The sequence below is a fragment of the Coregonus clupeaformis genome, chromosome 9 (genome assembly GCF_020615455.1).
Source record: "Coregonus clupeaformis isolate EN_2021a chromosome 9, ASM2061545v1, whole genome shotgun sequence".
Lineage (NCBI taxonomy): Eukaryota > Metazoa > Chordata > Actinopteri > Salmoniformes > Salmonidae > Coregonus > Coregonus clupeaformis.
Window position 1 is genome coordinate 20,091,779 of NC_059200.1, and position 72,089 is coordinate 20,163,867.

A 72,089-nucleotide genomic window follows, 5' to 3' on the forward strand; every position below is an offset into this window, starting at 1 on the left:
GGTGCGCTCGTCAGCCCGGCTCGGCCCATTCCTGCTCCCCGCACCAAGTCAGTGGTGCGCCCGTCAGCCCGGTCCGGCCCGCTCCTGCTCCCGCACCAAGTCAGGGGTGCGTTTGCGTCAGCCCGGCTCGGCCCGTTCCTGCTCCCCACACCAAGCCAGTGGTGTGCGTCGTCAGTCCGGCACAGCCCGTGTCTGTTCCACTGGTGCCTGGTTCAGCACCGGTCAGCTGCTTCACGCCGGACCAGGGGTACTTTGGGGGGTTGGAGAGGGAATGGGGATCAGGCCCGGAGCCGGATCCGCCGCCAAGGTGGAGTGCCCACCCGGTCCCTCCCCTGTGGTGTTTGGTTGGCGCGGCCGGAGTCCGCGCCTTTAGGGGGGGTACTGTCACGCCCTGGCTCTGGGGACACTTGTATGTTGAGCCAGGGTGTGAGTTTCCTTTGGGTATTCTAGTTTTTTGTATATCTATGTTGGCCAGGGTGGCTCCCAATCAGAGACGGCTGTAGCTCGTTGTCTCTGATTGGGAGTCATACTTAGGTAGCCGTTAGGCATTCATTGGGTGTGGTTTCTTGTTCCGTGTTGGTTCGTGTATGTAACCAGGGACGTCACGTTTTCGTTTTGTGGTTTTGTTCGTGTGTTCATTCAAATTAAATAAAATGTTCGCATTCCACGCTGCGCCTTGGTCCTCCGCTCTCACCGACGATCGTGATACCAACAGTGCATTTATTTTTAACAAAAAAAGTAAAAATAAAACAACAACAAAAAAAGTGTTGAGAAAAAAAAGAGCAGAAGTAAAATAAAATAACAGTAGGGAGGCTATATATACAGGGGGGTACCGGTGCAGAGTCAATGTGCGGGGGCACCGGCTAGTTGAGGTAGTTGAAGTAATATGTACATGTGGGTAAAGTTAAAGTGACTATGCATAAATAATTAACAGAGTAGCAGCAGCGTAAAAAGGATGGGGTGGGGGGGGGCAGTGCAAATAGTCTGGGTAGCCATGATTAGCTGTTCAGGAGTCTTATGGCTTGGGGGTAGAAGCTGTTGAGAAGTCTTTTGGACCTAGACTCAGCACTCCGGTACCGCTTGCGTGCGGTAGCAGAGAGAACAGTCTATGACTAGGGTGGCTGGAGTCTTTGACAATTTTGAGGGCCTTCCTCTGACACCGCCTGGTATAGAGGTCCTGGATGGCAGGAAGCTTATAAACTATCCTTGTCCCAGATCTGTGTAATAGGTTGAACTGTCCTTGTCCTAGATCTGCGTAGTAGGATAAATTATCCTGGTCCCAGATCTGTGTAGTTTGATGAACTATCCTTGTCCCATATATGTGTAGTATTATAAAATCTCAATGTTCCTGATCTGTGTAGTAGGATAAACTATCCTGGTCCCATATATGTGTAGTAGCATAAACTATCATTGTTCCTGATCTGTGTAGTAGAATAAACTAACCTGGTCACAGATTATGTAGTAGGATAAACTATCCTAGTCCCATATATGTGTAGTAGCATAAACTATCATTGTTCCTGATCTGTGTAGTAGGATAAAGTATCCTGGTCCCAGATCTCTGTAATAGGATAAACTATCCTGATCCCAGATCTGCGTAGTAGGATAAATTATCCTGGTCCCAGATCTGTGTATATTGATAAACTATCCTCGTCCCAGGTCTGTGTAGTAGGATAAAGTATCCTGGTCCCAGATCTTTGCGGTGGGATATACTATCCTGGTCCCAGATTTTGTAGTAGGATAAATTATCCTTGTCCCAGATCTGTGTAGTTTGATAAACTAATCTAATCCCAGATCTGTGTGGTAGTATAAACTATCCTGGTCCCAGATCGTGTAGTAGTATAAAATATCCTGGTCCCATATTGTTTCTTTAGGATAAACTATCCTTGTCCCAGATCTGTGCGGTAGGATAAATTATCCTGGTCCCAGATCTGTGTAGTAAAATAAACTATCCTGGTACAAGATCTGTGTAGTAGGATAAACTATCCTAGTCCCATTTCTTTGTTGTAGGATAAACTATCCTTGTCCCAGATCTGTGTAGTAGGATAAACTATCCTGGTCCCAGATCTTTCTAATAGGATAAACTATTCTTGTCCCAGATGTGTGCGGTAGGATGAACTATCCTGGTCCCAGATCTGTGCAGTAGGATAAATTATCCTGGTCCCATATCTGTGCGGTAGGATAAAATATCCTGGTCCCAGATCTGTGCAGTAGGATAAATTATCCTGGTCCCAGATCTGTGTAGTAGGATGAACTGTCCTGGTTACAAATACGTGTAGTAGGATAAAATATCCTGGTCCCAGATCTGTGTAATAGGATAAACTATCCTTGTCCCAGATCTGTGTAGTAGGATAAACTATCCTGGTCCCATATTGTTTCTTTAGGATAAACTATCCCAGTCCCAGATCTGTGCTCTAGGATAAAGTATCCTGGTCCCAGATCTGTGTAGTAGGATAAAGTATCCTTGTCCCAGTTCTGTGTAGTAGGATAAAGTACCTGGTACCAGATCTGTGTAGGAGGATAAATTATCCTGGTTCCAGATCTGTGCGGTAGGATAAACTATCCTGGTCCCAGATCTGTGTAATAGGATAAACTATTCATGTCCCAGATATGTGTAGTAGGATACACTATCCTTGTCCAAGATCTGTGTAATAGGATAAACTATCCTTGTCCCAGAACTGTGTAGTAGGATAAAGTACCTGGTCCCAGATCTGTGTAGTAGGATGAATTGTCCTTGTCCCAGATCTGTGTAGTAGGATAAACTATCCTTGTCCCAGATCTGTGTAGTACGATAAAGTACCTGGTCCCAGATCTGTGTAGGAGGATAAACTATCCTGGTCCCAGATCTGTGTGGTAGGATAAACTATCCTTGTCCAGATCTGTGTAGTAAAATAAACTATCCTTGTCCCAGATCTGTGTAGTAAGATAAAGTACCTGGTCCCAGATCTGTGTAGGAGGATAAACTATCCTGGTTCCAGATCTGTGTAGAAGGATAAACTATCCTTGTCCCAGATCTGTGTAGTACGATAAAGTACCTGGTCCCAGATCTGTGTAGGAGGATAAACTATCCTGGTTCCAGATCTGATTAGAAGGATAAACCAGCCTTGTCCCAGATCTGTGTTTTAGGATAAATTATCCTGGTCACAGATCTGTGTAGTAGGATAAACTGTCCTTGTCCCAGATCTGTGTAGTAGGATGAAATATTCTGGTCCCAGATCTGCGTAGTAGGATAAATTATCCTGGTCACAGATCTGTGTAGTAGGATAAACTGTCCTTGTCCCAGATCTGTGTAGTAGGATAAACTATCCTGGTCCCAGATCTGTGTTTTAGGATAAATTATCCTGGTCACAGATCTGTGTAGTAGGATAAACTGTCCTTGTCCCAGATCTGTGTAGTAGGATAAACTATCCTGGTCCCAGATCTGTGTTTTAGGATAAACTATCCTTGTCCCAGATCTGTGTAGTAGGTTAGACTATCGTGGTCCCAGATCTATGCAGTAGGATAAACTATCCTTGTCCCAGATTTTTGTAGTAGGATAAACTATCCTGGTCCCAAATCTGTGTAGTACGATAAAGTATCCTGGTCCCAGATCTGTGCAGTAGGATAACTATCCTGGTCCCAGATATGTGTAATAGGATACACTATTCTGGTCCCAGATCTGTGTAGTAAGATAAACTATCCTTGTCCCAGATATGTGTAGTAGGATAAACTATCTTTGTCCCAGATCTGTGTAGTAGGATTAAATATCCTGGTCCCAGATCTGTATAGTAGGACAATCTATCCTGGTCCCAGATCTTTGTGGTAGGATAAACTATCCTTGTCCCAGATCAGTCTAGTAGGATAAACTATCCTGGTCCCAGATCTGTTCAGTAGGATAAACTAACCTTGTCCCAGATCTGTGTAGTAGGATAAACTATCCTGGTCCCAGATCTCTGTAATAGAATAAACTTTCCAGGTTCCAGATCTGTGCGGTAGGATAAACTATCCTGGTCCCAGATTTGTGTAGTAAGATAAACTATCCTGGTCCCAGATCTGTTCAGTAGGAGAAACTTACCTGGTCCCAGATCTGTGTAGTTGGATAAACTATCCTTGTCCCACATATTTTCGGTAGGATAAACTATCCTTGTCCCAGATATGTGGAGAAGGATAAACTGTCCTTGTCCCAGATCATTGTAGTTGGAAAAACTCTCAGTTTCCCAGATCTGTGTAATAGGATAAACTATCCTTGTCCCAGATCTTTGTAGTAGAATAAACTATCCTGGTTACACATCTGTGTAGTAGGATAAAATATCCTGGTCCCAGATCTGTGCAGTAGGATAAACTCTCCTTGTCCCAGATCTTTGTAGTAGGATAAACTATCCTTTTCCCAGATCTGTGCGGTAGGATAAACTATCCTGGTCCCAGATTTCTGTAGTAAGATAAACTATCCTGGTCCCAGATCTGTGCAGTAGGATAAACTATCTTGGTCCCAGATCTGTGCGGTAGCATAAACGATCCTGGTCCCAGATCTGTATAGTAGGATAAACTATCCTGGTTCCAGATCTGTGCGGAAGGATATTCAATCCTGGTCCCAAATCTGTGTAGTAAAATAAACTATCCTGGTCCCAGATATTTTCGGTAGGATAAACTATCCTTGTCTCAGATCTTTGTAGTAGGATAAACTATCCTTGTCCCAGATCTGTGCAGTAGGATAAACTATCCTTGTCCCAGATCATTGTAGTAGGATAAACTATCCTGGTCCCAAATCTGTGTAGTACAATAAAGTATCCTGGTCCCAGATCTGTGCAGTAGGATAACCTATCCTGGTTACAAATCTGTGTAGTAGGATAAAATATATTGGTCCCAGATCTGTGCAGTAGAATAAACTATCCTTGTCCCAGATCTTTGTAGTAGGATAAACTATCCTGGTCCCAAATCTGTGTAGTACAATAAAGTATCCTGGTCCCAGATCTGTGCAGTAGGATAAACTATCCTGGTCCCAGATCTGTGTAATAGGATGCAGTATTCTGGTCCCAGATCTGTGTAGTAGGATAAACTATCCTTGTCCCAGATCTGTGTAGTAGGATAAAATTTCCTGGTCCCAGATCTGTGTAGGAGGATAATCTATCCTGGTCCCAGATCCATGCGGTAGGATAAACTATCCTTGTCCCAGATCTGTCTAGTAGGATAAACTATCCTTGTCCCAGAACTTTGTAGTAGGATAAACTATCCAGGTTCCATATCTGTGTAGTAGGATAAACTATCATTGTCCCAGATCTGTGTAGTAGGATAAACTATCATTTTCCCAGATCTGTGCGGTAGGATAAACTATCCTGGTCCCAGATTTGTGTAGTAAGATAAACTATCCTGGTCCCAGATCTGTTCAGTAGGAGAAACTTACCTGGTCCCAGATCTGTGTAGTAGGATAAACTATCCTTGTCCCACATATTTTCGGTAGGATAAACTATCCTTGTCCCAGATATGTGGAGAAGGATAAACTGTCCTTGTCCCAGATCATTGTAGTTGGAAAAACTCTCAGTTTCCCAGATCTGTGTAATAGGATAAACTATCCTTGTCCCAGATCTTTGTAGTAGAATAAACTATCCTGGTTACACATCTGTGTAGTAGGATAAAATATCCTGGTCCCAGATCTGTGCAGTAGGATAAACTCTCCTTGTCCCAGATCTTTGTAGTAGGATAAACTATCCTTTTCCCAGATCTGTGCGGTAGGATAAACTATCCTGGTCCCAGATTTCTGTAGTAAGATAAACTATCCTGGTCCCAGATATGTGCAGTAGGATAAACTATCTTGGTCCCAGATCTGTGTAGTAGGATAAACTCTCTGTCACGGATTCTGCCGAGGCTGCTCCTCCTCCTTGCTCGGGCAGGCTTCGGCGTTCGTCGTCCCCGGAGTACTAGCTGCTGCCGATCGATGTTTTCGGTGTTTGTCTTGTTTTGTCTAGATTAGTACACCTGTTGCCTATTAGTTTTGATTGTTTAGCCTATAATTTCCCTTGTGTTATTGTTGTATGTCTAGTTGATGTTCGGCCTAGCTACTTCTCCTGATTACGCATATGGTGTTTTTCCCTCCAATGTTGGAGACGTTTGTTTTGTGCGTAACATTCAGTAAAGTAGTCAACCTGATTCTCTGTGTCCTGCGTCTGACTTCACTCGCCGCGTACACATCACCCCCTGACAGAATAACACACCACCATGGAGTCAGCAGGATCAGCGGTACCGACGGAGTCATTGGAGGAGCGCGTCAGTAGCCAAGACGCCATGATCCGAAGACTCGTTACTGCCATGCAGGATGTAATGGACACTTTGAGCCGATGGGAAAGAGAAGGTTTGCCCACACCTCCTCCTACAATACCACCACCATCGGCCAGACCCATCGTTCCATCTCCGGAGTCCAGTGGGATTCGGCTCTCGCTCCTGAGGGCTTATGATGGCACCGCAGCCGGGTGTCAGGGTTTCCTGCTTCAAGTCGAACTCTACCTGGCAACCATTCACCCGGCGCCCTCGGGATACGAGAGCGTTTCCTCCCTCATCTCCTGTCTGTCCGGCAAGGCATTGGAGTGGGCCAATGCCGAATGGAGGGGAATAGACGCCGCCACCGTCAGTTATGCGGAGTTCTCCCGCCGCTTCAGGGCGAGTTTCGATCATCCCCAGAGGGGAAAGCGAGCGGGGAGCGTCTGTTCCACCTCAGACAGGGGAAGAGGAGCGCGCAAGAGTTCGCGCACTGGATTTCCGGACTCTGGCGGCCAATGTGGGATGGAATGAGAGGGCCCTCATCGACCACTATAGGTGCAGCCTACGGGAGGACGTTCGCCGAGAGTTGGCCTGCAGGGACACCAACTTGAGCTTCGATCAGTTGGTGGACATGTCGATCCGTCTGGATACCCTGCTGGCTACCCGCGGACGTTCGGAGCTGGGGCCGTCCATTCCATCCCCCAGCACCTCCGAGCCGAGCCCTATGGAGCTCGGGGGTGCTGGTGCTAGAGAGAGGAGGAGAGAGACCCGGAGAGAGGCCGTCCCCTGCACCAACTGTGGCCGTAGAGGACACACTGCGGTTCGGTGCTGGGGAGGGTCTCCTAGGGATCGAGGCAGCAGGTCACGCACTGATGAGTCATTCCAGGTGAGTAAGCGCCCAACTCACCCAGAGCTCTCTGTTGTCCACTTGTGTATCCAAGTTGAGTTTCCCCAGGTTTCATCTCATTCCCAGCATAAGGCGCTAGTCGATTCAGGTGCAGCTGGGAATTTTATTGATCGTACTTTCTGTTATAAGTTAGGGATTCCCCTCATACCAGTAGATGTGCCTTTCCCTATCCATGCCCTAGACAGCCGTCCTTTGGGGTCAGGATTGATTAGGGAGGTCACGGCGCCACTTAAGATGAAGACGCAGGGGGGTCATGAGGAAATTATACAGTTGTATCTGATCGACTCTCCTGCGTTTCCCGTGGTGTTGGGGCTTCCTTGGTTAATATCTCATGACCCCAACATTTCGTGGCAACAGAGGGCTCTCAGGGAGTGGTCTGATCAGTGTATCGGGCGGTGTATAGGTTTTTATTTTATTTTATTTTATTTTTTATTTCACCTTTATTTAACCAGGTAAGCCAGTTGAGAACAAGTTCTCATTTACAACTGCGACCTGGCCAAGATAAAGCAAGATAAAGCAAAGCAGTGCGATAAAAAAACAACACAGAGTTACATATGGGGTAAAAAAAAAAAAAAAAAATATGAAATTAAAAAAAAAAACATAAAGACAAAAATACAACAGGAAATATATATGCAGTGTGTGCAAATGTAGCAAGTTATGGAGGTAAGGCAATAAATAGGCTATAGTGCAAAATAATTACAATAGTATTAACACTGGAATGCTAGATGTGCAGGAGATTTGTGCAAATAGAGATACTGGGGTGCAAAAGAGCAAAATAAATAACAATATAGGGATGAGGTAGTTGGGTGGGCTAATTTCAGATGGGCTGTGTACAGGTGCAGTGATCGGTAAGGTGCTCTGACAACTGATGCTTAAAGTTAGTGAGGGAGATAAGAGTCTCCAGCTTCAGAGATTTTTGCAATTCGTTCCAGTCATTGGCAGCAGAGAACTGGAAGGAATGGCGGCCAAAGGAGGTGTTGGCTTTGGGAATGACCAGTGAGATATACCTGCTGGAGCGCAGACTACGGGTGGGTGCTGCTATGGTGACCAATGAGCTAAGATAAGGCGGGGATCTGCCTAGCAGTGATTTATAGATGGCCTGGAGCCAGTGGGTTTGACGACGAACATGTAGTGAGGACCAGCCAACAAGAGCGTACAGGTCACAGTGGTGGGTAGCGTATGGGGCTTTGGAGACAAAACGGATGGCACTGTGATAGACTACATCCAATTTGCTGAGTAGAGTGTTGGAGGCTATTTTGTAAATGACATCGCCGAAGTCAAGGATCTGTAGGATAGTCAGTTTTACGAGGGCATGTTTGGCAGCATGAGTGAAGGAGGCTTTGTTGCGAAATAGGAAGCCGATTCTAGATGTAACTTTGGATTGGAGATTCTTTATGTGAGTCTGGAAGGAGAGTTTACAGTCTAACCAGACACCTAGGTATTTGTAGTTGTCCACATACTCTAGGTCAGACCCGTCAAGAGTGGTGATTCTAGTCGGGTGGGCGGGTGCCAGCAGCGTTCGATTGAAAAGCATGCATTTAGTTTTACTAGTGTTTAAGAGCAGCTGGAGGCTACTGAAGGAGTGTTGTATGGCATTGAAGCTGGTTTGGAGTTTTTTTAAAAAATTTTTAATCATTTGTTATTTATTTTATTTTATTTTTATTTTTTTTCTTTCTTTTTTTTCAGCATTTTGGGATGGATCAGCTTAATATTGCAGATAGATTGTATCTTCTATCAATGTAATTGTCTACATCACTTCCAATCGCCCATGTTTTTTTTATTTTTTATATATATATTCCCCTTTATTACTTTTCAACCCCACCATCCTTTCCCTACTTGGAGTAAATTAGTGAACAACAACGCCCAGGCCTCTACTTCCGGTCTATATTTACTATCTACACCTTATGGACAGAGTTAATTTTACAATAATTCTATATATATATATATATATATAGATACAGTGGGTAAAAAAAGTATTTAGTCAGCCACCAATTGTGCAAGTTCTCCCACTTAAAAAGATGAGAGAGGCCTGTAATTTTCATCATAGGTACACGTCAACTATGACAGACAAAATGAGAAAAATAAATCCAGAAAATCACATTGTAGGATTTTTAATGAATTTATTTGCAAATTATGGTGGAAAATAAGTATTTGGTCAATAACAAAAGTTTCTCAATACTTTCTTATATACCCTTTGTTGGCAATGACACAGGTCAAACGTTTTCTGTAAGTCTTCACAAGGTTTTCACACACTGTTGCTGGTATTTTGGCCAATTCCTCCATGCAGATCTCCTCTAGAGCAGTGATGTTTTGGGGCTGTCGCTGGGCAACACAGACTTTCAACTCCCTCCAAAGATTTTCTATGGGGTTGAGATCTGGAGACTGGCTAGGCCACTCCAGGACCTTGAAATGCTTCTTACGAAGCCACTCCTTCGTTGCCCGGGCAGTGTGTTTGGGATCATTGTCATGCTGAAAGACCCAGCCACGTTTCATCTTCAATGCCCTTGCTGATGGAAGGAGGTTTTCACTCAAAATCTCACGATACATGGCCCCATTCATTCTTTCCTTTACACGGATCAGTCGTCCTGGTCCCTTTGCAGAAAAACAGCCCCAAAGCATGATGTTTCCACCCCCATGCTTCACAGTAGGTATGGTGTTCTTTGGATGCAACTCAGCATTCTTTGTCCTCCAAACACGACGAGTTGAGTTTTTACCAAAAAGTTATATTTTGGTTTCATCTGACCATATGACATTCTCCCAATCCTCTTCTGGATCATCCAAATGCACTCTAGCAAACTTCAGACGGGCCTGGACATGTACTGGCTTAAGCAGGGGGACACGTCTTGCACTGCAGGATTTGAGTCCCTGGCGGCATAGTGTGTTACTGATGGTAGGCTTTGTTACTTTGGTCCCAGCTCTCTGCAGGTCATTCACTAGGTCCCCCCGTGTTGTTCTGGGATTTTTGCTCACCGTTCTTGTGATCATTTTGACCCAAAAGGGTGAGATCTTGCGTGGAGCCCCAGATCGAGGGAGATTATCAGTGGTCTTGTATGTCTTCCATTTCCTAATAATTGCTCCCACAGTTGATTTCTTCAAACCAAGCTGCTTACCTATTGCAGATTCAGTCTTCCCAGCCTGGTGCAGGTCTACAATTTAGTTTCTGGTGTCCTTTGACAGCTCTTTGGTCTTGGCCATAGTGGAGTTTGGAGTGTGACTGTTTGAGGTTGTGGACAGGTGTATTTTATACTGATAACAAAAGTTCAAACAGGTGCCATTAATACAGGTAACGAGTGGAGGACAGAGGAGCCTCTTAAAGAAGAAGTTACAGGTCTGTGAGAGCCAGAAATCTTGCTTGTTTGTAGGTGACCAAATACTTATTTTCCACCATAATTTGCAAATAAATTCATAAAAAATCCTACAATGCGATTTTCTGGATTTTTTTTCCTCAATTTGTCTGTCATAGTTGACTTGTACCTATGATGAAAATTACAGGCCTCTCTCATTTTTTTAAGTGGGAGAACTTGCACAATTGGTGGCTGACTAAATACTTTTTTCCCCCACTGTATATATATATATATATATATATATATATATATTTATTTATTTTTTTGCTCCTGAACTTCTTCTACTCTCAACCTCTCCGATCATTTTCATGATGTCCATCCGGTTTGCTTCTAAATGCCATATCTTTCTAACTGTGCTCTTTCCCAAAAGCTCCCAACATACAACCTATATACGTATTATGGACACAGTATGCTTACATTATTAGCTATCTTTGTTATTATTTGTTGTTATTTGTTATTAGTCCCATCCTTCAACTCTATTCAATACCTCCCATCTATCTCTTAACACCATCCATATAGGATTTCTATTTGCCATATATATTTCAACCGTACTGTGATGTTTTACAAAAGTTCTGAACCTTTCTATTCTCATTGCTTCTACAGATTGTGAATTAAAAATAAACATTTTTGCTAAAAGTATTATTATATTATTGATTGATTGACTATGACTTTTCAGATCACCCAGTAATGCTATCTGCAAGGTTAGTTCCAGGTAAATATTGCAATCCTTTAGCCATTCCTGGACCTGTGTCCAAAAACAAGCTACAAATGGACAGAACCAAAACAAATGATCTAATGATTCTATCTCTTCACAGCAAAATCTGCAGAGCTGGGAAGATTGTATCCCCCATATAAATAACATTCTATTGGTAGCAAGAATTTTATATAATAATTTAAATTGAAAGATTCTAATTTTTGAATCCGTGTCGCTTTTGCGTGTCAGTTCATAAACACTATGCCATGGGATCGGTACGTCAAAGATCTCTTCCCAACTATTTTGCAATCTATATGGGATGGCTGTCAATCCTTTGGTCCTTAAGTGAAACTGATATACTTTTTTATTTATCACAGTTTTCCTTAACCAATTATGTTCTTTAATGCAAGGCCGACAGACAAGTTCCTTACTTTCTCCCCCTTCAACTTTCCTCTTCCACTTTTGCGGTAAGGCTGCAATTATTTGGTTGTAATTTTGGGTAGAGCAGACATTTCCATATGTTTTTGTTAGCTGCATGTGCGACATAACTCCACCAGTCCTACCGATGATATCATTTACGAAGATTATACCTTTTTTTAAACATTCTGTCAAAAAATAAAGGTTTTTGTCAATTAGTATATTTGGATTTAACCACAATATTTGTTGCATTATTTGTTCTGTCGTTTATGGAGGATTAAATTGAAATTGCAACCAACTTTCTATGGCTTGTTTTAGAAATAGTGACATTTGGGAGATTATTTCCTTTTCAAATAACTGAAAGTGAGAGGTTGTAATCTGAATAAAGGGAAAAAGGCCTTTCTTGAACAGTGGGTGAGACAATCTTACTAATTTGCTTGAGAACCAGTTCGGATTTAAGTATAACTTTTGGATGACTGAAGATTTTAGTGATAGGTCTAATGCTTTAATATTTAATAATTTCTGTCCTCCGAATTCATATTCATTATATAAATATGCTCTTTTAATTTTGTCTGGCTTGCCGTTCCAAATAAAATTGAATATTTTTTTCTCATATAATTTAAAAAACTGTTTGCTAGGCGTAGGCAAGACCATAAGCAAATAGGTAAACTGGGATAATACTAAAGAGTTAATCAGGGTGATTTTTCCACAAATTGACAGGTATCTTCCTTTCCATGGTAGTAAGATCTTATCTATTTTTGCTAACTTTCTATTAAAATTTATTGAAGTGAGATCATTTATTTCCTTTGGGATATGTATTCCAGTATATCCACATCACCATCAGACCATTTTATTGGTAAACTACATGGTAATGTAAAAATTGTATTTTTAGTGATCCAATACGTAATATAGTACATTTGTCATAATTTGGTTTTAATCCAGAGAGGTTAGAAAATTTATCTAGATCCTCTATGAGGCTGTGGAGGGATTCTAGTTGTGGATCTAAAAGAAAACATGAATCATCTGCGTACAATGACGCCTTTGTTTTTAAGCCCTGTATTTCTAATCCTCTGATATTATTATTGGATCTGTTTTTAATAGCTAACATCTCGATGGCCACAATAAATAGATATGCCGATAGTGGACAACCTTGTTTCACTCCTCTTGACAGTTTAAAACTTTCTGAGAAATAGCCATTATTTACTATTTTACACCTAGGGTTACTATACATGATTTTGACCCATTTTATAAGAGATTCTCCAAAATTGAAATGCTCCAGGCATTTATATATAAATTCCAGTCGAACTTTATCAAATGCCTTTTCGAAGTCTGCTATGAATAGCAGGCCTGGTTTCCCATATTTTCCATAGTGTTCTATTGTTTCCAATACTTGCCTTATATTATCTCCAATGTATCTTCCATGTAAAAAACCTGTCTGATTAGAATGAATAATATCCGACAATACCTTTTTAATTCTATGCGCTATACATTTTGCTAGGATTTTTGCATCACAACACTGAAGTGTAAGGGGCCTCCAATTTTGTAAATGGACTGGATCTTTATATTTTCCACTTGTATCCTGTTTCAGTAATAATGAGATCAGACCTTCTTCTTGAGTGTCAGATAATCTACCATTTACATAGGAGTGGTTAAAACATGCTAATAACGGTCCTCTTAGTATATCAAAAAAGGTTTGGTATACCTCGATTGGTATGCCATCCAACCCTGGAGTTTTCCCGGACTTAAAGTCTTTAATTGCATCCAGAAGTTCCTCCTCTGTAATTTCACCTGTAATTTCACCGACTAGCTTGATTCAGTCTCCGCCATGTATATCTCACTAGATCAGCATATTTAAGCCTCCATATATCTACTAGTTCTAATGTATCCATGACATTCACAATTTCCTTAAGAGCATGTGGGTGATTGTTTGTGGTGTGATTTCCTTTTCGGTCCATTGAGCTATTTAAAACAGTATTATAATCCCCCACCATAATAATATTGTCTTGAGTTGCTTGCAGACTTGATAATTTATTATATATATTGTCAAAGAATTGTGGATCATCATTATTTGGTCCGTAAAGGTTAATGAGCCATATCTGTTTATGGTCCAATACCATATTTAAAATAATCCATCTACCTTGCGTATCTATTTGGACAATTTGCACATTCGGATCGAAATTACTATTAATTAATATCATCACCCCCTTTTGAATTTCTTTGCCCATGGGAGAAGTATATTTCCCCCATTCTTTTTTCCACGCTACTTCATCTCGAATTGTTGAATGAGTTTCCTGTATACAATAGATATTATATTCCTTCTCTTTGAGCCATGTAAATATTGTTCTTCTTTTGTTATTATCAGCTAAGCCATTACAATTATAACTGGCTATACTTATTTCACCATACACCATAATGAGATACAAGTTTCAAGTCTATTTATCATTATATATGTTTGTAAATTTACCAATAAAAAATAGCGTAATGATTGAGTGTCCATATAGCTGTACTGTGATATCTGCATTGCTACGGAGTAACCCTTCAATTGTTCTCCACTAATTCCCCCGCTAAAGCCCCTCCCCATCCCAAGTTGAGCCGTCATCCCAGTGATCAGCATCCCACCCACGTCCCTCCGTATCCCTAAGGCCCCGAGAGGCCAGGACCCATCCATCGAAAACAGCACACAGTGCCACCCACAAAACAGAAGCAGGTTAACCGCCAAAAGCATTTCCAATGCTTTCACCTCTATATATATATATCTATATAACTATTATTATTTTTTAAATTATGCATATCCTATTTTCCATCATTATCAATTAATATGCGTAATAATGTCGGCAGTTCACGCATGGGATTCTAACATATAACCAGGATTGCCATTGTATTACATTTAATTCATTGACAAGCAATTATTATCCTAGCAAATAATTCCTGCGGTCCATCCCATACCCCCCCCCCCCCAACATCCCCACCCCCCCCACAACAGATGCCAGACAAGCACACACGCACATACTCACATACTCCAACACACTCAACCCCCCTCCTCCACAATCCACCATAAAATCCGATACTCAACGGCTGTTATATCCCAGAGCCCAACTCGAGAAATAACTTGATCTACGAGTGCACATACAGTTAAAGCTGATTGAGAAAGCATGCAGATTGAGCAGAAATTGATAACAATGTGAGATTTGATTAATCTACTTAATCTATGTCAAGTCCTAGGTGATGGAGATCAGATCCACCCTCTTCACCTGAGACACAAACACTCTGATCCCCTGTTGTAACCATTTTCCCAAGCATCTCCATGCGGTCAGACCTTTGATTATTTTGTGCCACCTGGGCCACAATGATAAACCCCCCTCTCTGATTGTCCGAGTGTGACCCCCTCCCCATGGGTTACTGCAGCCAGTGTTGCCAGCACTGCCACTACCTGGGTGGGCGTACCCCACCGGAATCCCCACCGGCTAGGTAAAAGGTCGTCAAGGTTCTCATTAGCAGCTTTGAGAATTTCCTTGTATATTATGCTCTCCCATCAGGGGCTCTGGCTTTGTAGGACCAACCCTGCCAGGCAGGCTCAGAATCTTGAGGGGGCGGTGCTGCTCAAGTAGGTCTCTGACCGCATTTATTTCTCTGTTTAGGCTGCATATTCACAGCAGGTCCATAAAATAGATGGGAACTTCTCTTTGGTGTATGGGTCGCTCAGGTGGGTGTCCAGGTTATAGGGTTAGGGATCTTTCCATCATGATAGGACAATGAATAATTAGATTAGATGTATACTATATTTAAAAATGTATATCCCTCATCTACACAAAATTGAAAGCTCTATCTCTCACTACCCCTGTTCATAGACCCCCGGTCGGCTCTGGGATATGCAACCATTTCCCCTCTCACTCACTTAACGCCGCACCTTTTCAAACACAAAAATGCACACCACATGGTTTACTGCGGAAGAAATGGGCCGAGCGTGCAAACGCACCCGCATCCACATCTGCCGCAAGGGGGAAAGGACGCCAGAGAGAACACAGGACCAACCACAACAACCATCCGCCAAAACAACAACCTCCCGCCAGGGGCGGTGTGTTCAATAGGGCGATATGGGCGACGCACTGCCAAACGGGAAAAGGAAGGGATTTGTTTTCTAATCAATTATATCACGGCAACAGTAGTTATCAGTGTTGTAATCTAGACGTCTGGTCTGATCTGCCACTAAATGTCCAATCAGGCTAAAGTCGTGCTTCAAATGCCCCCCCCCCCCTTTTGGGGCGATTTCAGTCAGGTTGAAAATCGCCCAGAAGTCTGTCATAGACTCCCATGTAAAATCTATTTTTTTCAAATATCAGAGCTTTCAATACAATCTCTATGGGTTTCTGAGGGCTTGCACTTACGCGCTTTCGTCATACGTAACGTAACCATGAACGTAACTAAGAAAAGAGCGGGTAGCAGCGTCAATCAATTCACGTACTACTGGTAAGATTGCTATAGCGTTCAGTGCAACTCGATTGTCTCTTTGAAATAAGTTACTTTTTGTCGGCGAACAAATCAAGATAAATTGGCAACGAAACAAGTAGGACCTCCCAGACCAAATTTAATAATTCAACAGGTTTCTACTAAAGGCGGAAAGTCCTACACCCGAGGATTTTCCAAAAATTAGTACGAACGAAAAACCTGGCTAGCAGGCTGCGATGTAGCTAATGCAGTCTTCTGCTACCCCCTGCTTACTCTTTCACCCTGAAGGCGGCACGGCAGACAGCACCGCTTGGACAGCGACTGGTGTGTAACGGACATGCACCATCTTTCAGGAAAGATTAAGAAACATGAGCTGTCAAAGACCCACATGGATAGCTGTTTGAGATGGTCTGCTTTGGGGAGTGAACATTGCCACTCAACTGGATGAGGGATACAGGCTAGCTGTCCGCCGCCACAACGATGAGGTTAGTGTTGATAATCACAAGTTTACTGGAGAACTGAGACCAAGTAGAGACTTTGGACAGGGTGGATATGGTATAATAAAGGCAGTTTATTCAGAGGTAAAGATATCTGGAATCGCGTGCACGGACCCGTTCGTTATCTGAAGACAATGTTTCATTGTGTGCAGACATTTTATGCAATAAATGAAGTAGGTTGAATCTAGTAGTTCTGATCTTCTGATTGGTCCTGATGAGTTGGGCGAGGTCACCTCCAGGCTAGTGTCACTGTTGCATTGGCTCTGAGTCGGGTTCTCTGTCTTCAAATGTTCAGCCTAAGAGAGGGGATTTTTGTGTGTGTGTGTGTTTGTGTGTGTGTGTTTAACAGTGATGATGTGTGTGTGTGTGTGTGTGTGTGTGTGTGTGTGTTTAACAGTGATGATGTGTGTGTGTGTGTGTTTGTGTGTGTGTGTGTGTGTCCTCAGAGCAAGAACTCGTGAGTTGGAAGAACTGAGAGGCCTATGGCGTGGGTGTTGTCCTTGGCCACCTGCTGACAAGGCTGACAAGATAGGACCCTTTTGTCCATTGTTATTGGATAGGAACAGAACTTATAACCAGCTCCTGACCTAAATAGATCTTAGCACAACATTTTACTCAACATATCATATTCCATATTCACTATAACAAATATATTTACTACGAAATTAGCAAGAACCGCCACATCCTCAGCCGGCTAATCCAGTGTATGAAGTTTTGCGGAGTGTTTGAGTTAGCTGTGCGAGGCAAAGATGAAACTGAGGGCTCCACCAACCCTGGTAAGCCAACACTTTTGAGATCAGTCAATAAATGCTTCTGGTATTGACTTATATGCTGCCCCTGTCTTCATGTTGTTGCTGGACATATCTTTTTTAAAATGTGTGTAGGTCACCTAAATCATCAGAAAAATTGCCCCCCCTGAGAATTTTTTCAGGAGCCGCCACTGCCTCCCGCCAAAAAAGCCATGTTCTAATTATTTGTATTTAAAGATGTATTATTCTGCTTGTTATATCGTTTTATCCATTTATAAAATACTATACTTACTATAAATGTTATTTAATATTACAATCCTTATCATTGCTAGTATCAGGTGCTCCAATATTTGACTCCTCTATTACAACTTTTAGAATAGCCATGGAGTAGTCTTTGTGTCTCTGAACATTTGGTTGTCAATATATAATTTATCCACCACTAGTGCAACACGTTTCCCTTTTAATCTGTTTTCCTTGAAGATTGGATACAGAACTTTGCGCCTTTCTACAATCTCCTTCGGGAACTGATCATTCATGCCTATTTTCGTGCCAGCAAGTCTTTTCCCAGGCTTTTCACCATAGCTTTGTCCTTAAAAAAAGCAAATTTGGCAACGATTGGGCGCTCATATTTCTGTCCTCTTTTTCCGAAACGATGTACACGTTCGAGTTGGATTTTATCGACAGCCTCGAGTGGGATTTGTAGCGCTGTATGCAGGAAGTCCTTCATAATATTCTCTGTTATTTCTCCCTCCTTTTCCTGAATACCCGTAAGTACTAGATTTTCCCTCATCGATCTAGTTTGGATGTCTAGTAAGGCTTCTCTCAGAAGATTGTTCTCCTTTTTTAATTCCCTAACGTCCGTTTCCATTTTAGAGACTGTCACTTTTATTTCTTTGGTTTCTTTCTCCATTACCAAAGCTTTTTCGTCACTCATTTGAAGACTCGCTTTCAACTCTTTTACGTCTTTACTGACCAATTCTAATATGCCCAATTTGTCATTTATCGACTTCAACAGGTCGCTTTCCACACTTACCATACCCAGTGGTGAAAAGCATATATCATCTGTATCAGTCGATGAGTCGCGTTTCCTTTTGGGGATCGGCTCTCCACGCTTGTCTTCAGTCATGTTTGGGTGTTGCTTGTTGTAGTAATATTTGTCTATATATTTCTCTAGCCTTATGATCTTATTTCTGTTATTATCCAGATTGAATTATATTAACTGCGAATATATGAAATGCTAATATTTAGTCTAACTTACTGATTTTGAATATTATGTTTTTATCTTGAGGTGTTTTGTACCGATTTCTATTCAATACGCCATCGTTTGGAGGTTTGTTAACACAGTGTCCAATGAAGGGCCAGATGTATACAAAATGGTGTCGTCTGCGTAGAGGTGGATCTGAGAGTCACCAGCAGCAAGAGCGACATCATTGATATACACAGAGAAAAGTGTCGGCCCAAGAATTGAACCCTGTGGTACCCCCATAGAGACTGCCATAGGTCCAGACAACAGGCCCTCCGATTTGACACACTGAACTCTATCTGAGAAGTAGTTGGTGAACCAGGCGAGGCAGTCATTTGAGAAACCAAGGCTATTTAGTCTGCCAATAAGAATGCGGTGGTTGACAGAGTCGAAAGCCTTGGCCAGGTCGATGAAGACGGCTGCACAGTACTGTCTATTATCAATCGCGGTTATAATATCGTTTAGGACCTTGAGCATGGCTGAAGTGCACCCATGACCAGCTCGGAAACCGGATTGCATAGCGGAGAAGGTACGGTGGTATTCGAAATGGTCGGTGATCTGTTTGTTAACTTGGCTTTCAAATACTTTCAAAAGGCAGGGCAGGATGGATATAGGTCTGTAGCAGTTTGGATCTAGAGTGTCACCCCCTTTGAAGAGGGGGATGACCGCGGCAGCTTTCCAATCTCTGGGGATCTCAGACGTTATGAAAGAGAGGTTGAACAGACTAGTAATAGGGTTTGCGACAATTTCGGCGGCTAGTTTTAGAAAGAAAGGGTACAGATTGTCTAGCCCAGCTGATTTGTAGGGGTCCAGATTTTGCAGCTCTTTCAAAACGTCAGCTGTCTGAATTTGTGTGAAGGAGAAGCGGGGGGGGCATGGGCAAGTTTCAGCGGAGGGTGCAGAGTTGGTGGCCGGGGTAGTGGTAGCCAGATGGAAAGCATGGCCAGCTGTAGCAAAATGCTTGTTGAAATTCTCGATTATTGTAGATTTATCGGTGGTGATAGTGTTTCCTAGCCTCAGTGCAGTGGGCAACTGGGAGGAAGTGCTCTTATTCTCCATGGACTTTACAGTGTCCCAGAACTTTTTGGAGTTAGTGCTACAGGATGCAAATTTCTGTTTGAAAAAGTTTGCCTTTGCTTTCCTGACAGCTTGTGTATATTGGTTCCTAACTTCCCTGAAAAGTTGCATATCGCGGGGGCTATTTAATGCTAATGCAGTACGCCACAGGATGTTTTTGTGCTGGTCAAGGGCAGTCAAGTCTGAGGAGAACCAGGGGCTATATCGGTTCTTAGTTCTGTATTTTTTGAATGGGGCATGTTTATTTAAGATTGAGAGGAAATTACTTTTAAGGAACAGCCAGGCATCCTCTACTGACGGAATGAGATCTATATCCATCCAGGATACCTGGGCCAGGTCAATTAGGAAGGCCTGCTTGCTAAAGTGTTTTAGGGAGCGTTTGACAGTGATGAGGGGTGGTCGTTTGACCGCGGACCCGTTACGGACGCAGGCAATAAGGCAGTGATCGCTGAGATCCTGGTTGAAGACAGCTGAGGTGTATTTAGAGGGTATGTTAGTCAGGATGATATCTATGAGGGTAACCATGTTTACGGATTTAGGGTTGTACCTGGTAAGTTCGTTGATAATTTGCGTGAGGTTGAGGGCATCTAGTTTGGATTGTAGGATGGCCGGGGTATTAAGCATATCCCAATTTAGGTCACCAAGCAGTACGAACTCTGAGGATAAATGGGGGCAATCAATTCACATATGGTGTCCAGGGCATATCTGGGGGGCTGAGGGGGGTCTGTAGCAAGCGGCAACAGTGAGAGACTTATTTCTGGAAAGGTGGATTTTTAGAAGTAGAAGCTCAAACTGTTTGGGCACAGACCTGGATAGTATGATAGAGCTCTGCAGGCTATCTCTACAGTAGATTGCAACTCCACCCCCTTTGGCAGTTCTATCTAGACGGAAAATGTTATAGTTGGGGATGGAAATTTCAGAATTTTTGGTGGCCTTCCTGAGCCAGGATTCAGACACTGCTAGAACATCAGGGTTGGCGGAGTGTGCTAACGCAGTGAATAACTCAAACTTAGGAAGTAGACTTCTGATGTTTACGTGCAAGAAACCAAGACTTTTGCGATTACAGAAGTCAGCAAATGATAGCGCCTGGGGAGTAGGAGTGATACTGAGGGCTGCAGGGCCTGGGTTAGCCTCTACATCACCAGAGGAACAGAGGAGGGCTAGAATAAGGATACGGCTAAAGGCTTTAAGAACTGGTCTTCTAGTGCGTTGGGTACATAGAATAAAGGGGGCAGATTTCCAGGTGTTGTAGAAAAGATTCAGGGCATTATGTACAGACAAGGATATGGAAGGATATGAGTAAAGTGGGGGTAAACCTAAGCATTGGGTAACAATGAAAGAGATAGTATCTCTAGAGGCACCAATTGAGTCGGTCTCTGCGTGTATGGGTGGTGGGACAAAGGAGCTATCTAAGACAGGTTTAGCTGGGCTGGGGGATCTACAGTGAAATAGTACAATTAGAAATAACCGAAACAACAATAAGCTAACCATGTTTGGGCTGAGGCTAAACATAAACAGGATGTAGTACCGTAAAAAGGAACAGTCCAGCAGACATCAGCTGTATACAGCAATAGGATAGATTCGGAGGCTGCTAAAGCACTAGCAGGTAAGAGGCCACGGCTAGCGTGTGCTAGCGGGCCGGGGCTAGCAGATGGAATCTTCGTGGTGGACGTCGTCGTAACCACATCAGACGATTTCGTCGGCAGACCAGTCGTGTAGGATCGGCGGGGCTCCGTGTCAACACTAGGTGGTCCCGTCCGGTTGACAGAGAGGTAGATAGCCGGGAGATGGGCCTAGCTCAGGATGATTAGCCAGACCACAGCGTCCATTTAGTTGAAGCTAGCTGGTAGCGATGAATCCGGAGTTAAAGGTCCAGTGATTCAGTGATTCCGGCAGAAAAACTGATATGTTCTGGGTCGATAACGCGCTGTGCAGACTGGCCGAATATCCGGTGATTAATATCCAGTGATTAAATTAATCCCGCAGAAAAAATCCAATGTTCTGGGTGAAATACCGCTAACTGTGGCTAATAGCAAGTAGCTAGTTAGCTGGCTAGCTAGTTTCAACTGGAGATTCTATATAAAAGGTAAGTCAATAATAGAATCCGTTCCACATTGAGTGAGGCGGGTTGCAGGAAAGTATATTTTGTAGAAGGATGAAAAGTCTGATAGGAAAATATGTACGAAAAATACAAAAAAACAGGGTATTTACAGGCTATTTACAGACACGACAAAAACAGAACTGCACTACTTCGGTGTTTCCGTAGGGGCGACAACGGTGGAAAGTCCGAACCAAGTGCCCGCACTGCACATTCCTCCTGAGTATAATGATTTGGCACTCGTCTTCAGTAAGAAGAGGGCGACTCAATTACCACCTCATAGACAGGGGGATTGTGCGATAGACCTCCAGGCAGGCGCTGCACTTCCGCGTAGTCATGTGTATCCTCTGTCTCAAGAGGAGACGGCGGCTATGGAGACATACATAGCCGAGTCTCTGAGACAGGGATACATACGGCCCTCCACTTCTCCTGCGTCCTCGAGTTTCTTTTTTGTGAAGAAGAAGGATGGAGGTTTGCGCCCGTGTATTGATTACCGTAGTCTCAATCAGATTACTATTAAATACAGTTATCCTCTCCCTCTGATTGCGAGTATGACGGAGTCATTACACGGAGCGCGAGTCTTCACAAAATTGGATCTCAGGAGCGCTTACAACCTGGTGCGCATTAGGGAAGGAGATGAATGGAAAACAGCATTTAGTACCACCTCGGGTCACTATGAGTATCTCGTCATTCCATACGGGTTAATGAATGCTCCTTCAGTCTTCCAATCATTTGTGGACGAGATTTTCCGGGATTTGCACGGGCAGGGTGTAGTGGTGTATATTGACGACATTCTAATATACTCTGCTACACGAGCCGAGCATGTGGCCCTGGTGCGTCGGGTGTTGGGTAGGCTGTTGGAGCATGACTTGTATGTGAAGGCGGAGAAATGCCTATTTTTCCAGGAGTCCATCTCCTTTCTGGGACATCGGTTGTCCGCGTCAGGGGTGGAGATGGAGATTGACCGCGTTTCAGCCGTGCGTAATTGGCAGACTCCCACCACGGTTAAGGAGGTGCAGCGGTTTTTGGGTTTTGCCAATTACTACCGGAGGTTTATCCGGGGGTTTTGGACAGGTAGCAGCTCCCATCACCTCCCTGCTAAAGGGGGGCCCGGTGCGTTTGCAGTGGTCGGCTGAGGCGGACAGGGCGTTTAGACATCTGAAGGACCTGTTCACCTCGGTTCCGGTGCTGGCACATCCGGACCCCTCTTTGGCGTTCCAAGTGGAGGTGGACGCGTAAGAGGCGGGAATTGGGGCTGTACTGTCTCAACGCTCGGGCACGCCTCCTAAACTCCGTCCCTGTGCCTTTTACTCTAAGAAGCTCAGCCCGGCGGAACGTAATTATGACGTGGGGGACAGGGAGCTGCTAGCTGTGGTTCAAGCCCTAAAGGTGTGGAGGCATTGGCTTGAGGGGGCTCAACACCCTTTTCTCATTATGACTGACCATTGTAACCTGGAGTATATCCGGGCAGCTAGGAGACTGAACCCTCGTCAGGCTAGGTGGGCCATGTTTCTGGCCCGGTTTGTCTTTAAGCTCACGTATATACCAGGGTCACAGAACGTTAAGGCTAAACTATCCTAGTCCCAGATTTGTGTAGTAGGATAAACTATCCTGGTCCCAGATCTGTGCAGTAGGATAAACTAACCTTGTCCCAGATCTGTGTAGTAGGTTAAACGATCCTGGTCCCAGATCTCTGTAATAAGATAAACTATCCTGGTTCCAGATCTGTGCAGTAGTATAAACTATCCTGGTCCCAGATCTGTGTAGTAGGAGAAACTCTCCTGGTCCCAGATCTTTGTAGTAGGATAAACTATCATTGTCCCAGATCTGTGTAGTAGGATAAACTATCCTGGTCCCAGTTCTGTGTAGTAGGATAAACTATCCTTGTCCCAGATCTTTGTAGTAGGAAAAACTATCCTGGTCCCAGATCTGTGTAGTAGGAAAAACGATCCTTGTCCCAGATCTGTGTAGTAGGATAAACTATCCTTGTCCCAGATCTGTGTAGTAGGATAAACTATCCTTGTCCCATATATGTGCTGTAGGATAAACGATCCTGGACCCAGATCTGTGTAGTAGGATGAACTATCCTTGTCCCAGATCTGTGTAGTAGGATAAACTATCCTGGTCCCTGACCTGTGTAGTAGGATAAACTATCCTTGTCCCAGATATGTGTAGTAGGATAAACTATCCTTGTCCCAGATCTGTGTGGTAGGATAAACAATCCTGGTCCCAGATCTGTGTAGTAGGATAAACTATCCTTGTCCCAGATCTGTGCGGTAGGATAAACAATCCTGGTCCCAGATCTGTGTAGTAAAATAAACTATCCTGGTCCCAGATATTTTCGGTAGGATAAACTATCCTTGTCCCAGATATGTGGAGTGGGATAAACTATCCTGGCCCCAGATCTTTGTATTAGGATAAACTGTCCTTGTCCCAGTTCTTTGTAGTAGGATAAACTATCCTTGCCCCAGATCGGTGTAGTAGGATAAAATATCCTTGCCCCAGATCGGTGTAGTAGGATAAACTATCCTGATCCCAGATCTTTGCGGTAGGATAAACTAACCTGGTCCCAGATTTTGTAGTAGGATAAACTATCGTTGTCCCAGATTTTGTAGTAGGATAAACTATCCTTGTCCCAGATCTGTGTAGTAGGATAAACTATCCTTGTCCAAGATCTTTGTAGTAGGAGAAACTATCCATTTCCCAGATCTTTGAAGTAGGATTAACTATTCTTGCCCCAGATCAGTGTAATAGGATAAACTATCCTGGTCCCAGATCTGTGCGGTAGGATAAACAATCCTGGTCCCAGATCTGTGTAGTAGGATCAAATATCCTGGTCCCAGATCTGTGCAGTAGGACACACTATCCTCTTACCAGATCTGTGTAGTAGGAAAAACGATCCTGGTCCTAGATATGGGTAGTAGGATAAACTATCCTTGTCCCACATCTCTTTAGTAGGATAAACTATCCTTGTCCCAGATCTGTGTAGTAGGAGAAACTATCCTGGTCCCAGATCTGTGTAGTAGGATAAACTATTATTGTCCCAGATCTGTGTAGTAGGATAAACTATTATTGTCCCAGATCTGTGTAGTAGGATAAACTATCCAGGTTCTAGATATGGGTAGTAGGATAAACTATCCTTGTCCCACATCTCTTTAGTAGGACACACTATCCTCTTACCAGATCTGTGTAGTAGGAAAAACGATCCTGGTCCTAGATATGGGTAGTAGGATAAACTCTCCTTGTCCCACATCTCTTTAGTAGGATAAACTATCCTTGTCCCAGATCTGTGTAGTAGGAGAAACTATCCTGGTCCCAGATCTGTGTAGTAGGATAAACTATTATTGTCCCAGATCTGTGTAGTAGGATAAACTATCCTTGTCCCAGATCTGTGTGGTAGGATAAACAATCCTGGTCCCAGATCTGTGTAGTAAAATAAACTATCCTGGTCCCAGATATTTTCGGTAGGATAAACTATCCTTGTCCCAGATATGTGGAGTGGGATAAACTATCCTGGACCCAGATCTTTGTATTAGGATAAACTGTCCTTGTCCCAGTTCTTTGTAGTAGGATAAACTATCCTTGCCCCAGATCGGTGTAGTAGGATAAACTATCCTTGCCCCAGATCGGTGTAGTAGGATAAACTATCCTGATCCCAGATCTTTGCGGTAGGATAAACTAACCTGGTCTCAGATTTTGTAGTAGGATAAACTATCGTTGTCCCAGATTTTGTGGTAGGATAAACTATCCTTGTCCCAGATCTGTGTAGTAGGATAAACTATCCTTGTCCAATATCTTTGTAGTAGGAGAAACTATCCATTTCCCAGATCTTTGAAGTAGGATAAACTATTCTTGCCCCAGATCGGTGTAATAGGATAAACTATCCTGGTCCCAGATCTGTGCGGTAGGATAAACAATCCTGGTCCCAGATCTGTGTAGTAGGATAAACTATCCTGGTCCCAGATCTGTGCAGTAGGACACACTATCCTCTTACCAGATCTGTGTAGTAGGAAAAACGATCCTGGTCCTAGATATGGGTAGTAGGATAAACTATCCTTGTCCCACATCTCTTTAGTAGGATAAACTATCCTTGTCCCAGATCTGTGTAGTAGGAGAAACTATCCTGGTCCCAGATCTGTGTAGTATGATAAACTATTATTGTCCCAGATCTGTGTAGTAGGATAAACTATTATTGTCCCAGATCTGTGTAGTAGGATAAACTATCCAGGTTCTAGATATGGGTAGTAGGATAAACTATCCTTGTCCCACATCTCTTTAGTAGGATAAACTATCCTTGTCCCAGATCTGTGTAGTAGGAGAAACTATCCTGGTCCCAGATCTGTGTAGTATGATAAACTATTATTGTCCCAGATCTGTGTAGTAGGATAAACTATTATTGTCCCAGATCTGTGTAGTAGGATAAACTATCCAGGTTCCAAATCTGTGTTGTAGGATAAACTATCCTTGTCCCAGATCTGTGTAGTAGGATAAACAATCCTTTTCCCAGATCTGTGCGGTAGGATAAACTATCCTGGTCCCATATTTGTGTAGTAGGATAAACTATCCTGGTCCCAGATCTGTGCAGTAGGATTACTATCCTGGTCCTATATCTGTGCAGTAGGATATACTAACCTTGTCCAAGATCTGTGTAGTAGGATAAACTATCCTGGTCCCAGATTTGTGTAGTAGGATCAACTATCCTGGTCCCAGATCTGTGCAGTAGGATAAACTATCCTGGTCCCAGATCTGTGCAGTAGGAAAACTAACCTTGTCCCAGATATGTGTAGTAGGATAAACGATCCTGGTCCCAGATCTCTGTAATAAGATAAACTATCCAGGTTCCAGATCTGTGTAGTAGGATAAAATATCCTTGTCCCAGATCTGTGTAGTAGGATAAACTATCCTTTTCCCAGATCTGTGCGGTAGGATAAACTATCCTGGTCCCAGATTTGTGTAGTAGGATAAACTCTCCTGGTCCCAGATCTGTGCTGTAGGATAAGCTATCCTGGTCCCAGATCTGTGCAGTAGGATAAACTCTCCTGGTCCCAGATCTTTGTAGTACGATAAATATCCTTGTCCCAGATCTCTTTAGTATAATAAACTTTCCTTGTCCCAGATCTGTGTAGTAGGAGAAACTATCCTGGTCCCAAATCTGTGTAGTAGGAAATAATCTATCATTGTCCCACATCTGTGTAGTAGGATAAACTATTATTGTCCCAGATCTGTGTAGTAGGATAAACTATCCTGTTCCCAGATCTGTGTAGTAGGATAAAATAACCTTGTCGCAGATCTGTGTAGTAGTATAAACTGTCCAGGTTCTAGATATGGGTAGTAGGATAAACTATCCTTGTCCCACATCTCTTTAGTAGGATAAACTATCCTTGTCCCAGATCTGTGTACTAGGAGAAACTATCCTGGTCCCAGATCTGTGTAGTAGGATAAACTATTATTGTCCCAGATCTGTGTAGTAGGATAAACTATTATTGTCCCAGATCTGTGTAGTAGGATAAACTATCCAGGTTCCAAATCTGTGTTGTAGGATAAACTATCCTTGTTCCAGATCTGTGTAGTAGGATAAACAATCCTTTTCCCAGATCTGTGCAGTAGGATAAACTATCCTGGTCCCAGATTTGTGTAGTAGGATAAACTATCCTGGTCCCAGATCTGTGCAGTAGGATAACTATCCTGGTCCCAGATCTGTGCAGTAGGATATACTAACCTTGTCCAAGATCTGTGTAGTAGGATAAACTATCCTGGTCCCAGATTTGTGTTGTAGGATAAACTATCCTGGTCCCAGATCTGTGCAGTAGGATAAACTATCCTGGTCCCAGATCTATGCAGTAGGATAAACTAACCTTGTCCCAGATATGAGTAGTAGGATAAACGATCCTGGTCCCAGATCTCTGTAATAAGATAAACTATCCAGGTTCCAGATCTGTGTAGTAGGATAAAAGATCCTTGTCCCAGATCTGTGTAGTAGGATAAACTATCCTTTTCCCAGATCTGTGCGGTAGGATAAACTATCCTGGTCCCAGATTTGTGTAGTAGGATAAACTCTCCTGGTCCCAGATCTGTGCTGTAGGATAGGCTATCCTGGTCCCAGATCTGTGCAGTAGGATAAACTATCCTTGTCCCAGATCTCTTTAGTATAATAAACTTTCCTTGTCCCAGATCTGTGTAGTAGGAGAAACTATCCTGGTCCCAGATCTGTGTAGTAGGAAATAATCTATCATTGTCCCAGATCTGTGTAGTAGGATAAACTATTATTGTCCCAGATCTGTGTAGTAGGATAAACTATCCTGTTCCCAGATCTGTGTAGTAGGATAAAATAACCTTGTCCCAGATCTGTGTAGTAGTATAAACTGTCCTTGTCCCAGATCTCTGTAATAGGATAAACTATCCAGGTTCCAGATCTGTGTAGTAGGATAAACTATCCCTGTCCCAGATCTGTGTAGTAGAATAAACTATCCTTTTCCCAGATCTGTGCGGTAAGATAAACTAAACTTGTCCCACATCTGTGTAGTAGGATAAATTATCCTGGTCCCAGATCTCTGTAATAAAAAAAACTATCCAGGTTCCAGATCTGTGTAGTAGGATAAACTATCATTTTCCCAGATCTGTGCGGTAGGATAAACTATCCTAGTCCCAGATTTGTGTAGTAGGATAAACTCTCCTGGTCCCAGATCTGTGCAGTAGGATAAACTATCCTGGTCCCAGATTTGTGAAGTAGGATAAACTAACCTTGTCCCAGATCTGTGTAGTAGGTTAAACGATCCTGGTCCCAGATCTCTGTAATTAGATAAACTATCCAGGTTCCAGATCTGTGTAGTAGGATAAACTATCCTTTTCCCACATCTGTGCGCTAGGATAAACTATCCTGGTCCCAGATTTGTGTAGTAGGATCAACTATCCTGGTTCCAGATCTGTGCAGTAGGATAAACTATCCTGGTCCCAGATCTGTGTAGTAGGAGAAACTATCCTTGTCCCAGATCTGTGTAGTAGGATTAAATATCCTTGTCCCAGATCTGTGTAGTACGATAAACTATCCTGGTCCCAGATCTGTGTAGTAGGATAAACTATCCTTGTCCAATATATATGCTGTAGGATAAACTATCCTTGTCCCAGATCTGTGTAGTAGGATGAACTATCCTTGTCCCAGATCTGTGTAGTAGGATAAACTATCCTTTTCCCAGATCTGTGCGGTAGGATAAACTATCCTGGTCCCAGATTTGTGTAGTAGGATAAACTATCCTGGTCCCAGATCTGTGCAGTAGGATAAACTATCCTGGTCCCAGATCTGTGTAGTAGGATTAACTATCCTTGTCCCAGATCTGTGTAATAGGATAAGTTATCCTGGTCCCAGATCTGTGTAGTAGGATAAACTATCCATGTCCCAGATATGTGTAGTAGGATAAACTACCATTGCCCCAGTTCTGTGTAGTAGGTTAAAGTATCCTTGTCCCAGATATGTGTAGTAGGATAAGTTATCCTGGTCCCAGATCTTTGTGGTAGGATAAACTATCCTTGTCCCAGATCTGTGTAGTAGGATAAACTATCCTTGTCCCAGATCTGTGTAGTAAGATAAACTATCCTCGTCCCAGATCTGTGTAGTAGGATAAACTATCCTTGTCCCAGATCTGTGCGGTAGGATAAACTATCCTTGTCCCAGATATATGGAGTGGGATAAACTATCCTGTCCCCAGATCTTTGTATTAGGATAAACTGTCCTTTTCCCAGTTCTTTGTAGTAGGATAAACTATCCTTGCCCCAGATCGGTGTAGTAGGATAAACCATCCTTGCCCCAGATCGGTGTAGTAGGATAAACTATCCTGATCCCAGATCTTTGCGGTAGGATAAACTAACCTGGTCCCAGATTTTGTAGTAGGATAAACTATCGTTGTCCCAGATTTTGTAGTAGGATAAACTATCCTTGTCCTAGATCTGTGTAGTAGGATAAACTATCATTGTCCAAGATCTTTGTAGTAGGAGAAACTATCCATTTCCCAGATCTTTGAAGTAGGATAAACTATTCTTGCCCCAGATCGGTGTAATAGGATAAACTATCCTGGTCCCAGATCTGTGCGGTAGGATAAACAATCCTGGTCCCAGATCTGTGTAGTAGGACACACTATCCTCTTACCAGATCTGTGTAGTAGGAAAAACGATCCTGGTCCTAGATATGGGTAGTAAGATAAACTATCCTTGTCCCACATCTCTTTAGTAGGATAAACTATCCTTGTCCCAGATCTGTGTAGTAGGAGAAACTATCCTGGTCCCAGATCTGTGTAGTAGGATAAACTATTATTGTCCCAGATCTGTGTAGTAGGATAAACTATTATTGTCCCAGATCTGTGTAGTAGGATAAACTATCCAGGTTCTAGATATGGGTAGTAGGATAAACTATCCTTGTCCCACATCTCTTTAGTAGGACACACTATCCTCTTACCAGATCTGTGTAGTAGGAAAAACGATCCTGGTCCTAGATATGGGTAGTAGGATAAACTATCCTTGTCCCACATCTCTTTAGTAGGATAAACTATCCTTGTCCCAGATCTGTGTAGTAGGAGAAACTATCCTGGTCCCAGATCTGTGTAGTAGGATAAACTATTATTGTCCCAGATCTGTGTAGTAGGATAAACTATTATTGTCCCAGATCTGTGTAGTAGGATAAACTATCCAGGTTCTAGATATGGGTAGTAGGATAAACTATCCTTGTCCCACATCTCTTTAGTAGGATAAACTATCCTTGTCCCAGATCTGTGTAGTAGGAGAAACTATCCTGGTCCCAGATCTGTGTAGTAGGATAAACTATTATTGTCCCAGATCTGTGTAGTAGGATAAACTATTATTGTCCCAGATCTGTGTAGTAGGATAAGCTATCCAGGTTCCAAATCTGTGTTGTAGGATAAACTATCCTTGTCCCAGATCTGTGTAGTAGGATAAACAATCCTTTTCCCAGATCTGTGCGGTAGGATAAACTATCCTGGTCCCATATTTGTGTAGTAGGATAAACTATCCTGGTCCCTGATCTGTGCAGTAGGATAACTATCCTGGTCCAAGATCTGTGCAGTAGGATATACTAACCTTGTCCAAGATCTGTGTAGTAGGATAAACTATCCTGGTCCCAGATTTGTGTAGTAGGATCAACTATCCTGGTCCCAGATATGTGCAGTAGGATAAACTATCCTGGTCCCAGATCTGTGCAGTAGGATAAACTAACCTTGTCCCAGATATGTGTAGTAGGATAAACGATCCTGGTCCCAGATCTCTGTAATAAGATAAACTATCCAGGTTCCAGATCTGTGTAGTAGGATAAACTATCCTGGTCCCAGATCTGCGTAGTAGGATAAATTATCCTGGTCCCAGATCTGTGTAATTTGATCAACTATCCTTGTCCCATATATGTGTAGTAGCATAAACTATCATTGTTCCTGATCTGTGTAATAGGATAAAGTATCCTGGTCCCAGATCTCTGTAATAGGATAAACTATCCTGGTCCCAGATCTGCGTAGTAGGATAAACTATCCTTTTCCCAGATCTGTGTAGTAGGATAAACTATCCTTTTCCCAGATCTGTGCGGTAGGATAAACTATCCTGGTCCCAGATTTGTGTAGTAGGATAAACTATCCTGGTCCCAGATCTGTGCAGTAGGATAAACTATCCTGGTCCCAGATCTGTGTAGTAGGATTAACTATCCTTGTCCAAGATCTGTGTAATAGGATAAGTTATCCTGGTCCCAGATCTGTGTAGTAGGACAGACTATCCATGTCCCAGATATGTGTAGTAGGATAAACTACCATTGCCCCAGTTCTGTGTAGTAGGTTAAAGTATCCTTGTCCCAGATATGTGTAGTAGGATAAGTTATCCTGGTCCCAGATCTTTGTGGTAGGATAAACTATCCTTGTCCCAGATCTGTGTAGTAGGATAAACTATCCTTGTCCCAGATCTGTGTAGTAAGATAAACTATCCTCGTCCCAGATCTGTGTAGTAGGATAAACTATCCTTGTCCCAGATCTGTGCGGTAGGATAAACTATCCTTGTCCCAGATATGTGGAGTGGGATAAACTATCCTGGCCCCAGATCTTTGTATTAGGATAAACTGTCCTTTTCCCAGTTCTTTGTAGTAGGATAAACTATCCTTGCCCCAGATCGGTGTAGTAGGATAAACTATCCTTGCCCCAGATCGGTGTAGTAGGATAAACTATCCTGATCCCAGATCTTTGCGGTAGGATAAACTAACCTGGTCCCAGATTTTGTAGTAGGATAAACTATCGTTGTCCCAGATTTTGTAGTAGGATAAACTATCCTTGTCCTAGATCTGTGTAGTAGGATAAACTATCATTGTCCAAGATCTTTGTAGTAGGAGAAACTATCCATTTCCCAGATCTTTGAAGTAGGATAAACTATTCTTGCCCCAGATCGGTGTAATAGGATAAACTATCCTGGTCCCAGATCTGTGCGGTAGGATAAACTATCCTTGTCCCAGATCTGTGTAGTAGGATACACTATCATTTTCCCAGATCTGTGCGGTAGGATAAACTATCCTAGTCCCAGATTTGTGTAGTAGGATAAACTATCCTGGTCCCAGATCTGTGCAGTAGGATAAACTATCCTGGTCCCAGATTTGTGAAGTAGGATAAACTAACCTTGTCCCAGATCTGTGTAGTAGGTTAAACGATCCTGGTCCCAGATCTCTGTAATAAGATAAACTATCCAGGTTCCAGATCTGTGTAGTAGGATAAACTATCCTTTTCCCAGATCTGTGTAGTAGGATAAACTATCCTTTTCCCAGATCTGTGCGGTAGGATAAACTATCCTGGTCCCAGATTTGTGTAGTAGGATAAACTATCCTGGTCCCAGATCTGTGCATTAGGATAAACTATCCTGGTCCCAGATCTGTGTAGTACGATTAACTATCCTTGTCCCAGATCTGTGTAATAGGATAAGTTATCCTGGTCCCAGATCTGTGTAGTAGGATAAACTATCCTGGTCCCAGATTTGTGTAGTAGGATAAACTATCCTGGTCCCAGATCTGTGCATTAGGATAAACTATCCTGGTCCCAGATCTGTGTAGTAGGATAAACTATCCTGGTCCCAGACCTGTGTAGTAGGATAAACTATCCTTGTCCCAGATATGTGTAGTAGGATAAACTATCCTTGTCCCAGATCTGTGTGGTATGATGAACTAACCTGTCCCAGATATGTGTAGTAGGATAAACTATCCTTGTCCCACATCTTTGTAGTACGAAAAGCTATCTTTGTCCAATATCTGTGTAGTAGGATAAACTATCCTGGTCCCAGTTCTGCGTAGTAGGATAAATTATCCTGGTCCCAGATCTGTGTAGTTTGATAAACTATCCTTGTCCCATATATGTGTAGTAGCATAAACTATCATTGTTCCTGATCTGTGTAGTAGGATAAAGTATCCTGGTCCCAGATCTCTGTAACAGGATAAACTATCCTGGTCTCAGATCTGCGTAGTAGGATAAACTATCCTTTTCCCAGATCTGTGTAGTAGGATAAACTATCCTGGTCCCAGATTTGTGTAGTAGGATAAACTATCCTGGTCCCAGATCTGTGTAGTAGGATAAACTATCCTTGTCCCAGATCTGTGTAGTAGGATAAACTATCCTTGTCCCAGATCTGTGTGGTAGGATGAACTAACCTTGTCCCAGATATGTGTAGTTTGATAAACTATCCTTGTCCCATATATGTGTAGTAGCATAAACTATCATTGTTCCTGATCTGTGTAGTAGGATAAACTATCCTGGTCCCAGATCTGTGTAGTAGGATAAACTATCCTTGTCCCAGATCTGTGTAGTAGGATAAACTATCCTTGTCCCAGATCTGTGTAGTAGGATAAACTATCCTTGTCCAATATCTGTGTAGTAGGATAAACTATCCTGGTCCCAGATCTGCGTAGTAGGATAAATTATCCTGGTCCCAAATCTGTGTAGTTTGATAAACTATCCTTGTCCCATATATGTGTAGTAGCATAAACTATCATTGTTCCTGATCTGTGTAGTAGGATAAACTATCCTTGTCCCAGATCTGTGTGGTAGGATGAACTAACCTTGTCCCAGATATGTGTAGTAGGATGAAGTGTCCTTGTCCCAGATCGGTATAGCAGGATAAACTATCCTGATCCCAGATCTGTGTAGTAGGATAAACTATCCTTGTCCCACATCTTTGTAGTACGATAAGCTATCTTTGTCCAATATCTGTGTAGTAGGATAAACTATCCTGGTCCCAGATTTGCGTAGTAGGATAAATTATCCTGGTCCCAAATCTGTGTAGTTTGATAAACTATCCTTGTCCCATATATGTGTAGTAGCATAAACTATCATTGTTCCTGATCTGTGTAGTAGGATAAAGTATCCTGGTCCCAGATCTCTGTAATAGGATAAACTATCCTGGTCCCAGATCTGCGTAGTAGGATAAACTATCCTTTTCCCAGATCTGTGTAGTAGGATAAACTATCCTTTTCCCAGATCTGTACGGTAGGATAAACTATCCTGGTCCCAGATTTGTGTAGTAGGATAAACTATCCTGGTCCCAGATCTGTGCAGTAGGATAAACTATCCTGGTCCCAGATCTGTGTAGTAGGATTAACTATCCTTGTCCCAAATCTGTGTAATAGGATAAGTTATCCTGGTCCCAGATCTGTGTAGTAGGATAAACTATCCATGTCCCAGATATGTGTAGTAGGATAAACTACCATTGTCCCAGATCTGTGTAGTAGGTTAAAGTATCCTTGTCCCAGATATGTGTAGTAGGATAAGTTATCCTGGTCCCAGATCTTTGTGGTAGGATAAACTATCCTTGTCCCAGATCTGTGTAGTAGGATAAACTATCCTTGTCCCAGATCTGTGTAGTAAGATAAACTATCCTCTTCCCAGATCTGTGTAGTAGGATAAATGATCCTTGTCCCAGATCTGTGCGGTAGGATAAACTATCCTTGTCTCAGATGTGTGCGATAGGAAAAAACTATCCTTGTCCCAGATCTGTGTAGTAGGATAAACTATTCTAGTCTCAGATCTGTGCATTAGGATAAAATATCCTCGTCCCAGATCTGTATAGTAGGATAAACTGTCCTTGTCCCAGATCTGTGTGGTAGGATAAACTATCCATGTACAAATCTGTTTAGTAGGATAAACTATCCTTTTCCCAGATCTGTGTAGTAGGATAAATTATCCTGGTCCCAGATCTGTGCGTTAGGATAAACTATCCTGGTCCCATATCTGTGTGTTAGGATAAACAATCCTGTCCCAGATCTGTGCGGCAGGATAAACTATCCTTGTCCCAGATATGTGCTGTTGGATGAACTATCCTTTTCCCAGATCTGTGTAGTAGGATAAACTATCCTTGTCCCAGATCTGTTTAGTAGGAAAAACTATCCTGGTCCCAGATCTGTGTAGTAGGATAAACTATCCTTGTCCCAGATCTGTGTAGTAGGATAAACTATCCTTGTCCCAGTTCTGTGTAGTAGGATAAACTATCCTTGTCCCAGATATGTGCTCTAGGATAAACAATCATTGTCCCAGATCTGTGTAGTAGGATTAACTCTCCTTGTCCCAGATATGTGTACTAGGATAAACTATCCTTGTCCCAGATCTGTGTGGTAGGATAAACTAACCTTGTCCCAGATCTGTGTAGTAGGATAAACTATCCTTGTCCCAGATCTGTGTAGTAGGATAAACTATCCTGGTCCCAGATATGTGTACTAGGATAAACTATCCTTGTCCCAGATCTGTGTGGTAGGATAAACTAACCTTGTACAAATCTGTGTAGTAGGATAAACTATCCTTTTCCCAGATCTGTGTAGTAGGATAAATTATCCTGGTCTCAGATCTGTGCATTAGGATAAAATATCCTCGTCCCAGATCTGTATAGTAGGATAAACTGTCCTTGTCCCAGATCTGTGTGGTAGGATAAACTATCCATGTACAAATCTGTGTAGTAGGATAAACTATCCTTTTCCCAGATCTGTGTAGTAGGATAAATTATCCTGGTCCCAGATCTGTGCGTTAGGATAAACTATCCTTGTCCCAGATATGTGCTGTTGGATGAAGTATCCTTTTCCCAGATCTGTGTAGTAGGATAAACTATCCTTGTCCCAGATCTGTGTAGTAGGAAAAACTATCCTTGTCCCAGATCTGTGTAGTAGGATAAACTATCCTTGTCCCAGATCTGTGTAGTAGGATAAACTATCCTTGTCCCATATCTGTGTGGTAGGATGAACTAACCTTGTCCCAGATATATGCTGTGGGATAAATTATCCTGGTCCCAGATCTGTGTAGTAGGAAAAACTATCCTTGTCCCAGATCTGTGTAGTAGGATAAACTATCCTTGTCCCAGATCTGTGTAGTAGGATAAACTATCCTTGTCCCATATCTGTGTGGTAGGATGAACTAACCTTGTCCCAGATATGTGTAGTAGGATGAAGTGTCCTTGTCCCAGATCTATATAGCAGGATAAACTATCCTGATCCCAGATCTGTGTAGTAGGATAAACTATCCTTGTCCCACATCTTTGTAGTACGATAAGCTATCTTTGTCCAAAATCTGTGTAGTAGGATAAACTATCCTGGTCCCAGATCTGCGTAGTAGGATAAATTATCCTGGTCCCAGATCTGTGTAGTTTGATAAACTCTCCTTGTCCCATATATGTGTAGTAGCATAAACTATCATTGTTCCTGATCTGTGTAGTAGGATAAAGTATCCTGGTACCAGATCTCTGTAATAGGATAAACTATCCTGGTCCCAGATCTGTGTAGTAGGATTAACTCTCCTTGTCCCAGATATGTGTACTAGGATAAACTATCCTTGTCCCAGATCTGTGTGGTAGGATAAACTAACCTTGTCCCAGATCTGTGTAGTAGGATAAACTATCCTTGTCCCAGATCTGTGTAGTAGGATAAACCATCCTGGTCCCAGGTCTGTGTGGTAGGATAAACCATCCTGGTCCCATTTCTGTGCATTAGGATGAACTATCCTACCCAGATATGTGCGGCAGGATAAACTATCCGTGTCCCAGATATATGCTGTGGGATAAATTATCCTGGTCCCAGATCTGTGTAGTAGGAAAAACTATCCTTGTCCCAGATCTGTGTAGTAGGATAAACTATCCTTGTCCCAGATCTGTGTAGTAGTATAAACTATTCTAGTCTCAGATCTGTGCATTAGGATAAAATATCCTCGTCCCAGATCTGTATAGTAGGATAAACTGTCCTTGTCCCAGATCTGTGTGGTAGGATAAACTATCCATGTACAAATCTGTGTAGTAGGATAAACTATCCTTTTCCCAGATCTGTGTAGTAGGATAAATTATCCTGGTCCCAGATCTGTGCATTAGGATAAACTATCCTTGTCCCAGATATGTGCTGTTGGATGAAGTATCCTTTTCCCAGATCTGTGTAGTAGGATAAACTATCCTTGTCCCAGATCTGTGTAGTAGGAAAAACTATCCTTGTCCCAGATCTGTGTAGTAGGATAAACTATCCTTGTCCCAGATCTGTGTAGTAGGATAAACTATCCTTGTCCCATATCTGTGTGGTAGGATGAACTAACCTTGTCCCAGATATATGCTGTGGGATAAATTATCCTGGTCCCAGATCTGTGTAGTAGGAAAAACTATCCTTGTCCCAGATCTGTGTAGTAGGATAAACTATCCTTGTCCCAGATCTGTGTAGTAGGATAAACTATCCTTGTCCCATATCTGTGTGGTAGGATGAACTAACCTTGTCCCAGATATGTGTAGTAGGATGAAGTGTCCTTGTCCCAGATCTATATAGCAGGATAAACTATCCTGATCCCAGATCTGTGTAGTAGGATAAACTATCCTTGTCCCACATCTTTGTAGTACGATAAGCTATCTTTGTCCAATATCTGTGTAGTAGGATAAACTATCCTGGTCCCAGATCTGCGTAGTAGGATAAATTATCCTGGTCCCAGATCTGTGTAGTTTGATAAACTATCCTTGTCCCATATATGTGTAGTAGCATAAACTATCATTGTTCCTGATCTGTGTAGTAGGATAAAGTATCCTGGTACCAGATCTCTGTAATAGGATAAACTATCCTGGTCCCAGATCTGTGTAGTAGGATTAACTCTCCTTGTCCCAGATATGTGTACTAGGATAAACTATCCTTGTCCCAGATCTGTGTGGTAGGATAAACTAACCTTGTCCCAGATCTGTGTAGTAGGATAAACTATCCTTGTCCCAGATCTGTGTAGTAGGATAAACTATCCTGGTCCCAGGTCTGTGTGGTAGGATAAACCATCCTGGTCCCATTTCTGTGCATTAGGATGAACTATCCTACCCAGATATGTGCAGCAGGATAAACTATCCGTGTCCCAGATATATGCTGTGGGATAAATTATCCTGGTCCCAGATCTGTGTAGTAGGAAAAACTATCCTTGTCCCAGATCTGTGTAGTAGGATAAACTATCCTTGTCCCAGATCTGTGTAGTAGTATAAACTATTCTAGTCTCAGATCTGTGCATTAGGATAAAATATCCTCGTCCCAGATCTGTATAGTAGGATAAACTGTCCTTGTCCCAGATCTGTGTGGTAGGATAAACTATCCATGTACAAATCTGTGTAGTAGGATAAACTATCCTTTTCCCAGATCTGTGTAGTAGGATAAATTATCCTGGTCCCAGATCTGTGCGTTAGGATAAACTATCCTTGTCCCAGATATGTGCTGTTGGATGAAGTATCCTTTTCCCAGATCTGTGTAGTAGGATAAACTATCCTTGTCCCAGATCTGTGTAGTAGGAAAAACTATCCTTGTCCCAGATCTGTGTAGTAGGATAAACTATCCTTGTCCCAGATCTGTGTAGTAGGATAAACTATCCTTGTCCCATATCTGTGTGGTAGGATGAACTAACCTTGTCCCAGATATATGCTGTGGGATAAATTATCCTGGTCCCAGATCTGTGTAGTAGGAAAAACTATCCTTGTCCCAGATCTGTGTAGTAGGATAAACTATCCTTGTCCCAGATCTGTGTAGTAGGATAAACTATCCTTGTCCCATATCTGTGTGGTAGGATGAACTAACCTTGTCCCAGATATGTGTAGTAGGATGAAGTGTCCTTGTCCCAGATCTATATAGCAGGATAAACTATCCTGATCCCAGATCTGTGTAGTAGGATAAACTATCCTTGTCCCACATCTTTGTAGTACGATAAGCTATCTTTGTCCAATATCTGTGTAGTAGGATAAACTATCCTGGTCCCAGATCTGCGTAGTAGGATAAATTATCCTGGTCCCAGATCTGTGTAGTTTGATAAACTATCCTTGTCCCATATATGTGTAGTAGCATAAACTATCATTGTTCCTGATCTGTGTAGTAGGATAAAGTATCCTGGTACCAGATCTCTGTAATAGGATAAACTATCCTGGTCCCAGATCTGCGTAGTAGGATAAACTATCCTTTTCCCAGATCTGTGTAGTAGGATAAACTATCCTTTTCCCAGATCTGTGCGGTAGGATAAACTATCCTGGTCCCAGATTTGTGTAGTAGGATAAACTATCCTGGTCCCAGATCTGTTTAGTAGGTTAAACTATCCTGGTCCCAGATCTGTGTAGTAGGATTAACTATCCTTGTCCCAGATCTGTGTAATAGGATAAGTTATCCTGGTCCCAGATCTGTGTAGTAGGATAAACTATCCATGTCCCAGATATGTGTAGTAGTATAAACTACCATTGTCCCAGATCTGTGTAGTAGGTTAAAGTATCCTTGTCCCAGATATGTGTAGTAGGATAAGTTATCCTGGTCCCAGATCTTTGTGGTAGGATAAACTATCCTTGTCCCAGATCTGTGTAGTAGGATAAACTATCCTTGTCCCAAATCTGTGTAGTAAGATAAACTATCCTCGTCCCAGATCTGTGTAGTAGGATAAACTAACCTTGTCCCAGATCTGTGCGGTAGGATAAACTATCCTTGTCTCAGATGTGTGCGATAGGAAAAATCTATCCTTGTCCCAGATCTGTGTAGTAGGATAAACTATTCTAGTCTCAGATCTGTGCATTAGGATAAAATATCCTCGTCCCAGATCTGTATAGTAGGATAAACTGTCCTTGTCCCAGATCTGTGTGGTAGGATAAACTATCCATGTACAAATCTGTGTAGTAGGATAAACTATCCTTTTCCCAGATCTGTGTAGTAGGATAAATTATCCTGGTCCCAGATCTGTGCGTTAGGATAAACTATCCTTGTCCCAGATATGTGCTGTTGGATGAACTATCCTTTTCCCAGATCTGTGTAGTAGGATAAACTATCCTTGTCCCAGATCTGTTTAGTAGGAAAAACTATCCTGGTCCCAGATCTGTGTAGTAGGATAAACTATCCTTGTCCCAGATCTGTGTAGTAGGATAAACTATCCTTGTCCCAGTTCTGTGTAGTAGGATAAACTATCCTTGTCCCAGATATATGCTCTAGGATAAACTATCCTTGTCCCAGATCTGTGTAGTAGGATTAACTCTCCTTGTCCCAGATATGTGTACTAGGATAAACTATCCTTGTCCCAGATCTGTGTGGTAGGATAAACTAACCTTGTCCCAGATCTGTGTAGTAGGATAAACTATCCTTGTCCCAGATCTGTGTAGTAGGATAAACTATCCTGGTCCCAGGTCTGTGTAGTAGGAAAAACCATCCTGGTCCCATTTCTGTGCATTAGGATGAACTATCCTACCCAGATATGTGCGGCAGGATAAGCTATCCGTGTCCCAGATATATGCTGTGGGATAAATTATCCTGGTCCCAGATCTGTGTAGTAGGAAAAACTATCCTTGTCCCAGATCTGTGTAGTAGGATAAACTATCCTTGTCCCAGATCTGTGTAGTAGGATAAACTATCCTTGTCCCATATATGTGCTGTAGGATAAACTATCCTCGTCCCAGATCTGTGTAGTAGGATGAACTATCCTTGTCCCAGATCTGTGTAGTAGGATAAACTATCCTGGTCCCAGACCTGTGTAGTAGGATAAACTATCCTTGTCCCAGATATGTGTAGTAGGATAAACTATCCTTGTCCCACATCTGTGTGGTAGGATAAACTAACATTGTCCCAGATATGTGGAGTGGGATAAAATATCCTTGTCCCAGATCTTTGTAGTAGGATCAACTATCCTTGTCACAGATCTGTGTAGTAGGATAAACTAACCTTGCCCCAGATCGGTGTAGTAGGATAAACTATCCTGATCCCAGATCTGTGCGGTAGGATAAACTAATCTGGTCCCATATTTTGTAGTAGGATAAACTATCCTTGTCCCAGATCTGTTTATTAGGATAAACTATCTTGGTCCCAGATCTGTGTTTTAGGATAAACTATCCTTGTCCCAGATCTGTGTAGTAGGATAGAATATCCTGGTCCCAGATATGTGTAGTAGTATAAACTATCCTTGTCCCTGATCTTTGTAGTAGGATAAACTATCCTGGTCCCAAATCTGTGTAGTACAAAAAAGTATTCTGGTCTCAGATCTGTGCAGTAGGATAAACTATCCTGGTCCCAGATCTGTGTAATAGGATGCAGTATTCTGGTCCCAGATCTTTGTAGTAGGATAAACTATCCTTGTCCCAGATCTGTGTAGTAGGATAAACTATCCTTGTCCCAGATCTGTGTAGTAGGATAAACTATCCTTGTCCCATATATGTGCTGTGGGATAAACTATCCTCGTCCCAGATCTGTGTAGTAGGATGAACTATCCTTGTCCCAGATCTGTGTAGTAGGATAAAATATCCTCGTCCCAGATCTGTATAGTAGGATAAACTGTCCTTGTCCCAGATCTGTGTGGTAGGATAAACTATCCATGTACAAATCTGTGTAGTAGGATAAACTATCCTTTTCCCAGATCTGTGTAGTAGGATAAACTATCCTTGTCCCAGATATGTGCTGTTGGATGAAGTATCCTTTTCCCAGATCTGTGTAGTAGGATAAACTATCCTTGTCCCAGATCTGTGTAGTAGGAAAAACTATCCTTGTCCCAGATCTGTGTAGTAGGATAAACTATCCTTGTCCCAGATCTGTGTAGTAGGATAAACTATCCTTGTCCCATATCTGTGTGGTAGGATGAACTAACCTTGTCCCAGATATATGCTGTGGGATAAATTATCCTGGTCCCAGATCTGTGTAGTAGGAAAAACTATCCTTGTCCCAGATCTGTGTAGTAGGATAAACTATCCTTGTCCCAGATCTGTGTAGTAGGATAAACTATCCTTGTACCATATCTGTGTGGTAGGATGAACTAACCTTGTCCCAGATATGTGTAGTAGGATGAAGTGTCCTTGTCCCAGATCTATATAGCAGGATAAACTATCCTGATCCCAGATCTGTGTAGTAGGATAAACTATCCTTGTCCCACATCTTTGTAGTACGATAAGCTATCTTTGTCCAATATCTGTGTAGTAGGATAAACTATCCTGGTCCCAGATCTGCGTAGTAGGATAAATTATCCTGGTCCCAGATCTGTGTAGTTTGATAAACTATCCTTGTCCCATATATGTGTAGTAGCATAAACTATCATTGTTCCTGATCTGTGTAGTAGGATAAAGTATCCTGGTCCCAGATCTCTGTAATAGGATAAACTATCCTGGTCCCAGATCTGCGTAGTAGGATAAACTATCCTTTTCCCAGATCTGTGTAGTAGGATAAACTATCCTTTTCCCAGATCTGTGCGGTAGGATAAACTATCCTGGTCCCAGATTTGTGTAGTAGGATAAACTATCCTGGTCCCAGATCTGTTTAGTAGGTTAAACTATCCTGGTCCCAGATCTGTGTAGTAGGATTAACTATCCTTGTCCCAGATCTGTGTAATAGGATAAGTTATCCTGGTCCCAGATCTGTGTAGTAGGATAAACTATCCATGTCCCAGATATGTGTAGTAGTATAAACTACCATTGTCCCAGATCTGTGTAGTAGGTTAAAGTATCCTTGTCCCAGATATGTGTAGTAGGATAAGTTATCCTGGTCCCAGATCTTTGTGGTAGGATAAACTATCCTTGTCCCAGATCTGTGTAGTAGGATAAACTATCCTTGTCCCAGATCTGTGTAGTAAGATAAACTATCCTCGTCCCAGATCTGTGTAGTAGGATAAACTATCCTTGTCCCAGATCTGTGCGGTAGGATAAACTATCCTTGTCTCAGATGTGTGCGATAGGAAAAATCTATCCTTGTCCCAGATCTGTGTAGTAGGATAAACTATTCAAGTCTCAGATCTGTGCATTAGGATAAAATATCCTCGTCCCAGATCTGTATAGTAGGATAAACTGTCCTTGTCCCAGATCTGTGTGGTAGGATAAACTATCCATGTACAAATCTGTGTAGTAGGATAAACTATCCTTTTCCCAGATCTGTGTAGTAGGATAAATTATCCTGGTCCCAGATCTGTGCGTTAGGATAAACTATCCTTGTCCCAGATATGTGCTGTTGGATGAACTATCCTTTTCCCAGATCTGTGTAGTAGGATAAACTATCCTTGTCCCAGATCTGTTTAGTAGGAAAAACTATCCTGGTCCCAGATCTGTGTAGTAGGATAAACTATCCTTGTCCCAGATCTGTGTAGTAGGATAAACTATCCTTGTCCCAGTTCTGTGTAGTAGGATAAACTATCCTTGTCCCAGATATGTGCTCTAGGATAAACTATCCTTGTCCCAGATCTGTGTAGTAGGATTAACTCTCCTTGTCCCAGATATGTGTACTAGGATAAACTATCCTTGTCCCAGATCTGTGTGGTAGGATAAACTAACCTTGTCCCAGATCTGTGTAGTAGGATAAACTATCCTTGTCCCAGATCTGTGTAGTAGGATAAACTATCCTGGTCCCAGGTCTGTGTAGTAGGATAAACCATCCTGGTCCCATTTCTGTGCATTAGGATGAACTATCCTACCCAGATATGTGCGGCAGGATAAGCTATCCGTGTCCCAGATATATGCTGTGGGATAAATTATCCTGGTCCCAGATCTGTGTAGTAGGAAAAACTATCCTTGTCCCAGATCTGTGCAGTAGGATAAACTATCCTTGTCCCAGATCTGTGTAGTAGGATAAACTATCCTTGTCCCATATATGTGCTGTAGGATAAACTATCCTCGTCCCAGATCTGTGTAGTAGGATGAACTATCCTTGTCCCAGATCTGTGTAGTAGGATAAACTATCCTGGTCCCAGACCTGTGTAGTAAGATAAACTATCCTTGTCCCACATCTGTGTGGTAGGATAAACTAACCTTGTCCCAGATATGTGGAGTGGGATAAACTATCCTTGTCCCAGATCTTTGTAGTAGGATCAACTATCCTTGTCACAGATCTGTGTAGTAGGATAAACTAACCTTGCCCCAGATCGGTGTAGTAGGATAAACTATCCTGATCCCAGATCTGTGCGGTAGGATAAACTAACCTGGTCCCATATTTTGTAGTAGGATAAACTATCCTTGTCCCAGATCTGTTTATTAGGATAAACTATCTTGGTCCCAGATCTGTGTTTTAGGATAAACTATCCTTGTCCCAGATCTGTGTAGTAGGATAGACTATCCTGGTCCCAGATATGTGTAGTAGGATAAACTATCCTTGTCCCAGATCTTTGTAGTAGGAGAAACTATCCTGGTCCCAAATCTGTGTAGTACAAAAAAGTATTCTGGTCTCAGATCTGTGCAGTAGGATAAACTATCCTGGTCCCAGATCTGTGTAATAGGATGCAGTATTCTGGTCCCAGATCTGTGTAGTAGGAAAAACTATCCTTGTCCCAGATCTGTGTAGTAGGATAAACTATCCTTGTCCCAGATCTGTGTAGTAGGATAAACTATCCTTGTCCCATATATGTGCTGTGGGATAAACTATCCTCGTCCCAGATCTGTGTAGTAGGATGAACTATCCTTGTCCCAGATCTGTGTAGTAGGATAAACTATCCTTGTCCCAGATCTGTGTAGTAAGATAAACTATCCTCGTCCCAGATCTGTGTAGTAGGATAAACTATCCTTGTCCCAGATCTGTGCGGTAGGATAAACTATCCTTGTCTCAGATGTGTGCGATAGGAAAAATCTATCCTTGTCCCAGATCTGTGTAGTAGGATAAACTATTCTAGTCTCAGATCTGTGCATTAGGATAAAATATCCTCGTCCCAGATCTGTATAGTAGGATAAACTGTCCTTGTCCCAGATCTGTGTGGTAGGATAAACTATCCATGTACAAATCTGTGTAGTAGGAAAAACTATCCTTTTCCCAGATCTGTGTAGTAGGATAAATTATCCTGGTCCCAGATCTGTGCGTTAGGATAAACTATCCTTGTCCCAGATATGTGCTGTTGGATGAACTATCCTTTTCCAAGATCTGTGTAGTAGGATAAACTATCCTTGTCCCAGATCTGTTTAGCAGGAAAAACTATCCTGGTCCCAGATCTGTGTAGTAGGATAAACTATCCTTGTCCCAGATCTGTGTAGTAGGATAAACTATCCTTGTCCCAGTTCTGTGTAGTAGGATAAACTATCCTTGTCCCAGATATGTGCTCTAGGATAAACTATCCTTGTCCCAGATCTGTGTAGTAGGATTAACTCTCCTTGTCCCAGATATGTGTACTAGGATAAACTATCCTTGTCCCAGATCTGTGTGGTAGGATAAACTAACCTTGTCCCAGATCTGTGTAGTAGGATAAACTATCCTTGTCCCAGATCTGTGTAGTAGGATAAACTATCCTGGTCCCAGGTCTGTGTAGTAGGATAAACCATCCTGGTCCCATTTCTGTGCATTAGGATGAACTATCCTACCCAGATATGTGCGGCAGGATAAGCTATCCGTGTCCCAGATATATGCTGTGGGATAAATTATCCTGGTCCCAGATCTGTGTAGTAGGAAAAACTATCCTTGTCCCAGATCTGTGTAGTAGGATAAACTAATCTTGTCCCAGATCTGTGTAGTAGGATAAACTATCCTTGTCCCATATATGTGCTGTAGGATAAACTATCCTCGTCCCAGATCTGTGTAGTAGGATGAACTATCCTGGTCCCAGATCTGTGTAGTAGGATAAACTATCCTGGTCCCAGACCTGTGTAATAGGATAAACTATCCTTGTCCCAGATATGTGTAGTAGGATAAACTATCCTGATCCCAGATCTGTGCGGTAGGATAAACTAACCTGGTCCCATATTTTGTAGTAGGATAAACTATCCTTGTCCCAGATCTGTTTATTAGGATAAACTATCTTGGTCCCAGATCTGTGTTTTAGGATAAACTATCCTTGTCCCAGATCTTTGTAGTAGGATAGACTATCCTGGTCCCAGATATGTGTAGTAGGATAAACTATCCTTGTCCCTGATCTTTGTAGTAGGATAAACTATCCTGGTCCCAAATCTGTGTAGTACAAAAAAGTATTCTGGTCTCAGATCTGTGCAGTAGGATAAACTATCCTGGTCCCAGATCTGTGTAATAGGATGCAGTATTCTGGTCCCAGATCTGTGTAGTAGGAAAAACTATCCTTGTCCCAGATCTGTGTAGTAGGATAAACTATCCTTGTCCCAGATCTGTGTAGTAGGATAAACTATCCTTGTCCCATATATGTGCTGTGGGATAAACTATCCTCGTCCCTGATCTGTGTAGTAGGATGAACTATCCTTGTCCCAGATCTGTGTAGTAGGATAAACTATCCTGGTCCCAGGTCTGTGTAGTAGGATAAACCATCCTGGTCCCATTTCTGTGCATTAGGATGAACTATCCTACCCAGATATGTGCGGCAGGATAAGCTATCCGTGTCCCAGATATATGCTGTGGGATAAATTATCCTGGTCCCAGATCTGTGTAGTAGGAAAAACTATCCTTGTCCCAGATCTGTGTAGTAGGATAAACTAATCTTGTCCCAGATCTGTGTAGTAGGATAAACTATCCTTGTCCCATATATGTGCTGTAGGATAAACTATCCTCGTCCCAGATCTGTGTAGTAGGATGAACTATCCTGGTCCCAGATCTGTGTAGTAGGATAAACTATCCTGGTCCCAGACCTGTGTAATAGGATAAACTATCCTTGTCCCAGATATGTGTAGTAGGATAAACTATCCTTGTCCCACATCTGTGTGGTAGGATAAACTAACCTTGTCCCAGATATGTGGAGTGGGATAAACTATCCTTGTCCCAGATCTTTGTAGTAGGATCAACTATCCTTGTCACAGATCTGTGTAGTAGGATAAACTATCCTTGTCCCAGATCTGTGTAGTAAGATAAACTATCCTCGTCCCAGATCTGTGTAGTAGGATAAACTATCCTTGTCCCAGATCTGTGCGGTAGGATAAACTATCCTTGTCTCAGATGTGTGCGATAGGAAAAATCTATCCTTGTCCCAGATCTGTGTAGTAGGATAAACTATTCAAGTCTCAGATCTGTGCATTAGGATAAAATATCCTCGTCCCAGATCTGTATAGTAGGATAAACTGTCCTTGTCCCAGATCTGTGTGGTAGGATAAACTATCCATGTACAAATCTGTGTAGTAGGATAAACTATCCTTTTCCCAGATCTGTGTAGTAGGATAAATTATCCTGGTCCCAGATCTGTGCGTTAGGATAAACTATCCTTGTCCCAGATATGTGCTGTTGGATGAACTATCCTTTTCCCAGATCTGTGTAGTAGGATAAACTATCCTTGTCCCAGATCTGTTTAGTAGGAAAAACTATCCTGGTCCCAGATCTGTGTAGTAGGATAAACTATCCTTGTCCCAGATCTGTGTAGTAGGATAAACTATCCTTGTCCCAGTTCTGTGTAGTAGGATAAACTATCCTTGTCCCAGATATGTGCTCTAGGATAAACTATCCTTGTCCCAGATCTGTGTAGTAGGATTAACTCTCCTTGTCCCAGATATGTGTACTAGGATAAACTATCCTTGTCCCAGATCTGTGTGGTAGGATAAACTAACCTTGTCCCAGATCTGTGTAGTAGGATAAACTATCCTTGTCCCAGATCTGTGTAGTAGGATAAACTATCCTGGTCCCAGGTCTGTGTAGTAGGATAAACCATCCTGGTCCCATTTCTGTGCATTAGGATGAACTATCCTACCCAGATATGTGCGGCAGGATAAGCTATCCGTGTCCCAGATATATGCTGTGGGATAAATTATCCTGGTCCCAGATCTGTGTAGTAGGAAAAACTATCCTTGTCCCAGATCTGTGTAGTAGGATAAACTATCCTTGTCCCAGATCTGTGTAGTAGGATAAACTATCCTTGTCCCATATATGTGCTGTAGGATAAACTATCCTCGTCCCAGATCTGTGTAGTAGGATGAACTATCCTTGTCCCAGATCTGTGTAGTAGGATAAACTATCCTGGTCCCAGACCTGTGTAGTAAGATAAACTATCCTTGTCCCACATCTGTGTGGTAGGATAAACTAACCTTGTCCCAGATATGTGGAGTGGGATAAACTATCCTTGTCCCAGATCTTTGTAGTAGGATCAACTATCCTTGTCACAGATCTGTGTAGTAGGATAAACTAACCTTGCCCCAGATCGGTGTAGTAGGATAAACTATCCTGATCCCAGATCTGTGCGGTAGGATAAACTAACCTGGTCCCATATTTTGTAGTAGGATAAACTATCCTTGTCCCAGATCTGTTTATTAGGATAAACTATCTTGGTCCCAGATCTGTGTTTTAGGATAAACTATCCTTGTCCCAGATCTGTGTAGTAGGATAGACTATCCTGGTCCCAGATATGTGTAGTAGGATAAACTATCCTTGTCCCAGATCTTTGTAGTAGGAGAAACTATCCTGGTCCCAAATCTGTGTAGTACAAAAAAGTATTCTGGTCTCAGATCTGTGCAGTAGGATAAACTATCCTGGTCCCAGATCTGTGTAATAGGATGCAGTATTCTGGTCCCAGATCTGTGTAGTAGGAAAAACTATCCTTGTCCCAGATCTGTGTAGTAGGATAAACTATCCTTGTCCCAGATCTGTGTAGTAGGATAAACTATCCTTGTCCCATATATGTGCTGTGGGATAAACTATCCTCGTCCCAGATCTGTGTAGTAGGATGAACTATCCTTGTCCCAGATCTGTGTAGTAGGATAAACTATCCTTGTCCCAGATCTGTGTAGTAAGATAAACTATCCTCGTCCCAGATCTGTGTAGTAGGATAAACTATCCTTGTCCCAGATCTGTGCGGTAGGATAAACTATCCTTGTCTCAGATGTGTGCGATAGGAAAAATCTATCCTTGTCCCAGATCTGTGTAGTAGGATAAACTATTCTAGTCTCAGATCTGTGCATTAGGATAAAATATCCTCGTCCCAGATCTGTATAGTAGGATAAACTGTCCTTGTCCCAGATCTGTGTGGTAGGATAAACTATCCATGTACAAATCTGTGTAGTAGGAAAAACTATCCTTTTCCCAGATCTGTGTAGTAGGATAAATTATCCTGGTCCCAGATCTGTGCGTTAGGATAAACTATCCTTGTCCCAGATATGTGCTGTTGGATGAACTATCCTTTTCCAAGATCTGTGTAGTAGGATAAACTATCCTTGTCCCAGATCTGTTTAGCAGGAAAAACTATCCTGGTCCCAGATCTGTGTAGTAGGATAAACTATCCTTGTCCCAGATCTGTGTAGTAGGATAAACTATCCTTGTCCCAGTTCTGTGTAGTAGGATAAACTATCCTTGTCCCAGATATGTGCTCTAGGATAAACTATCCTTGTCCCAGATCTGTGTAGTAGGATTAACTCTCCTTGTCCCAGATATGTGTACTAGGATAAACTATCCTTGTCCCAGATCTGTGTGGTAGGATAAACTAACCTTGTCCCAGATCTGTGTAGTAGGATAAACTATCCTTGTCCCAGATCTGTGTAGTAGGATAAACTATCCTGGTCCCAGGTCTGTGTAGTAGGATAAACCATCCTGGTCCCATTTCTGTGCATTAGGATGAACTATCCTACCCAGATATGTGCGGCAGGATAAGCTATCCGTGTCCCAGATATATGCTGTGGGATAAATTATCCTGGTCCCAGATCTGTGTAGTAGGAAAAACTATCCTTGTCCCAGATCTGTGTAGTAGGATAAACTAATCTTGTCCCAGATCTGTGTAGTAGGATAAACTATCCTTGTCCCATATATGTGCTGTAGGATAAACTATCCTCGTCCCAGATCTGTGTAGTAGGATGAACTATCCTGGTCCCAGATCTGTGTAGTAGGATAAACTATCCTGGTCCCAGACCTGTGTAATAGGATAAACTATCCTTGTCCCAGATATGTGTAGTAGGATAAACTATCCTGATCCCAGATCTGTGCGGTAGGATAAACTAACCTGGTCCCATATTTTGTAGTAGGATAAACTATCCTTGTCCCAGATCTGTTTATTAGGATAAACTATCTTGGTCCCAGATCTGTGTTTTAGGATAAACTATCCTTGTCCCAGATCTTTGTAGTAGGATAGACTATCCTGGTCCCAGATATGTGTAGTAGGATAAACTATCCTTGTCCCTGATCTTTGTAGTAGGATAAACTATCCTGGTCCCAAATCTGTGTAGTACAAAAAAAAGTATTCTGGTCTCAGATCTGTGCAGTAGGATAAACTATCCTGGTCCCAGATCTGTGTAATAGGATGCAGTATTCTGGTCCCAGATCTGTGTAGTAGGAAAAACTATCCTTGTCCCAGATCTGTGTAGTAGGATAAACTATCCTTGTCCCAGATCTGTGTAGTAGGATAAACTATCCTTGTCCCATATATGTGCTGTGGGATAAACTATCCTCGTCCCTGATCTGTGTAGTAGGATGAACTATCCTTGTCCCAGATCTGTGTAGTAGGATAAACTATCCTGGTCCCAGGTCTGTGTAGTAGGATAAACCATCCTGGTCCCATTTCTGTGCATTAGGATGAACTATCCTACCCAGATATGTGCGGCAGGATAAGCTATCCGTGTCCCAGATATATGCTGTGGGATAAATTATCCTGGTCCCAGATCTGTGTAGTAGGAAAAACTATCCTTGTCCCAGATCTGTGTAGTAGGATAAACTAATCTTGTCCCAGATCTGTGTAGTAGGATAAACTATCCTTGTCCCATATATGTGCTGTAGGATAAACTATCCTCGTCCCAGATCTGTGTAGTAGGATGAACTATCCTGGTCCCAGATCTGTGTAGTAGGATAAACTATCCTGGTCCCAGACCTGTGTAATAGGATAAACTATCCTTGTCCCAGATATGTGTAGTAGGATAAACTATCCTTGTCCCACATCTGTGTGGTAGGATAAACTAACCTTGTCCCAGATATGTGGAGTGGGATAAACTATCCTTGTCCCAGATCTTTGTAGTAGGATCAACTATCCTTGTCACAGATCTGTGTAGTAGGATAAACTAACCTTGCCCCAGATCGGTGTAGTAGGATAAACTATCCTGATCCCAGATCTGTGCGGTAGGATAAACTAACCTGGTCCCATATTTTGTAGTAGGATAAACTATCCTTGTCCCAGATCTGTTTATTAGGATAAACTATCTTGGTCCCAGATCTGTGTTTTAGGATAAACTATCCTTGTCCCAGATCTTTGTAGTAGGATAGACTATCCTGGTCCCAGATATGTGTAGTAGGATAAACTATCCTTGTCCCTGATCTTTGTAGTAGGATAAACTATCCTGGTCCCATATCTGTGTAATAGGATGCAGTATTCTGGTCCCAGATCTGTGTAGTAGGAAAAACTATCCTTGTCCCAGATCTGTGTAGTAGGATAAACTATCCTTGTCCCAGATCTGTGTAGTAGGATAAACTATCCTTGTCCCATATATGTGCTGTGGGATAAACTATCCTCATCCCAGATCTGTGTAGTAGGATGAACTATCCTTGTCCCAGATCTGTGTAGTAGGATAAACTATCCTGGTCCCAGACCTGTGTAGTAGGATAAACTATCCTTGTCCCAGATATGTGTAGTAGGATAAACTATCCTTGTCCCACATCTGTGTGGTAGGATAAACTAACCTTGTCCCAGATATGTGGAGTGGGATAAACTATCCTTGTCCCAGATCTTTGTAGTAGGATCAACTATCCTTGTCACAGATCTGTGTAGTAGGATAAACTAACCTTGCCCCAGATCGGTGTAGTAGGATAAACTATCCTGATCCCAGATCTGTGCGGTAGGATAAACTAACCTGGTCCCATATTTTGTAGTAGGATAAACTATCCTTGTCACAGATCTGTGTAGTAGGATAAACTAACTTTGCCCCAGATCGGTGTAGTAGGATAAACTATCCTGATCCCAGATCTTTGCGGTAGGATAAACTAACCTGGTCCCATATTTTGTAGTAGGATAAACTATCCTTGTCCCAGATCTGTGTATTAGGATAAACTATCTTGGTCCCAGATCTGTGTTTTAGGATAAACTATCCTTGTCCCAGATCTGTGTAGTAGGATAGACTATCCTGGTCCCAGATCTGTGTAGTAAGATAAACTATCCTTGTCCCTGATCTTTGTAGTAGGATAAACTATCCTGGTCCCAAATCTGTGTAGTACAATAAAGTATTCTGGTCTCAGATCTGTGCAGTAGGATAAACTATCCTGGTCCCAGATCTGTGTAATAGGATGCAGTATTCTGGTCACAGATCTGTGTAGTAGGATAAACTATCATTGTCCCAGATCTGTGTAGTAGGATAAAATATCCTGGTCCCAGATCTGTGCAGTAGGATAAACTATCCTTGTCCCAGATCTTTGTAGTAGGATAAACTATCCTGGTCCCAAATCTGTGTAGTACAATAAAGTATTCTGGTCTCAGATCTGTGCAGTAGGATAAACTATCCTGGTCCCAGATCTGTGTAATAGGATGCAGTATTCTGGTCCCAGATCTGTGTAGTAGGATAAACTATCCTTGTCCCAGATCTGTGTAGTAGGATAAAATATCCTGGTCCCAGATCTGTGTAGGAGGATAATATATCCTGGTCCCAGATCCATGCGGTAGGATAAACTATCCTTGTCCCAGATCTGTCTAGTAGGATAAACTATCCTTGTCCCAGAACTTTGAGGTAGGATAAACTATCCAGGTGCCATATCTGTGTAGTAGGATAAACTATCCTTTTCCCAGATCTATGCGGTAGGAGAAACTATTCTGGTTCCAGATTTGTGTACTAAGATAAACTATCCTGGTCCCAGATCTGTGCAGTAAGATAAACTATCCTGGTCCCAGATCTGTGTAGTAGGAGAAACTCTCCTGGTCCCAGATCTTTGTAGTAGGATAAACTATCCTTGTCCCAGATCTGTGTAGTAGGATAAACTATCCTGGTCCCCGGTCTGTGCGGTAGGATAAACCATCCTGGTCCCATTTCTGTGCATTAGGATGAACTATCCTACCCAGATATGTGCGGCAGGATAAACTATCCGTGTCCCAGATATATGCTGTGGGATAAATTATCCTGGTCCCAGATCTGTGTAGTAGGAAAAACTATCCTTGTCCCAGATCTGTGTAGTAGGATAAACTATCTTGGTTCCAGATCTGTGTTTTAGGATAAACGATCCTTGTCCCAGATCTGTGTAGTAGGATAGACTATCCTGGTCCCAGATCTGTGTAGTAGGATAAACTATCCTTGTCCCTGATCTTTGTAGTAGGATAAAACTATCCTGGTCCCAAATCTGTGTAGTACAATAAAGTATTCTGGTCTCAGATCTGTGCAGTAGGATAAACTATCCTGGTCCCAGATCTGTGTAATAGGATGCAGTATTCTGGTCCCAGATCTGTGTAGTAGGATAAACTATCCTTGTCCCAGATCTGTGTAGTAGGATAAAATATCCTGGTCCCAGATCTGTGCAGTAGGATAAACTATCCTTGTCCCAGATCTTTGTAGTAGGATAAACTATCCTGGTCCCAAATCTGTGTAGTACAATAAAGTATTCTGGTCTCAGATCTGTGCAGTAGGATAAACTATCCTGGTCCCAGATCTGTGTAATAGGATGCAGTATTCTGGTCCCAGATCTGTGTAGTAGGATAAACTATCCTTGTCCCAGATCTGTGTAGTAGGATAAAATATCCTGGTCCCAGATCTGTGTAGGAGGATAATCTATCCTGGTCCCAGATCCATGCGGTAGAATAAACTATCCTTGTCCCAGATCTGTCTAGTAGGATAAACTATCCTTGTCCCAGAACTTTGTAGTAGGATAAACTATCCAGGTGCCATATCTGTGTAGTAGGATAAACTATCCTTGTCCAAGATCTGTGTAGTAGGATAAACTATCCTTTTCCCAGATCTATGCGGTAGGAGAAACTTTTCTGGTCCCAGATTTGTGTACTAAGATAAACTATCCTGGTCCCAGATCTGTGCAGTAAGATAAACTATCCTGGTCCCAGATCTGTGTAGTAGGAGAAACTCTCCTGGTCCCAGATCTTTGTAGTAGGATAAACTATCCTTGTCCCAGATCTGTGTAGTAGGATAAACTATCCTGGTCCCCGGTCTGTGCGGTAGGATAAACCATCCTGGTCCCATTTCTGTGCATTAGGATGAACTATCCTACCCAGATATGTGCGGCAGGATAAACTATCCGTGTCCCAGATATATGCTGTGGGATAAATTATCCTGGTCCCAGATCTGTGTAGTAGGAAAAACTATCCTTGTCCCAGATCTGTGTAGTAGGATAAACTATCATTGTCCCAGATCTGTGTAGTAGGATAAAATATCCTGGTCCCAGATCTGTGCAGTAGGATAAACTATCCTTGTCCCAGATCTTTGTAGTAGGATAAACTATCCTGGTCCCAAATCTGTGTAGTACAATAAAGTATTCTGGTCTCAGATCTGTGCAGTAGGATAAACTATCCTGGTCCCAGATCTGTGTAATAGGATGCAGTATTCTGGTCCCAGATCTGTGTAGTAGGATAAACTATCCTTGTCCCAGATCTGTGTAGTAGGATAAAATATCCTGGTCCCAGATCTGTGTAGGAGGATAATATATCCTGGTCCCAGATCCATGCGGTAGGATAAACTATCCTTGTCCCAGATCTGTCTAGTAGGATAAACTATCCTTGTCCCAGAACTTTGAGGTAGGATAAACTATCCAGGTGCCATATCTGTGTAGTAGGATAAACTATCCTTTTCCCAGATCTATGCGGTAGGAGAAACTATTCTGGTCCCAGATTTGTGTACTAAGATAAACTATCCTGGTCCCAGATCTGTGCAGTAAGATAAACTATCCTGGTCCCAGATCTGTGTAGTAGGAGAAACTCTCCTGGTCCCAGATCTTTGTAGTAGGATAAACTATCCTTGTCCCAGATCTGTGTAGTAGGATAAACTATCCTGGTCCCTGGTCTGTGCGGTAGGATAAACCATCCTGGTCCCATTTCTGTGCATTAGGATGAACTATCCTACCCAGATATGTGCGGCAGGATAAACTATCCGTGTCCCAGATATATGCTGTGGGATAAATTATCCTGGTCCCAGATCTGTGTAGTAGGAAAAACTATCCTTGTCCCAGATCTGTGTAGTAGGATAAACTATCTTGGTTCCAGATCTGTGTTTTAGGATAAACGATCCTTGTCCCAGATCTGTGTAGTAGGATAGACTATCCTGGTCCCAGATCTGTGTAGTAGGATAAACTATCCTTGTCCCTGATCTTTGTAGTAGGATAAACTATCCTGGTCCCAAATCTGTGTAGTACAATAAAGTATTCTGGTCTCAGATCTGTGCAGTAGGATAAACTATCCTGGTCCCAGATCTGTGTAATAGGATGCAGTATTCTGGTCCCAGATCTGTGTAGTAGGATAAACTATCCTTGTCCCAGATCTGTGTAGTAGGATAAAATATCCTGGTCCCAGATCTGTGCAGTAGGATAAACTATCCTTGTCCCAGATCTTTGTAGTAGGATAAACTATCCTGGTCCCAAATCTGTGTAGTACAATAAAGTATTCTGGTCTCAGATCTGTGCAGTAGGATAAACTATCCTGGTCCCAGATCTGTGTAATAGGATGCAGTATTCTGGTCCCAGATCTGTGTAGTAGGATAAACTATCCTTGTCCCAGATCTGTGTAGTAGGATAAAATATCCTGGTCCCAGATCTGTGTAGGAGGATAATCTATCCTGGTCCCAGATCCATGCGGTAGAATAAACTATCCTTGTCCCAGATCTGTCTAGTAGGATAAACTATCCTTGTCCCAGAACTTTGTAGTAGGATAAACTATCCAGGTGCCATATCTGTGTAGTAGGATAAACTATCCTTGTCCAAGATCTGTGTAGTAGGATAAACTATCCTTTTCCCAGATCTATGCGGTAGGAGAAACTTTTCTGGTCCCAGATTTGTGTACTAAGATAAACTATCCTGGTCCCAGATCTGTGCAGTAAGATAAACTATCCTGGTCCCAGATCTGTGTAGTAGGAGAAACTCTCCTGGTCCCAGATCTTTGTAGTAGGATAAACTATCCTTGTCCCAGATCTGTGTAGTAGGATAAACTATCCTGGTCCCCGGTCTGTGCGGTAGGATAAACCATCCTGGTCCCATTTCTGTGCATTAGGATGAACTATCCTACCCAGATATGTGCGGCAGGATAAACTATCCGTGTCCCAGATATATGCTGTGGGATAAATTATCCTGGTCCCAGATCTGTGTAGTAGGAAAAACTATCCTTGTCCCAGATCTGTGTAGTAGGATAAACTATCCTTGTCCCAGATCTGTGTAGTAGGATAAACTATCCTTGTCCCATATATGTGCTGTAGGATAAACTATCCTTGTCCCAGATCTGTGTAGTAGGATGAACTATCCTTGTCCCAGATCTGTGTAGTAGGATAAACTATCCTGGTCCCAGACCTGTGTAGTAGGATAAACTATCCTTGTCCCAGATATGTGTAGTAGGATAAACTATCCTTGTCCCACATCTGTGTGGTAGGATAAACTAACCTTGTCCCAGATATGTGGAGTGGGATAAACTATCCTTGTCCCAGATCTTTGTAGTAGGATCAACTATCCTTGTCACAGATCTGTGTAGTAGGATAAACTATCATTGTCCCAGATCTGTGTAGTAGGATAAAATATCCTTGTCCCACATCTGTGTGGTAGGATAAACTAACCTTGTCCCAGATCTGTGCGGTAGGATAAACTAACCTGGTCCCATATTTTGTAGTAGGATAAACTATCCTTGTCACAGATCTGTGTAGTAGGATAAACTAACTTTGCCCCAGATCGGTGTAGTAGGATAAACTATCCTGATCCCAGATCTTTGCGGTAGGATAAACTAACCTGGTCCCATATTTTGTAGTAGGATAAACTACCCTTGTCCCAGATCTGTGTATTAGGATAAACTATCTTGGTCCCAGATCTGTGTTTTAGGATAAACTATCCTTGTCCCAGATCTGTGTAGTAGGATAGACTATCCTGGTCCCAGATCTGTGTAGTAGGATAAACTATCCTTGTCCCTGATCTTTGTAGTAGGATAAACTATCCTGGTCCCAAATCTGTGTAGTACAATAAAGTATTCTGGTCTCAGATCTGTGCAGTAGGATAAACTATCCTGGTCCCAGATCTGTGTAATAGGATGCAGTATTCTGGTCACAGATCTGTGTAGTAGGATAAACTATCATTGTCCCAGATCTGTGTAGTAGGATAAAATATCCTGGTCCCAGATCTGTGCAGTAGGATAAACTATCCTTGTCCCAGATCTTTGTAGTAGGATAAACTATCCTGGTCCCAAATCTGTGTATTCTGGTCTCAGATCTGTGCAGTAGGATAAACTATCCTGGTCCCAGATCTGTGTAATAGGATGCAGTATTCTGGTCCCAGATCTGTGTAGTAGGATAAACTATCCTTGTCCCAGATCTGTGTAGTAGGATAAAATATCCTGGTCCCAGATCTGTGTAGGAGGATAATATATCCTGGTCCCAGATCCATGCGGTAGGATAAACTATCCTTGTCCCAGATCTGTCTAGTAGGATAAACTATCCTTGTCCCAGAACTTTGAGGTAGGATAAACTATCCAGGTGCCATATCTGTGTAGTAGGATAAACTATCCTTTTCCCAGATCTATGCGGTAGGAGAAACTATTCTGGTCCCAGATTTGTGTACTAAGATAAACTATCCTGGTCCCAGATCTGTGCAGTAAGATAAACTATCCTGGTCCCAGATCTGTGTAGTAGGATAAACTATCCTTGTCCCAGATCTGTGTAGTAGGATAAACTATCCTGGTCCCCGGTCTGTGCGGTAGGATAAACCATCCTGGTCCCATTTCTGTGCATTAGGATGAACTATCCTACCCAGATATGTGCGGCAGGATAAACTATCCGTGTCCCAGATATATGCTGTGGGATAAATTATCCTGGTCCCAGATCTGTGTAGTAGGAAAAACTATCCTTGTCCCAGATCTGTGTAGTAGGATAAACTATCTTGGTTCCAGATCTGTGTTTTAGGATAAACGATCCTTGTCCCAGATCTGTGTAGTAGGATAGACTATCCTGGTCCCAGATCTGTGTAGTAGGATAAACTATCCTTGTCCCTGATCTTTGTAGTAGGATAAACTATCCTGGTCCCAAATCTGTGTAGTACAATAAAGTATTCTGGTCTCAGATCTGTGCAGTAGGATAAACTATCCTGGTCCCAGATCTGTGTAATAGGATGCAGTATTCTGGTCCCAGATCTGTGTAGTAGGATAAACTATCCTTGTCCCAGATCTGTGTAGTAGGATAAAATATCCTGGTCCCAGATCTGTGCAGTAGGATAAACTATCCTTGTCCCAGATCTTTGTAGTAGGATAAACTATCCTGGTCCCAAATCTGTGTAGTACAATAAAGTATTCTGGTCTCAGATCTGTGCAGTAGGATAAACTATCCTGGTCCCAGATCTGTGTAATAGGATGCAGTATTCTGGTCCCAGATCTGTGTAGTAGGATAAACTATCCTTGTCCCAGATCTGTGTAGTAGGATAAAATATCCTGGTCCCAGATCTGTGTAGGAGGATAATCTATCCTGGTCCCAGATCCATGCGGTAGAATAAACTATCCTTGTCCCAGATCTGTCTAGTAGGATAAACTATCCTTGTCCCAGAACTTTGTAGTAGGATAAACTATCCAGGTGCCATATCTGTGTAGTAGGATAAACTATCCTTGTCCAAGATCTGTGTAGTAGGATAAACTATCCTTTTCCCAGATCTATGCGGTAGGAGAAACTTTTCTGGTCCCAGATTTGTGTACTAAGATAAACCATCCTGGTCCCATTTCTGTGCATTAGGATGAACTATCCTACCCAGATATGTGCGGCAGGATAAACTATCCGTGTCCCAGATATATGCTGTGGGATAAATTATCCTGGTCCCAGATCTGTGTAGTAGGAAAAACTATCCTTGTCCCAGATCTGTGTAGTAGGATAAACTATCCTTGTCCCAGATCTGTGTAGTAGGATAAATTATCCTTGTCCCATATATGTGCTGTAGGATAAACTATCCTTGTCCCAGATCTGTGTAGTAGGATGAACTATCCTTGTCCCAGATCTGTGTAGTAGGATAAACTATCCTGGTCCCAGACCTGTGTAGTAGGATAAACTATCCTTGTCCCAGATATGTGTAGTAGGATAAACTATCCTTGTCCCAGATCTCTGTAGTAGGATAAACTATCCTGGTCCCAGACCTGTGTAGTAGGATAAACTATCCTTGTCCCAGATATGTGTAGTAGGATAAACTATCCTTTTTTATTTTTTTATTATTTTTTATTTCACCTTTATTTAACCAGGTAAGCCAGTTGAGAACAAGTTCTCATTTACAACTGCGACCTGGCCAAGATAAAGCAAAGCAGTGCGATAAAAACAACACAGAGTTACATATGGGGTAAAAAATACATAAAGTCAAAAATACAACAGAAAATATATATACAGTGGTGCAAATGTAGCAAGTTATTGAGGTAAGGCAATAAATAGGCTATAGTGCAAAATAATTACAATAGTATTAACACTGGAATGCTAGATGTGCAAGAGATTATGTGCAAATAGAGATACTGGGGTGCAAAAGAGCAAAATAAATAACAATATAGGGATGAGGTAGTTGTGTGGGCTAATTTCAGATGGGCTGTGTACAGGTGCAGTGATCGGTAAGGTGCTCTGACAACTGATGCTTAAAGTTAGTGAGGGAGATAAGAGTCTCCAGCTTCAGAGATTTTTGCAATTCGTTCCAGTCATTGGCAGCAGAGAACTGGAAGGAATGGCGGCCAAAGGAGGTGTTGGCTTTGGGAATGACCAGTGAGATATACCTGCTGGAGCGCAGACTACGGGTGGGTGCTGCTATGGTGACCAATGAGCTAAGATAAGGCGGGGATTTGCCTAGCAGTGATTTATAGATGGCCTGGAGCCAGTGGGTTTGACGACGAACATGTAGTGAGGACCAGCCAACAAGAGCGTACAGGTCACAGTGGTGGGTAGTGTATGGGGGCTTTGGAGACAAAACGGATGGCACTGTGATAGACTACATCCAGTTTGCTGAGTAGAGTGTTGGAGGCTATTTTGTAAATGACATCGCGAAGTCAAGGATCGATAGGATAGTCAGTTTTACGAGGGCATGTTTGGCAGCATGAGTGAAGGAGGCTTTGTTGCGAAATAGGAAGCCGATTCTAGATTTAACTTTGGATTGGAGATTCTTAATGTGAGTCTGGAAGGAGAGTTTACAGTCTAACCAGACACCTAGGTATTTGTAGTTGTCCACATACTCTAGGTCAGACCCATCGAGAGTGGTGATTCTAGTCGGGTGGGCGGGTGCCAGCAGCGTTCGATTGAAAAGCATGCATTTAGTTTTACTAGTGTTTAAGAGCAGTTGGAGGCTACTGAAGGAGTGTTGTATGGCATTGAAGCTCGTTTGGAGGTTTGTTAACACAGTGTCCAATGAAGGGCCAGATGTATACAAAATGGTGTCGTCTGCGTAGAGGTGGATCTGAGAGTCACCAGCAGCAAGAGCGACATCATTGATATACACAGAGAAAAGTGTCGGCCCAAGAATTGAACCCTGTGGCACCCCCATAGAGACTGCCATAGGTCCAGACAACAGGCCCTCCGATTTGACACACTGAACTCTATCTGAGAAGTAGTTGGTGAACCAGGCGAGGCAGTCATTTGAGAAACCAAGGCTATTTAGTCTGCCAATAAGAATGCGGTGGTTGACAGAGTCAAAAGCCTTGGCCAGGTCGATGAAGACGGCTGCACAGTACTGTCTATTATCAATCGCGGTTATAATATCGTTTAGGACCTTGAGTGTGGCTGAAGTGCACCCATGACCAGCTCGGAAACCGGATTGCATAGCGGAGAAGGTACGGTGGTATTCGAAATGGTCGGTGATCTGTTTGTTAACTTGGCTTTCAAATACTTTCGAAAGGCAGGGGCAGGATGGATATAGGTCTGTAGCAGTTTGGATCTAGAGTGTCACCCCCTTTGAAGAGGGGGGATGACCGCGGCAGCTTTCCAATCTCTGGGGATCTCAGACGTTATGAAAGAGAGGTTGAACAGACTAGTAATGGGGGTTGCGACAATTTCGGCGGCTAGTTTTAGAAAGAAAGGGTCCAGATTGTCTAGCCCAGCTGATTTGTAGGGGTCCAGATTTTGCAGCTCTTTCAGAACATCAGCTGTCTGAATTTGTGTGAAGGAGAAGCGGGGGGCATGGGCAAGTTGCAGCGGAGGGTGCAGAGTTGGTGGCCGGGGTAGTGGTAGCCAGATGGAAAGCATGGCCAGCTGTAGCAAAATGCTTGTTGAAATTCTCGATTATTGTAGATTTATCGGTGGTGATAGTGTTTCCTAGCCTCAGTGCAGTGGGCAACTGGGAGGAAGTGCGCTTATTCTCCATGGACTTTACAGTGTCCCAAAACTTTTTGGAGTTAGTGCTACAGGATGCAAATTTCTGTTTGAAAAAGTTAGCCTTTGCTTTCCTGACTGCTTGTGTATATTGGTTCCTAACTTCCCTGAAAAGTTGCATATCGCGGGGGCTTTTTGATGCTAATGCAGTACGCCACAGGATGTTTTTGTGCTGGTCAAGGGCAGTCAAGTCTGAGGAGAACCAGGGGCTATATCGGTTCTTAGTTCTGTATTTTTTGAATGGGGCATGTTTATTTAAGATTGAGAGGAAATTACTTTTAAGGAACAACCAGGCATCCTCTACTGACGGAATGAGATCTATATCCATCCAGGATACCTGGGCCAGGTCAGTTAGGAAGGCCTGCTCGCTAAAGTGTTTTAGGGAGCGTTTGACAGTGATGAGGGGTGGTCGTTTGACCGCGGACCCGTTACGGACGCAGGCAATAAGGCAGTATAAACTATCCTTGTCCCAGATCTGTGTGGTAGGATAAACTAACCTGGTCCCAGATCTTTGTAGTAGGATCAACTATCCTTGTCACAGATCTGTGTAGTAGGATAAACTATCTTGGTCCCAGATCTGTGTTTTAGGATAAACTATCCTTGTCCCAGATCTGTGTAGTAGGATAGACTATCCTGGTCCCAGATCTGTGTAGTAGGATAAACTATCCTTGTCCCAGATCTTTGTAGTAGGATAGACTATCCTGGTTACGAATCTGTGTAGTAGGATAAAATATCCTGGTCCCAGATCTGTGCAGTAGGATAAACTATCCTTGTCCCAGATCTTTGTAGTAGGATAAACTATCCTGGTCCCAAATCTGTGTAGTACAATAAAGTATCCTGGTCTCAGATCTGTGCAGTAGGATAAACTATCCTGGTCCCAGATCTGTGTAATAGGATGCAGTATTCTGGTCCCAGATCTGTGTAGTAGGATAAACTATCCTTGTCCCTGATCTGTGTAGTAGAATAAAATATCCTGGTCCCAGATCTGTGTAGGAGGATAATCTATCCTGGTCCCAGATCCATGCGGTAGGATAAACTATCCTTGTCCCAGATCTGTCTAGTAGGATAAACTATCCTTGTCCCAGAACTTTGTAGTAGGATAAACTATCCAGGTTCCATATCTGTGTAGTAGGATAAACTATCCTTGTCCCAGATCTGTGTAGTAGGATAAACTATCCTTTTCCTAGAGCTGTGCAGTAGGATAAACTATCCTGGTCCCAGATTTGTGTAGTAAGATAAACTATCCTGGTCCCAGATCTGTGCAGTAGGATAAACTATCCTGGTCCCAGATCTGTGTAGTAGGAGAAACTCTCCTGGTCCCAGATCTTTGTAGTAGGATAAACTATCCTTGTACCAGATCTGTGTAGTAGGATAAACTATCCTGGTCCCAGATCTGTGTAGTAGGATAAACTATCCTTTCCCAGATCTTTGTAGTAGGAAAAACGATCCTGGTCCCAGATCTCTGTAATAAGATAAACTATCCAGGTTCCAGATCTGTTTAGTAGGATAAACTATCCTTGTCCCAGATCTGTGTAGTAGGATAAACTATCCTTTTCCCAGATCTGTGCGGTAAGATAAACTATCCTGGTCCCAGATTTGTGTAGTAGGATAAACTATCCTGGTCCCAGATCTGTGCATTTTGATAAACTATCCGTGTCCCAGATCTGTGTAGTAGGATAAACTATCCTTGTCCCAGATCACTTTAGTAGGATAAACTATCCTGGTCCCAGATCTGTGTAGTAGGAAAAACTATCCTTGTCCCAGATCTGTGTAGTAAGATAAACTATACTTGTCCCAGATCTGTGTAGTAGGATGAACTATCCTTGTCCCAGATCTGTGTAGTAGGATAAACTATCCTGGTCCCAGACCTGTGTAGTAGGATAAACTATCCTTGTCCTTGATATGTGTAGTAGGATAAACTATCCTTGTCCCAGATCTGTGTGGTAGGATAAACTAACCTTGTCCCAGATATGTGTAGTAGGATTAACTATCCTTGTCCCAGATCGGTATAGCAGGATAAACTATCCTGATCCCAGATCTGTGTAGTAGGACAAACTATCCTTGTCCCACATCTTTGTAGTACGATAAGCTATCCTTGTCCAAGATATGTGTAGTAGGATAAACTATCCTGGTCCCAGATCTGCGTAGTAGGATAAATTATCCTGGTCCCAGATCTGTGTAGTTTGATAAACTATCCTTGTCCCATATATGTGTAGTAGCATAAACTATCATTGTTCCTGATCTGTGTAGTAGGATAAAGTATCCTGGTCCCAGATCTCTGTAATAGGATAAACTATCCTGGTCCCAGATCTGCGTAGTAGGATAAACTATCCTTGTCCCAGATCTGTGTAGTAGGATAAACTATCCTGGTCCCATATATGTGTAATAGCATAAACTATCATTGTTCCTGATCTGTGTAGTAGAATAAACTAACCTGGTCCCAGATTATGTAGTAGGATAAACTATCCTTGTCCCAGATATGTGTAGTAGGATAAATTATCCTAGTCCGAGATCTGTGTGGTAGGATAAACTATCCTGGCCCCAGATTGTGTAGTAGGATAAAATATCCTTGTCCCAGATCTGTGTAGTAGGATGAACTATCCTTGTCCCAGATCTGTGTAGTAGGATAAACTATCCTGGTCCCAGACCTGTGTAGTAGGATAAACTATCCTGGTCCCAGATCTATGCAGTAAGACACACTATCCTTTTACCAGATCTGTGTAGTAGCAAAATCTATCCTGGTCCCAGATATGTGTAGTAGGATAAACTATCCTTGTCCCAGATCTTTGTAGTAGAATAAACTATCCTGGTCCCAGATCTGTGTAGTTGTATAAACTATCCTTGTCCCAGATCTGTGTAGTAGGATATACTATCCTTGTCCCAGATCTTTGTAGTAGGATAAACTATCCTGGTTACAAATCTGTGTAGTAGGATAAAATATCCTGGTCCCAGATCTGTGAGGTAGGATAAAATATCATTTTCCCAGATCTGTGTAGTAGGATAAACTATCCTTGTCCCACATCTTTGTAGTAGGATAAGCTATCCTTGTCCAAGATCTGTGTAGTAGGATAAACTATCCTGGTCCCAGATCTGTGTAGTTTGATAATCTATCCTTGTCCCATATCTGTGTAGTAGCATAAACTATCATTGTTCCCTATGTGTGTAGTAGGATAAAGTATCCTGGTCCCAGATCTCTGTAATAGGATAAACTCTCCTGGTCCCCGATCTGCGTAGTAGGATAAACTATCCTAGTCCCAGATCTGTGTAGTAGGATAAACTATCCTGGTGCCATATATGTGTAGTAGCATAAATTATCATTGTTCCTGATCTGTGTAGTAGGATAAACAAACTTGGTGACAGATTTTGTAGTAGGATAAACTTTCCTTGTCCCAGATCTGTGTAGTAGCATAAACTATCATTGTTCCTGATCTGTGTAGTAGAATAAACTAACGTTGTCCCAGATTATGTAGTAGGATAAATTATCCTTGTCCCAGATCTGTGTAGTACGATAAACTATGCTGGTCCCAGATCTGTGTGGTAGGATAAACGATCCTGGTCCCAGATCTGCGTAGGTAGGATAAACTATCCTTGTCCCAGATCTGTGTAGTAGGATAAACTATCCTGGTCCAAGATCTGTGCAGTAGGACACACTATCCTCATACCAGATCTGTGTAGTAGGAAAATCTATCCTGGTCCCAGATATGTGTAGTAGGATAAACTATCCTTGTCCCAGATCTTTGTAGTAGAATAAAGTATCCTGGTCCCAGATCTGTGTAGTAGGATAAACTATCCTTGTCCCAGATATGTGTAGTAGGATAAACTATCCTTGTCACAGATCTGTGTAGTAGGATAAACTATCCTGGTCCCAGATCTGTGTAGTAGGATATAATATCCTTCTCCCAGATCTTTGTAGTAGGATAAACTATCCTAGTTACAAATCTGTGTAGTAGGATAAAATATCATTTTTCCAGATCTGTGTAGTAGGATAAACTAACCTTGTCCCAGATTATGTAGTAGGATAAAATATCCTTGTCCCAGATCTGTGTAGTACGATAAACTATGCTGGTCCCAGATCTGTGTGGTAGGATAAACGATCCTGGTCCCAGATCTGCGTGGTAGGATAAACTATCCTTGTCACAGATCTGTGTAGTAGGATAAACTATCCTGGTCCCAGATCTGTGTAGTAGGATATAATATCCTTCTCCCAGATCTTTGTAGTAGGATAAACTATCCTAGTTACAAATCTGTGTAGTAGGATAAAATATAATTTTTCCAGATCTGTGTAGTAGGATAAACTATCCTTGTCACAGATCTGTGTATTAGGATAAACTATCCTGGTCCCAGATCTGTGTAGTAGGATATAATATCCTTCTCCCAGATCTTTGTAGTAGGATAAACTATCCTAGTTACAAATCTGTGTAGTAGGATAAATTAACCTGGTCCCAGATTATGTAGTAGGATAAACTATCCTTGTCCCAGATATGTGTAGTAGGATAAATTATCCTAGTCCGAGATCTGTGTGGTAGGATAAACTATCCTGGCCCCAGATTGTGTAGTAGGATAAAATATCCTTGTCCCAGATCTGTGTAGTAGGATGAACTATCCTTGTCCCAGATCTGTGTAGTAGGATAAACTATCCTGGTCCCAGACCTGTGTAGTAGGATAAACTATCCTGGTCCCAGATCTATGCAGTAAGACACACTATCCTTTTACCAGATCTGTGTAGTAGCAAAATCTATCCTGGTCCCAGATATGTGTAGTAGGATAAACTATCCTTGTCCCAGATCTTTGTAGTAGAATAAACTATCCTGGTCCCAGATCTGTGTAGTTGTATAAACTATCCTTGTCCCAGATCTGTGTAGTAGGATATACTATCCTTGTCCCAGATCTTTGTAGTAGGATAAACTATCCTGGTTACAAATCTGTGTAGTAGGATAAAATATCCTGGTCCCAGATCTGTGAGGTAGGATAAAATATCATTTTCCCAGATCTGTGTAGTAGGATAAACTATCCTTGTCCCACATCTTTGTAGTAGGATAAGCTATCCTTGTCCAAGATCTGTGTAGTAGGATAAACTATCCTGGTCCCAGATCTGCGTAGTAGGATAAATTATCCTGGTCCCAGATCTGTGTAGTTTGATAATCTATCCTTGTCCCATATCTGTGTAGTAGCATAAACTATCATTGTTCCCTATGTGTGTAGTAGGATAAAGTATCCTGGTCCCAGATCTCTGTAATAGGATAAACTCTCCTGGTCCCCGATCTGCGTAGTAGGATAAACTATCCTAGTCCCAGATCTGTGTAGTAGGATAAACTATCCTGGTGCCATATATGTGTAGTAGCATAAATTATCATTGTTCCTGATCTGTGTAGTAGGATAAACAAACTTGGTGACAGATTTTGTAGTAGGATAAACTTTCCTTGTCCCAGATCTGTGTAGTAGCATAAACTATCATTGTTCCTGATCTGTGTAGTAGAATAAACTAACGTTGTCCCAGATTATGTAGTAGGATAAATTATCCTTGTCCCAGATCTGTGTAGTACGATAAACTATGCTGGTCCCAGATCTGTGTGGTAGGATAAACGATCCTGGTCCCAGATCTGCGTAGTAGGATAAACTATCCTTGTCCCAGATCTGTGTAGTAGGATAAACTATCCTGGTCCAAGATCTGTGCAGTAGGACACACTATCCTCATACCAGATCTGTGTAGTAGGAAAATCTATCCTGGTCCCAGATATGTGTAGTAGGATAAACTATCCTTGTCCCAGATCTTTGTAGTAGAATAAAGTATCCTGGTCCCAGATCTGTGTAGTAGGATAAACTATCCTTGTCCCAGATATGTGTAGTAGGATAAACTATCCTTGTCACAGATCTGTGTAGTAGGATAAACTATCCTGGTCCCAGATCTGTGTAGTAGGATATAATATCCTTCTCCCAGATCTTTGTAGTAGGATAAACTATCCTAGTTACAAATCTGTGTAGTAGGATAAAATATCATTTTTCCAGATCTGTGTAGTAGGATAAACTAACCTTGTCCCAGATTATGTAGTAGGATAAAATATCCTTGTCCCAGATCTGTGTAGTACGATAAACTATGCTGGTCCCAGATCTGTGTGGTAGGATAAACGATCCTGGTCCCAGATCTGCGTGGTAGGATAAACTATCCTTGTCACAGATCTGTGTAGTAGGATAAACTATCCTGGTCCCAGATCTGTGTAGTAGGATATAATATCCTTCTCCCAGATCTTTGTAGTAGGATAAACTATCCTAGTTACAAATCTGTGTAGTAGGATAAAATATCATTTTTCCAGATCTGTGTAGTAGGATAAACTATCCTTGTCACAGATCTGTGTATTAGGATAAACTATCCTGGTCCCAGATCTGTGTAGTAGGATATAATATCCTTCTCCCAGATCTTTGTAGTAGGATAAACTATCCTAGTTACAAATCTGTGTAGTAGGATAAAATATCATTTTTCCAGATCTGTGTAGTAGGATAAACTATCCTTGTCCCATATCTTTGTAGTAGGATAAGCTATCCTTGTCCAAGATCTGTGTAGTATGATAAACTATCCTGGTCCCAGATCTGCATAGTAGGATAAATTATCCTGGTCCCAGATCTGTGTAGTTTGATGAACTATCCTTGTCCCATATATGTGTAGTAGCATAAACTCTCATTGTTCCTGATCTGTGTAGTAGGATAAAGTATCCTGGTCCCAGATCTCTGTAATAGGATAAACTATCCTGGTCCCAGATCTGTGTAGTAGGATAAACTATCCTGGTCCCATATATGTGTAGTAGCATAAACTATCATTGTTCCTGATCTGTGTAGTAGAATAAACTATCCTTGTCCCAGATCTATGTGGTAGGATGAACCATCCTTGTCCCAGATCTGTGTGGTAGGATAATCTAACCTTGTTCCAGATCTGTGTAGTAGGATAAAGTATTCTTGTCCCAGATCTGTGTAGTAGGATAAACTATCCTGGTTCCAGGTCGGTGCGGTAGGATAAACTATCCTGGTCCCATATCTGTGTGTTAGGATAAACTATCCTGTCCCAGATATGTGCGGCAGGATAAACTATCTTTGTCCCAGATATATGTTGTGGGATAAACTATCCTTGTCCCAGATCTGTGTAGTAGGATAAACAAACCTGGTCACAGATTTTGTAGTAGGATAAACTATCCTTCTCCCAGATCTTTGTAGTAGGATAAACTATCCTAGTTACAAATCTGTGTAGTAGGATAAAATATCCTGCTCCCAGATCTGTGCAGTAGGATAAAATATCATTTTTCCAGATCTGTGTAGTAGGATAAACTATCCTTGTCCCCACATCTTTGTAGTAGGATAAGCTATCCTTGTCCAAGATCTGTGTAGTAGGATAAACTATCCTGGTCCCAGATCTGCATAGTATGATAAATTATCCTGGTCCCAGATCTGTGTAGTTTGATGAACTATCCTTGTCCCATATATGTGTAGTATTATAAAATCTCATTGTTCCTGATCTGTGTAGTAGGATAAAGCATCCTGGTCCCAGATCTCTGTAATAGGATAAACTATCCTGGTCCCAGATCTGTGTAGTACGATAAACTATCCTGGTCCCATATATGTGTGGTAGGATAATCTATCCTGGTCCCATGTCGTGTAGTAGGATAAACTATCCTTGTTCCATATCTGTGTGGTAGGATGAACTATCCTTGTCCCAGATCTGTGTGGTAGGATAATCTATCCTTGCCCCAGATCGGTATAGTAGGATAAACTATCCTGGTCCAGGTTGGTGCGGTAGGATAAACTATCCTGGTCCCATATCTGTGCGTTAGGATAAACTATCCTGTCCCAGATATGTGCGGCAGGATAAACTATCTTTGTCCCAGATATATGCTGTGGGATAAACTATCCTTGTCCCAGTTCTGTGTAGTAGGATAAACTATCCTTGTCCAAGATATGTGTAGTAGGATAAACTATAGTTGTTCCTGATCTGTGTAGTAGGATAAAGTATCCTGGTCCCAGATCTCTGTAATAGGATACACTATCCAGGTCCCAGATCTGCGTAGTAGGATAAACTATCCTTGTTCCTGATCTGTGTAGTAGGATAAACAAACCTGGTGACAGATTTTGTAGTAGGATAAACTATCCTTGTCCCAGATCTGTGTAGTAGCATAAACTATCATTGTTCCTGATCTGTGTAGTAGAATAAACTAACCTTGTCCCAGATTATGTAGTAGGATAAAATATCCTTGTCCCAGATCTGTGTAGTACGATAAACTATGCTGGTCCCAGATCTGTGTGGTAGGAAAAACGATCCTGGTCCCAGATCTGCGTAGTAGGATAAACTATCCTTGTCCCAGATCTGTGTAGTAGGATAAACTATCCTGGTCCAAGATCTGTGCAGTAGGACACACTATCCTCATACCAGATCTGTGTAGTAGGAAAATCTATCCTGGTCCCAGATATGTGTAGTAGGATAAACTATCCTTGTCCCAGATATGTGTAGTAGGATAAACTATCCTTGTCACAGATCTGTGTAGTAGGATAAACTATCCTGGTCCCAGATCTGTGTAGTAGGATATAATATCCTTCTCCCAGATCTTTGTAGTAGGATAAACTATCCTAGTTACAAATCTGTGTAGTAGGATAAAATATCATTTTTCCAGATCTGTGTAGTAGGATAAACTATCCTTGTCCCATATCTTTGTAGTAGGATAAGCTATCCTTGTCCAAGATCTGTGTAGTATGATAAACTATCCTGGTCCCAGATCTGCATAGTAGGATAAATTATCCTGGTCCCAGATCTGTGTAGTTTGATGAACTATCCTTGTCCCATATATGTGTAGTAGCATAAACTCTCATTGTTCCTGATCTGTGTAGTAGGATAAAGTATCCTGGTCCCAGATCTCTGTAATAGGATAAACTATCCTGGTCCCAGATCTGTGTAGTAGGATAAACTATCCTGGTCCCATATATGTGTAGTAGCATAAACTATAATTGTTCCTGATCTGTGTAGTAGAATAAACTATCCTTGTCCCAGATCTGTGTGGTAGGATGAACCATCCTTGTCCCAGATCTGTGTGGTAGGATAATCTAACCTTGTTCCAGATCTGTGTAGTAGGATAAAGTATTCTTGTCCCAGATCTGTGTAGTAGGATAAACTATCCTGGTTCCAGGTCGGTGCGGTAGGATAAACTATCCTGGTCCCATATCTGTGTGTTAGGATAAACTATCCTGTCCCAGATATGTGCGGCAGGATAAACTATCTTTGTCCCAGATATATGTTGTGGGATAAACTATCCTTGTCCCAGATCTGTGTAGTAGGATAAACAAACCTGGTCACAGATTTTGTAGTAGGATAAACTATCCTTCTCCCAGATCTTTGTAGTAGGATAAACTATCCTAGTTACAAATCTGTGTAGTAGGATAAAATATCCTGCTCCCAGATCTGTGCAGTAGGATAAAATATCATTTTTCCAGATCTGTGTAGTAGGATAAACTATCCTTGTCCCACATCTTTGTAGTAGGATAAGCTATCCTTGTCCAAGATCTGTGTAGTAGGATAAACTATCCTGGTCCCAGATCTGCATAGTATGATAAATTATCCTGGTCCCAGATCTGTGTAGTTTGATGAACTATCCTTGTCCCATATATGTGTAGTATTATAAAATCTCATTGTTCCTGATCTGTGTAGTAGGATAAAGCATCCTGGTCCCAGATCTCTGTAATAGGATAAACTATCCTGGTCCCAGATCTGTGTAGTACGATAAACTATCCTGGTCCCATATATGTGTGGTAGGATAATCTATCCTGGTCCCATATCGTGTAGTAGGATAAACTATCCTTGTTCCATATCTGTGTGGTAGGATGAACTATCCTTGTCCCAGATCTGTGTGGTAGGATAATCTATCCTTGCCCCAGATCGGTATAGTAGGATAAACTATCCTGGTCCCAGGTTGGTGCGGTAGGATAAACTATCCTGGTCCCATATCTGTGCGTTAGGATAAACTATCCTGTCCCAGATATGTGCGGCAGGATAAACTATCTTTGTCCCAGATATATGCTGTGGGATAAACTATCCTTGTCCCAGTTCTGTGTAGTAGGATATACTATCCTTGTCCCAGATATGTGTAGTAGGATAAACTATAATTGTTCCTGATCTGTGTAGTAGGATAAAGTATCCTGGTCCCAGATCTCTGTAATAGGATACACTATCCAGGTCCCAGATCTGCGTAGTAGGATAAACTATCCTTGTCCCAGATCTGTGTAGTAGGATAAACTATCCTGGTCCCAGATCTGTGTAGTAGGATAAACTATCCTGGTCCCATATATGTGTAGTAGCATAAACTATCATTGTTCCTGATCTGTGTAGTAGAATAAACTAACCTGGTCCCAGATTATGTAGTAGGATAAACTATCCTTGTCCCAGATCTGTGTAGTAGGATAAACTATCCTAGTCCCAGATCTGTGTAGTAGGATAAACTATCCTTGTCCCAGATCTGTGTATTAGGATAAACTATCCTGGTCCCAGATCTGTGTAGTAGGATAAACTATCCTGGTCCCAGATCTGTGTGGTATGATAAACTATCCTGGTCCCAGATCTGTGTAGTAGGATTGTCACAATCGTCGAAGGAGGAGGACCAAGGCGCAGCGTGATGAGCGAACATACTTTACT